The 72089-nt window shown below is 44.2% G+C and overlaps 1 protein-coding gene and 1 pseudogene across 1 annotated transcript; one reads left to right on the top strand and one right to left on the bottom strand.

Annotated features, from left to right (window-relative positions):
• Positions 1-42934: 42934 nt before the first annotated feature.
• On the top strand, positions 42935-48161 carry Nefm (neurofilament medium chain). The gene is made up of 3 exons (XM_051160762.1): positions 42935-44087; positions 44789-44913; positions 46310-48161. Exons 1-3 carry the CDS (start codon positions 43014-43016, stop codon positions 47658-47660), a joined length of 2550 nt encoding a protein of 849 aa, XP_051016719.1. The 5' UTR covers positions 42935-43013; the 3' UTR covers positions 47661-48161.
• A 4570-nt stretch (positions 48162-52731) lies between these two features.
• Positions 52732-66533, bottom strand: LOC127201990 (phosphate carrier protein, mitochondrial-like; annotated as a pseudogene).
• Between the last annotated feature and the right edge of the window lie 5556 nt (positions 66534-72089).

Here is a 72089-nt window from a genome sequence, read left to right as displayed (position 1 = left end):
TCACGCAATTCAGGGTCCAGATATTTTTGCAGAACTTGGGAGAAATCCAGCTGGTCCCCAAATAACAGCAGAGATGAGTTGTCCCTCGGTTTGTCCCTATAGAATGTCCACCACAGTTTTAGAGCTTGAAAGTGGCAGAAATCTTGTGGGGAGTGAATTGTTTGCGTTGTGGCCCTAATGTAGTATTTCCCTGGATACCCAGAGTCTGAGATGTGCTAACTCATTAATATGGATCAAAATGTTAACATTTTCCTCTGAAAATGGATGTTCCATCCTTCAGGGCACTCTTTAAGCAGGCAGGTAAACAAGTCAAAGGAACTTCCAGAAGTCCCTGAAACTGAGCAGATTCTCTGGCCACTGCTCTCTGCCAGAGTAAGCAATAAAATCTGAGGATCCCTCTCCAAAAAAATAGAGCAGAGCTACAAAGAAGACTCTGAGACCAGACAGCTGCATTGAAGGGGCTCAGACCAAGGCACCTGAAGAGGACACTCCCCTTAAGGCTGTGCTGTGTCCTCCAGGTTCCTAGGTTTTCTGAGCTGTCACCCATGCCCTGGTGAGCTTTAGTAATAATCTCCCTGAGTCATGTCTGTTCCTATGAGCAACCCTTCACCCAAATTCCTGTAAGTAACACCAATAAATCTCATTGGTTTACCAAAATAAACTTTGGTAGCATTTATATTTTGGTCAGTCATGTGTTCCCTATCTGGAGTGTGCAGAGATGTGTGTCACATCTCCCCAGGGGGAGAAATTGTCATCTCACTGTCCTTTCTCAGTGCCTCCAACCATGCCTGGAACAGAGTACAGCCTTGATCTATCCATGTGTGAGGTGACACAATGATGTGAGATAAGCAACTTACAGCTGGAGAAAGATGAAACTGCTCAACTCTGGGAAGGTCAGAACGGTCCCAATGCAGTGCTGAAACCTAAGAACAGCTCCAGACACTGAGACGTGAGGTGTGAACATAAGGGAATGTCTCAGTGACATAAACACTTGGCAGAAACAATGTAAAAACTCGGTCCATCAAGGATGACAGGGAGCAGTGGTTCTGGTCATAATGGCAGGAGCTTGCACAGGCTGCTCCTCACATTGCAGTAGGCTAAGAAGCAGAGAGAACAGCCAGGAGCCAGAGCTGCGTCCAACCTTCAAAGCTCCCTTTTCAGAAGGATTGTCTTGCCCCGCCACTAGCCGAGCTTCCCCACCCTAAAATCTCCAAGGACTCAAAACAAGACAAGCAGTAAAAACATGAGCTTAAAGGGAAGAAAACGAGGTGTGAGCTTGTGGGGAGAATGGCTGAGATTCTAATCATAAATGGTTAAGAAATAGGAGTTAGCACATGTCCAGACGCGCAGAAGGGAGCACAGTGAGGAAGGTAAGATACTTAAAGACCAAAAGAGAGTAAGATCAAGCATGGCAGTGTCCATCATTGATTGATAATTGTGTTATATGGAGTCCACTTAGAATCAACACAACTCAAATACTAAGGCATAGGGGAGAAATTGTTTTAATCAGACCACTACTGATTAATCAGAGAAGCAGAACAGATTCTGGGAGCTGAACTGAAACACACACAGCCCTCACCTCAAGCCAGAATGTTACAGAGCTTTTAAGCCTGAAAGCTACAAATGTCTGTTACATTTCCACTAATCAGCATTTAGGGATAGAGGGCTTTCCTAGGGACATTTCTTTGTGGTACACTTATGCTGTTCTCATTGATTGTTTTATTAACTATGGTAGGACAACTTGCCTAGCATTCATATCTCAAGTTGCCAAGCAGGATGTCAATTACCCAGGGAGGTTTGGGGAGCTTAAACTTTGTTTGGCCCCTATTCAAAATGGAAGCTTTACTCAAAATGGCTTCAGTTTGGTTCCTTTTAACAATCGCATCACAGCCTGCCTTCCTGGGTTATATTCTCATCTGAAGGTTTTCAATGGTGGTCACATGATGGTATCTCCTTATCCAGAAGGACCCCAAGTTCCTTAACATCTTATCAAGCCGGGACCTAGAACCAAAGATCACAGTGCCTAGGTGGATTCCAACTGTAAAGAGAGACAGTCATCAAGAAATGAGGGACTTGGTGGTCTGCAAAGATGGCTCACTGGTAAAGAGCACTTCTGGTGAAAACAAGCAGATCTAAGTTCAAATCCCCATTAGTCATGTACAAAATATCTAGGCAAAGCTATGTGTGCCTATAACCCCAGTGTCAGAGGTAGAAGGGAGCCAGCAGAGACAAGCAGAGGCAGCTCATTGGCCAGCAAGCCTAGCTAAAACTGTGAGTTTCAGGTTCAGTGAGAGACTTGAACAAACAAGCAAGGTGAAAGTGATATAGGCACTGAACATCCTCCTCTGGCCTCTGCAGGTGTGTACCCAGATTTGTACATGCACGCACACTCACACTAAGTGACAGTGATGGGAAATGGGCATAGGGGAAGGTGACTAGGGATGTGATGGCTCAGGTAGAGTCCTCATCTGGCATGCAGAAAGCTCTGTGTTCCGTTCCCAGCAATACACAAAACAAGACATGACAGAACACACTGCGATCCTATCACTCTGAAAATGGGGTCAGAAAGATCAAGAGTTCAGGGTTATCCCCCACCTACAGGCTAAGAGAGATATTCGTGATCCTTTTATAGAAAGGGAGGGAAGGAGGAGGGAGGGAAAGAAGAAGGAAGGAAGGAAGGAAGGAAGGAAGGAAGGAAGGAAGGAAGGAAGGAAACCTAGCAGCCTAAGAGACAGAATCATGTGAGGAAACACACAGTAAAAAGCATTAAGTATGTGAGCCATAAGAAGGAGAAACTGAGGCAGAAGCCTAGAACAGAGGGTCCATCTGCTTCCTTGAATGCTGATATGACAGTGGACCCACCCTATCCCTGCCCCCCCCCACCCACTTACCCTTGAAGCCCCTGAGCTTGGAGAGGAGGATACTGCACAATGCATTAGTGAAGAGAGGAAGGAAGGAATCACTTTACTGCTGCACACACACACACACACACACACACACACTCGTGTATTAATTAAGCTGGTAGTCAGATGTGAGCTTCTCCCTAAATTGCACGTTCATCTTCTTCCCACAGCTCTTAATGACTACAATTGGCACATTAAGAAGGCAAGGCAACGGACACACATACATTACAATCATTCTGTAGTCAGCAAGTTTTAGAAGCTGGATTAAACTCAGAGCCACTCCTCAGAAGCTGGGGGATGGCTTTGTGAAGGAATTATGAACCTTAGAGTTCCAACCCAGTGAGGACTGAGTTGTCTATAGAAATGATGTGCAAATGACCTACCGGTGTGTTTTCTCCTCTCTGGGTTCCCTCTAATTCCGCCTTTACCTGCTTGTGGGTTTAACCATATTTCCTAGCAGTTCCCCATACCTTTCCCTGTGGAGCCTCCCTCTCCTGTGACCTCAAGAAAGACAAAGTGAAGCTCACTCCAGACAGAACCAAGAAGAAATCCATTAACATCCTATCAAGTAACCGAGAGGAAATAACAGGCCTGTAACTGTGAGCCCTTGCTTCCTGCTTCAGAAGTATCATATGTCATTGCCATGGGACTTGTACAAAGGATGAAGGGCACTCTGGGGGACTGTGAGGTTCCCTTTGTACAGGGAGTCAGCATGGGAGAGAGGGAACTGTTCCTAAAAAGGCCACTGGAGGAATGTCAAAGTGACTCATGAGCCTCCATCTGCCATCCTGCATGCAACGGAGCAGTTGCAAATTAGTAAGGGAAAGGGGAACGTGCAACATAAAACAATAAAATGTGTCACAGTAGCATAGAGGATTTACAAGTAGCAAATAAGTACACTGTCACAGTTTGTCAGATTTATTCCTCATCTCTGTGTGACTTAGCCTCCCTATGAGTATTAGGTTAAAGCATTTTGGAATTTGTGAACAGACTCCCAGGTTCCACCAATCTGAAGAATGTCACCAGGTAGTATCTGGGCCCTGAAGGGAAGCTTGGCTCTGCTGTAACCTGCCTACTGCTCTCTCTATGACTGTCTTTGGAAAGTATCTTTATTTATACTTTCTTACTATTAAAACTTTGTGAAACTGTTACCATGCTTGTTGGGGTAACATCAATCCCTGCTGTCAAACTGGAGTCTGATACATTTGGCTCCAGAATAAAACATAATTGAGATCTGAATTAGGTTTTGTTTTTGTTTTTGTTTTGACGTTTCTCAGTTTAGGAGGTCATGAGGCAGTGCATTGACTGAGTGCTGAGGGCCTGCTTTCTGGCTCATAGATGATGTCATCTTCCTTGTCGCATGGTATAAGGCGACAGGTGAGCTCTCTTGGGGCTGTTTTACAAGGTCACTAATAACACTCAAGAGGACTAAGCCCCCGTGCTCTAACCACCTTTTAGAGGCCCAGTCTCCTACACCCATCACACTGGTGATTAGATTGTAATAGTTGGACTTTAGGAAAACTCAAATGTTCAAACCATAGCACACATGTGCTTTACATCATTAGAAATATGATTTAAACAGTGAGACACCATCACACACCTATCATTATGGCAAAGTCACAAAACAGCAACAGCACCAAATGCTGTTGGACATGGAAAATAACAGAAGCTCTCTCTATTTCTTATGAGGATAAAAAATGATATAGCCGCTCTGGAAATCCATCCAGAATACAAGAGGCTACCTTTCTAGTAGAGCCTTACAGTCTAGTGTGTGTGTGTGTGTGTGTGTGTGTGTGTGTGTGTGTGTGTGTGTGTACTCACATGCCATGTCATTCTGGGTAACAATCAGTGGCAGAGGGCTCCTGTAATCTCTAAGGAGTGTTCATGGAGGTAAAGTTAGCAACATTTGTTTCATTGACAATTTGGGTAACAGAACTATGGTGAGGTGTCCTGAAGCAGGAACAAATCACCACCTCCCACAGGAATGATCTCTCCTCTTCTGGGAACTGAGAAAGACAATCATAGAAGCATGGCAGGAGAGTGGGCAGGGAAAATGACTCAGGTATTATGTTTTCTCTATTGTGTGATGCAAGGCATCACCATGCAGATGGAGTTGGCACAGTTATGTTAGGAAAAGCCAAGTGTGGGCTGGTCCAGGACAGGCTTCAGACTGTGAGTATGAGGACTTCCTGCCTCCCATCCTCACTCAAGCCCATTGCAGGCTACATATCTTCCACTGCTCTTGATAAGCACACCAGGCTTTAATAGAACAACTAACAACTTGAGCCACAGTTAATGATCTTCCTCTGACCAACCAACCTATCTTTATTGAGACCTATGCTCAAGGACAGATTACTGTGAGAGTTTGAATTGCCTACTTATCACAGGCTAGAGAGTCTCTACAAGGGGTTGTCTGGGTCAAGCTGGCTGTGGACATGGCTTGGGGAGGGGGACTAACTTGATTGCCTTAGTTGCTATGGGAAGACCCCGCCTAAAATTGGGTAGCACCATTTCCTACTTTGGGGGCATGAACTATGTAAGAGTAAGGAAAGCTAGCATGCATCTATTCTCTCTCTGCTCTTGGGTATGATGCAGCTAGCTGCCTTGACTTCTCTTAGAAATCTGAGCCAAATAAATCCTTTCTCCCTTAAGTTAAATTTTATCAGGGTATGTTTTCACAGCAACAGAGATAAAACTGGGACAGTAACAAAGAAGTCCAGAACTTTGTCACTAATACCATTCCCTGCAAGCAATCACAGCCTAGCAAACAGTATCATTATACATTTTGCAAGAAGTGGAATGAGTCAGAACAATTTAAGAGATAAATAGTAAAACATGTTAAACACTAAAATCAGGAAGTGCTATAGCCAGGAATAGTATCTCACATGATCGCAGGATATAAAATAGAGTCTAAAAAAACCTTTACACAGGCAGCACATCATTCACTCAGGCTCTCTGTAGAAGGTTCCCTGCTCCCAGAACCACAGCATCTTTGGTGCACTGCTGACCTTGAAACTTCAGCTCCCCAGAAACGCATGGAGACCTATTCCATGTTGTAACCATTTGGCGGCAGAACCTCCTGTGGGCCATATGAAAGAAGTGAGGCCCTCTCGAAGGCTAGGTTTAGCTCAGTGATAGAGAGCTTCCTATCTTAAAAAGGGACCCTGGGTTTGATTCCTCAGCACCAGAGAACCAGACATGAGGAGGGACTGGGGGGGGGGGAGGATGCTGGTACCGCATTAACACCAAATTTTGAGCAATACCTAACAAGACACTGAGTATTCTCTGCAGCTATCCAGAGCTTCAAGGATAACTTACACAAGGGTGATGGGGACACCATGGAATCAACAGACAACGGGCCATGAGGAGAAGAAATGCACAGCTCAGTAAGGCCCTGGGTCTGACCTGATGAAGCATATTCATGAATTATGTAAAGACACATTACTCTGCTTGCATATCCACTTATGTTGTTTGTTATGCATTTACTTATAATAAAAGCAAAGCAGAATAAATGTCTTGTAAGCTTTCTTTCATAGTATGTGTTCTCAATGAACAATTTCCATTCTTTGCTGAGCAATCAAAGACGTGAACTACAGATATCGGACTTATACCCCAGGTCCATAGGATGAATTTTGCTTTCATCTTTTACCCCTTCCTCTGCCCTCATGACCATACATTCGTCCTATAAATACTCATTCAAATTAGTTGGATTTTTTACATGCCTACGTGTCTTTGTAAAATACAGTTTTATGTGTTCAGTTTACATAAATGTTATGATTTGCAGCTTTCTATGTTTCTTGTTTCTTGTTGTCAGGTCCCATATGTGTACCCTCTCCATGTATAGCTGCATGTATAACTGCTTTACAGTCTCTCTAAAAAAAAAAAAGTCATCTCCTCTTTTCATTTCTCCATCCCACTAACGCTAAGCAGTTACATTTCCTGGCTTCCATATAAACTCTCTCATACAGAACTTCTATAATGCTGTGAGCCTCTCTGTAGTAAATACTGCTGGATGGACCTGTTGCTGTGATAAAGCCTTCTGATAAAAAGTGACATTTCTTGGGAAGGAAAACGTTTATTTGGCTTCTACTTCCAGGTCACATTATATCACTAAGAAATGAGGGCAGGAGCTCAAACAGGAAACATGAAGGATTGGTGTGGTCTGGTACACTCTACGCTAGCTTTATTTTTTTAATTTTTTATTATTAATTTATTCTTGTTACATCTCAATGGTTATCCCATCCCTTGTGTCCTCCCATTCTTCCCTTCCTCCCCTTTTCCCCTTATTCCCCTCCCCTATGACTGTTCCTGAGGGGGATTATCTCCCCCTCTATATGCTCATAGGGTATCAAGTCTCTTCTTGGTAACCTGCTATCCTTCCTCTGAGTGCCACCAGGTCTCCCCCTCCAGGGGACATGGTCAAATGTGAGGCCCAGAGTACGTGAGAAAGTCATACCCCACTCTCCACTCAACTGTGGAGACTGTTCTGACCATTGGCTAGATACGCTAGCTTTTTTATACAACCTAAGACCACCTGACTAAGAAATAGCTCTGCTCACAGTGGAATGGGGCTCCCCTACCTCAGTAAAAATTAAAGACAGGCCCACCCACCCCACATAGACAATTGCAAGCCAATCTGACTAAGCCAATTCTTCAAAAGAAGTTCCTTTGTCCCAGGTGACTAGTATGTGTCAAGTTGATGATAAAAATTAAACTACTGCTATGCCCATGACCCTGTACAAACAGAGGAGAAGCAGGCTACAGGCACACAGCTTAGCAGTGGGCTCCACTATGGGATCCCAAGGAGAAATGACAGGAGAGATTGGCATTAGAAAACCAGAGGAACCTTTGTTTTACACATGCTTCTCTGATTTGTGTTATCTGAAGTCTTGCTCGTTTCTCAGGAGAAACAATACAGATAATCATTGGAGAACTGTATTCAAAAGGAGAGAGAAAAGAAAAGCTTAAATGGAGGCTGTGACCAATGGCTATCCACTAGAGAATTTAATTATTTGAAACAACTTATAACTTGATAGAAGAGCAGCAGTCTCAGAAAAAAATGTGTCTGGCGATGCTATCTCCATCCACGGGGCCTTTAACTACCACGTATCTTTATCACAGGCCCATTAGTTAAGCATCTATAAGACCTAAAGCTATCTGCACCAGGTCCCGGCTTCATCTGTCAAGGTCTTAAAGAGAACAACTCTATTAGCAGCGGCATTTGTGAATCACATGATAGAATTCAGCTGCAATAGCCGGAGGCATCCGGATACAACCACAATAGTATAATAAGCTTCCAGATAATATCTATTTTCATCATCATCCCTCATCTCATTGTACGCATATTCAGATGTGCCAGCCAGTATCTGTTTCACCAAAGGCAACAGTCCTGTGTGACCATTTTTTTGTTTGTTTGTTATTTGCTTTTAGAGAAGATAAGATGATAACCAGGAATACGAGAAGGGTATAAATTTGCATCTGCAAAATATCTGCCTAGAAGTTATTGATTTTATCTTCCCTGAATAGCCTATTAAAAGGAAACACTTCTTCTAATGCTTCCAGGCGACCTGCAGGCAATCATTACAAGTGGGGACTGTTGTTTTATGGGCCTTCAGAAGGGGGAGCTTTAAATATGAACATGAAATGTGAAAAGGAAGGATGTCCTATGCAGACTCTGGCTGGAGGCTGCCTTTGATTCATTGCTCCCCTCTAGTTAATTATCAGGCTCAGCATTAGCTCAGGATGTCCTTCTGGGAACCCTCCTCCTCCTCCCCTTCCTCCTCCTCCTTCCTCCTCTGCCTCCTCTTCCTTCTCCTCCTCCTCTTCCTTCTTCTCCTTCCCCTCCACTCCTCCCCCCTTCCTTGCTGCAGACAATCTGTACAAGAATCAAAGCCGGACTTCATTCTCCTTTTTCCCTTGCATCCCACCCTACCTGTTTCCACCTCCTCCCCACAAGCCTGTTTCTCACTAGCCACCAGCTTCTCCCAAAGCCCCAGATGTTGAGTTCACATGTAAAAGCAGGATATATTCCAGGGAACCCCTACATCAAGACAATCATCAGGGTGAGGCAGGGGCTGAGAAAAGAACCAGTCAGGAAGCCTGCGCTGCTGCAGAGCCTGCCTCTCCAAAGGACAACTGGGAGTACAGGTGAAGAATGGAAAGAGTGATATGGGCCAGTGTGCCTTAGACAGACAGTGCATGTCCAACCCCTTATAAGGAATCTCACCAAGGCCTTTGTGAACCTTCCAATATCAAATGCAGACCTAGTAATGATGATGTTGAGCACTGACCATACACAACTCCTCTCCCACTTAATTATTCAGCTATAGGGGAAGGTACAATTACTCCCAAGTAATTGATGGTGAGATTATTTTTTCCTTGTTCATACAGCAGAACTAACTTCAAATCCAAGTGCAGCAAACTCCAAAGTCCTTTCTCTAAGCCAATGGCATCCTCTAAGACAGTGGTTCTCCGCACTCCTATTTCTGTGGCCCAATAGAGTTCTTTGTGTTGTGGTGAACCCCAACAGTGAAATTATTTTGTTGCTACTTCATAACTGTAATTTTCCACATTGTGAATTGTAACATAGATATTTGACGGGCAAGATAGCTAAGTTGCAAGCCCTAAAGGGGCTTCAACCCAGAGGTTGAGCACTCCTGCTCTAAGAGGTACCTGCTCTAACAAGTACCTCTAAGAGGGAGCCTGTTTTCTCCTTGATCCCCCTTCAAATGTATGTGAGCATCACCATCCTCCCTGAATCCTGAGGCCTGGTGAGGAGTTTCAACTTGGTCTACAGTGAGTACTCTCAGCAAACTTCAGGGACAGCCAAGAGAATGGAAGTAATTCAATATGTAATTCCACAGACATCTAGCCTGTATTAGGTACTGTGTGTCACTAGTAAGTGAGGCAAGGAAGTGATAGACAATAAATTAATTGATACAAAAGTCAAGACCTAAAAAAAAAAAAAAAAAAAGGTACGGTGATACTACAGAGATACATGATGGTGCCGTGAAATTGGGAAATATAACATATATGAGGAGGCTGGAGCCCCCCACTCTGAAAACCAAATGTTGAGTAGAGTATAGAAGCTGTCCTGAAAAGGTGGGAGGGGAAAAAATGACATGTGTGAGACTCTGAAAAGGGTAGCAGATTTTGGTATTTGATAAAATAGAAGAATGTCCATGTGGTTAATGCAACATGAAAAAGCAGAAAGGATGGCAGACAATGCGATGGTAAGGATCAACAAAGTCTTGTAAGAGTCTCATTCTCGGGCTGGAGAGATGGCTCAGTGGTTAAGAGCGCCGCCTGCTCTTTCAGAGGTCCTGAGTTCAATTCCCAGCAACCACGTGGTGGCTCACAACCATCTATAATGTGATCTGATGCCCTCTTCTGCAGATAAAAGTACTCATAGGCAATAAATAAAATAAATAAATCTTAAAAAAAAAAAAAGAGTCTCATTCTTCTCCCATGCAAAATAGGAAGGCCTAAGCAAGACATTTAGCTCATATATAAGAGTCAAGGTCATTAGAGAGACTATTGAAGTTGTGCAAACAAAACATAGAAGAAACAACAGCATGTTGGACTAGAGCAGTGGTTCTCACTCTTCCTAGTGCTTCAACCTTTACAGCTCCTCATGTTGTGGTGACCTCCAACCATAAGATTATTTTCATTGCTACTTCATAACTGTGATTTTGCTGCTGTTATGAATTGTAATCTGGCATTCAAGATATCTGATATGTGACTCCTGAAGGGTCATCCAACCCGCAAAGGGGTCATGACCAACAAGTTGAGAACTGCTGGACTAGAGGGTCATATGGAAAAGGAGAGTCTAAGCTGGTGATAGAGCTGGAGACAAGCCCCTTCATTCTATTGCTTGAAAGAACTAGTGCTAGGCCAAGAGAGAGGGTACAGGTGCTACCGGCAGTGGAAGTGGGGGGCTGAGTTTACCCAAGCCAACTGGAAGCCAGATGATGCCAGAAGGAGCCCCAGATGCTAGGCATGGATTTGGTACTTCCCTTGCTTTGGTCAGATCTTTCCTTGCTATGCTCTCATTCTTCCCTTTTTAAACAGAAATGTTTATTCTGTGTCATTATATATTGAAAGCGTATAACTTATTTATATTCCAAAGCTCAAGGATAAGAGGTTGCCTTGAATCTTTACAAGTGACTTGTAGAAACCTTTTTTTTTAATTATTAAATTTGTTCTTAGACAATATATAACATGTGCTGAATACTGTCACTCTGCCATCCTCTCTTAACTCCCTCTCATCTCTGCTATTAGCTCCCCACTTTCCTAAAAATCTCTCTTGCATTCCTGCCTATTAACTCATCGTGAGACCCACTGAGTTTAATCAGGGCTTTCTGTGTGACTGTATGTTTGGAGTTACCCATGAGGGGGGAATGAGCTCAGCAGTTGTGCAACTTAAGACGATGACTCTTCTTCTAGAATCATGCAGTAGCCAATAGCTGAGGAGAAAAGGTAGGTCCCTGTGAGCCATCCTTCTCTGATGATTTTTTAAATTTATTTTTAATTTATATATTCACTTTACATCCAAATCATAGCCCCCCTCCTCTCCTCCCATTCTTCCCTCCCACCTTCTTCCCCTGTACCCCCTCCTCTTGTCCTCAGAAAAGGAGACTCGTCCCACCAACCCACCCCCAGCACATCAAGTCACTTCAGAACTGAGCTCCTCCTCATCCACTGAGGCCAGACAAGGCAACCTGGTTAGGGCGAAGTGATCAAAGCAGGCGACAGATTCCGTGTCATAGATAGCGTCCTCTCAGCTTACTAGGGGATCCACATGAAGACCAAACTACACATTGATTACATATGTGTAGGGGGGCCCAGATCCAGTCCATGCCTGCTCTTTGGTTGGTGCTTCCATCTCTGTAAGCCCTCAAGGGTCTAGGTTCATTGACTCTGTTGGTCTTCTTGCAGAGTTCTTGTCCTTTCTGAATCCTTCTACTCTTCCCCCACCCCTCTGCCCACACTCTTCCACAGGATGCCCCAAGCTCCGCCTAATGCTTGGCTGTGAGTCTCAATAATTGACAGAGCTAATCTGTGTGGGTCCTGTGAGAGTAACTACTGCTGCTGTGAGACGATGTCACAGCCCTAGCCCTAGTCCTAGCCCTAGTCCTCTCTTCCAGCTCTTATATTCATCTTATCTCCTCTTCTACAATGTTACCTGAGCTTGGAGGAGGGCGTGGTGTAAATGTCTTGTCTAGGACTAGGCCCTCAATCATCATTTATTCTCAGCATCTTTGGGATGCCTGAGTCCCTGCATTCACAGCTGTTCACTGTAAAGAGACTTCTCTGATTAAGGCTCAGAGTAGCTTTTGTTATGATTATTATAAACACAAACATTTAGAGGCATTTTGATGTTGTACCAATGTAGTTAAAGGAGAGTAAAGCATTCCACTCTTGAGCCTGTGACCTCCCCAGGCTTGGTACCAGGCTTGCTAATGGTACCAGGCGGGGATTCTCCACTGTGGAATAGTCCTCAGATACAAGCATAGGGTGGGTGGCTGCCCTGTAACTGTCATGCCACTATTACACAGGCTGGATGGTTGCTCCATAACTGTCACTATTACACAAGTGGGCACATTTGCCTGACAGGTTGGCTTTGTAGTTGGTAAGGTTCACCACTGGTTAAAGTCATTGGTGTCATTCTGTCTCCAGCTGCTTAGCCACTTCCAGCGCTTTGAAAGTTGGCGATCAAGGAGGAGTTTCCAACTCAGTTCCAGCTTGCTTTCTCCATATCTCGCAGCTGAGATGTATGGTGTCCATATTGTTTATGGGGCCTCTGGGGCCACCATAATGAACGACTGATATGAAAATATCATGTACCTGGCACTGGGAATTTTGCTCAGTAACTCACTGCTTTTAGAAGCAGCATTTTCTACTCATTATAGTATGTAGCATTCTTCCAAATTTTCCTCCAGGCTCAACTTTTCTTATGCTTCCTAGAAGTTACAAAAACTGTCTAAAATTAACTTTTTTATTTTAAAAAAATTTTTAAACAATAATAAATTAACTGTGGCTAGAATAAGGAGTTTGGAGGAAAGCAGTCTAAAGAAAAAAGGAAGCTAAATGGCGATTTTCTGAGTCTGGTATAATCAACAAACAATGTGGTTTGTCTTCTCTCCTATGTACCACTGGGGGTTCTAAAGCCTTGAAAAATGGAACTGAAGTTTTTTGTATCATGGGGTTTAATTATAGATATTTTTCTGACTGCAGACATAATGTGTCCTCATTATAGGGGAAGAATGGATGAACGCACAGGAAATTATACACCCGCTGTTAACATTTCCTAGGATTTCCTTTCGATGCTGTTTCTGTGCTTTATCTATATTGCACAGGTTGATTTGCATTTTCAACAGCTTCCCTTTTAAAATTTACCATAATATAAAAATATTTTTCATGGAAAAAATTTCACTCCTCAAAGAATAATTTAATTGATCAATAACTGACTTTACCATGGAGAAAACAAGATCTACTTCACAGCTCCCTGTGTAATAACCATGTCTGACATCTTTATCTTTAAAAATTATTTATTTATTTATAGATGTAGGTCTTTTGTCTGCATATATGGTCTGAAGACCAGAAGAAAGCATCAGATCCCACGGGACTACAGTTACAGATGGTTGTGAACCACCATGTAGGCCCTGGGAATTGAACTCAGGACCCCTGGAAGAGCAGCCAGTGCTCTTAACCACTGAGCCATCTCTCCAGCCCCTGGCATTTCCACCTTAAAGAAATTACAAATAATTTTTAAAATGTATCTTTGTATGTGTACATATAGATAATGTAGACATATGCTTTCATTCACATCCAGGTGTATATGTGTATTACAGGTGCATATATGTGTATATGTGCAATTGCATAGTATGTGAAAGTGCAGATGTGTATATGTGCAGGTATACAAGCACATATGTGCACATGGGTACCAAGACTGGAAGTCAAGCTCAGATGTCATTCTGCAGACCTGGGTTTGTACAAGGATGCTGGAGATAGAATTCAGGCTCTCTTCCTTGTGTGGCAAGAACTTTACCAATGGATTTATCTCCCTGCCCCATAAGTATTTTGGTCTATAAATTTCTATCACAACATACATTAGGCACTGTGTTAAGTGTTTAAGACCAAAAGGGAATGAAATGGAAGTATCCCTAACGCAAAGTGGTCTGGAATGATTCTGACTACACATCTATCTCTCCATTAGAGTCGGTGCCTGCTCTTAACAAGTTTATAGTTTAATAGAGGGCCTGCATACACATTTGTGGAAGTGTGACTGCAAAGAGGGAGACATGCATGAGTTTGGGCTCTGCAGAGAAAGAGAGAGAGAGATGCAGAGGTAGAAAAAGAGAAAAGAAGACTATATGGTAGCTCCATGCCCAGTGGCTTCTGTATGTGTGTGGTTGGGCATCCAAATTAGACAGGATACCTGCCAGGTAATGGACCATGCTGTGATCCTGGGACATGCCAGCTGTCTTCCTCAGGGTTACAACTGCTGTGGTAAAAAACCATGACCAAAAGCAACTTGGGTAGCAAAGTTATTTGACCTGCAATATAACTGGTTATTATTGAAAGAAGTCAGGGCAGGAACTCAAACAGGCCAGGAACCTGGTAGCAGGAGCTGATACAGAGGCCATGGAGGGGTGCTGCTTAGTGGCTTGCTCAGCCTGCTTTCTTATAGAACCTAGTACCTCTAGTCCATAATGGTTGGGCCCTCCCTCATCAATCACTGATTGAGAAAATTCCCTAGAAGCCTATGTTCAGCCTGATATCATTAAAGCATTTTCTCAAGTGAGGCTCCCTCCTCCCTGATGACTATGCCTTATGTGAAACTGACAGAAAACTAGCCAGCACAGAAACATATGATCAGCATTAACAATTAATGATTTAAAAGGCAGGAATGACCTCTGAGTAAAGGTGTGTGTGTGTGTGTGTGTGTGTGTGTGTGTGTGTGTGTGTGTGTGTGTGTGTGTGTGTGTGTGATTAGTATATGTATTTTTTTAAGGAGAGAAAAATCGATTAATGCTGGGGTGTTTGCTTACTATGTGCAATACCCTATGTGAACATATCTAGCACAATAAATGATGATGATGATGATGATGATAATGATGATGATGATGATGATGATAAGCAACTAATGGAGTGACCGCTGATTGATTTCACTGAGGTGCTTGTCAGAGGCACTGCCATCTCCACCTCTCTCCATCAGGCTTTCATAGTCAACAATGGCATCTGCCCAGTAGAGGGAGCTCTCTACATACCGAAGTCTTAATTTCCTTGGTGCTGAGCAAAATAGGCAAACTGGCCTTATTAACTACGAAATAAGACTTTCTTTACTAGGTGGTCACGGTTAAGTCTCAGGCCTTGCATTCCTGGCTGCTGGATGCCCTGGCCTGGAGTGGTTGGGCTAACATCATCAGCGTCTCCTTTGATGACAGCCAGCCATTCTCAGTGTGATCGGGGCTCTGGAGCCAGCTGCGAGCCTGGCAGGCCCCTCTAATTCATGCTATCTGTAGGAAATCAAGCTCCTGGAACGGCAAATTAGCAAGCATTTGTTTTGTTCATCCTCTGTCTTCAGTGTCTAGATCCGGTGCTTGGTACATGTAGCACACGTGCAATAAATACTGTAGAGACAGTAGATGCCGACAAGGCGTTGCGAACAGAATAACAAAATAAACAGTAATCGGTCTTCACTTTCTAAGCTGTATGTGCGTGTGTGCGTGCATGCGTGTGCTGGTGTGGACAGGCCACAGTGCAGTTGTGGAGGACAGAGGACAACCTCTTCTTCCCCTCTTCGAGTTTCTTTCTTACTTCGCCTCTGAGTGCTCCAGGCTAGCACCTGGAAACCATTTCCAGGGTTTCTCCTGCCTCTGCTCCCCATTTCCTTGTGTGAGCCCTGGGATTACAGACGCTCACCATGAATTCTGAGGATTCGAACTCACATCCTGCTGCTTATGTGACGAGCCCTTTTACAGACTGAGCCTCCTCCTGCACAGCCTCTCTTCATTTTTCTGTACTAGACTATTCCCACAGACTTGCTCTGGTTTCCTCGGCCCCTGGTGACATCAGCTTCCTTGCTCTTGGGATGGGTATCCTGACTTTCTTCCAGCGATAGGATCAACAAAGTCAGTTTGCTAATCTAACCAGCGGGACGTCTGACCTGCACTCATAACCCGAGTGCTGCTGTGCAGTGGAAGTCACACAGTTAACAAAATCATCTAGATTTTCTTTTCAAAGTAAAATTCCCTACCCCACATTCATGCCTACCCACCTCCATGCCTTAACTAGGTTTCTACTGCTGTGATAAAGCATCATGACCAAAAGCAACTTGGGTAAAAAGGGGGGTTTGTTTTCTCTTACAGCTCTCAGGTCACACTCCATTGCTGAGGAAAGTCAGGGCAGACACTCAAGGGAGGAACCTGGAGGCAGGAACTGATGCAGAGGCCAAGAAGGAGCTCTGCTTAGTGACTTGATCCCCATGGCTTGCTCAGTCTGCTTTCTTTGCTTCGCAGGACCACCATCCCAGAGGTCCCACCACCCACAGTGAGCTGAGCTCTCCCACATAATTTATCAGTTAAGAAAGCACCCCCTTGAGGGACACTTAGGCTGTTTCCATGTTCTGGTTATTATGAATAAGGCTGCTATGAACACGGTTGAGCAAATTTTCTTGTTGTGTGCTGGAGCATCTTCTGGGTATATTCCAAGGAGTGGAATAGCTGGGTCTTGAGGAAGCCCTATTCCCATTTTTCTAAGATAGCACCAGTTAGATTTCCAAAGTGGCTGTACTAGTTTGCATTCCCACCAGCAATGAAGGAGTGTTCCTCTCTCCCCACATCCTCACCAGCATGTGGTGTCGCTTGAATTTTTGATCTTAGCCATTCTGATGAGTGTAAGATGGAATCTCAGAGTTGTTTTGATTTGCATTTCCCTGATGACTAAGGAGGTTGAGTGTTTCTCAGCCATTTGATATTCCTCTGTTGAGAATTCTCTGTTTAGTTCCAAGCCCCATTTTTCAATTGGGTTATTTGGTTTGGTGGTGTTTAATTTCTTGAGTTCTTTATATATTTTGGATATTAGACCTTTGTCAGATGTAGGGTTGGTGAAGATCTTTTCCCTCAGTAGAAGAATGGCTAAAGAAACTGTGGTACTTATACACTATGGAATACTACTCAGCTATTAAAAACAAGGAATTCCCGAAATTTGTGGATAAATGGATTGAGCTAGAAATGATCATAATGAGTGAGTTAACCCAGAAGCAGAAAGAATCAAATGGTATATACTCACTTATATCTGCATACTAGCCCAAGGGGCATGTCCCACGAAAGCCTTCACTTACCAGGAAACTGGGACAGAGGGGAGGACATCCTACTGGGACTCTAGATGAGAGAAGCATGGGAGAAGAGCAAAGTAGAAGGATCCAGAGGGTCCTAGAAACCTACAAGTAGAACATTATGATAGGCAGATTTGGGCCCAGGGGTCCCGCTCAAACTAAGGCACCAGCCAAAGACAATACAGGCAGTAAACTTTAAACCCCTACCCAGATCTAGCCAATGGGCAGAATATTCTCCACAATTGAGTGGAGAGTGGGGTATGACTTTTACATGTACTCTGGTGCCTCACATTTGACCATGTCCCCTGGAGAGGGAGACCTGGTGGCACTCAGAGGAAGGATAGCAGATTACCAAGAAGAGACTTGATACCCTATGGGCATCTACAGGGGGAGGAAATCCCTCTCAGGCACAGTCATAGGGGAGGGGAATAAGGGGAAAATGGGAGGGAGGGAAGAATGGGAGGATACAAGGGATGGGATAACCATTGAGATGTAATAAGAATAAATTAATAAAAAATTTAAAAGAAAAAAAGAAAGCACACCCCATAGACTGACCTATAGGCCAACTTTTCCCTTAACTTTTTATTGGTTCTCTGTGAATTTCACATCGTGCATCCCAATCCCACTCATCTCCCCCTCTCCTTGTACCCATCCACCGTCCTGGCAACCACTGCCAACCGAGAAAATAATATCTCATTGTGGAAGCTGTGGTGTGTCCCAGTGCATCCTGCATTGTATTTATTTGTTCACACCTCTCTGCCTGCAAATGTTCATTGCAACAAACCTCTAGCATCTGCCACTCCATTAATACTAGAACTTGACCCAGAATCCTCGCTTAGACATCTCATTGTTGCCCTGTTGTCATGGAGATCCTGCAGCCTTGGACTTGAAGGACTGGCCCTTTCCTACCGCAGTTCATCTATGATGTAGATGTTGGGATAGGCCAATTCAAAGCCCTAGATCTGGGCCAGAGAGGTATCTGAGCCTGTTGGCTCACCAACAACACGCCCCCGCCCCCACCCCCACCCCACAACCAGGGCCAGATAGACCCTACTGCCCAGGCAAGGCGCAGGTGGCAAGGGACATGGCCAATTCCCCCACTCTCATCACCCCAGGACCAGCTTTCCAATCTGCCATAGGTGGTAGAGGCTGGGGGTAAGAAAAAGTATCTCTCCCTCACCTGTGCCACTGCCCAGCAGGCAAGAGGCAGGGCTGGCTCTCCTGTGCTCTCACCCTCGAGGCCAGGTCCCCAGCAACCCCCACATCCAAGACCACCATTACTCCATTGCTCAGACACAGGATCAGATCTCTTGAGTGCTGCAGCAGATGAAGGGCAGGCAATCTCTCCTGCTCTCATGATCCCAAGGCCAGCTTTCCCACCTGCCCTAGGTGGCAAGGGGTGAAGGTGGGGCAGGGCACCTCTCCCTCGCCCCAGCTGCTTCCCAGCAGTCAATTTCACAGCCAGCTCTACTTCGCTCACACCCTCAGGGCCACCTCACCCTCAGATGCTGTAGGCCAGTCTTACAAAGGCATATTCACAACTAAGATTTTCTCTTCCAAGATATGTCTAGGTTTATGCCGAGTCAACAAACCAACATAAACAAACTAAGACACCCCAACCAGTCCATAACAAACAAACAAAAAAGTCAACTCTGATATACCCAGAGAAGGAAAGCTTGTGTAGAATGCCTTTTCAACATCTTACACTTAGTGGGCTGGGGAGGTAGCCCAGTTGGTAAGGTGCTCCCTATATAAGCAGGAGGACCTTGGTTTGGATCCCCACCATTTATGTAAAACCCAGGTGCACCTGTGTGCATCTACAGCCCAAGCACTTGGCAAAGAGGGAGACAGACAGATCTCCAAGGCCTTCTGGCCATCCAATCTGGCCAAAATAGCTACCTCAAAGTTCTGGAGGGGGGAAGGGCATCTTCTTTCATGAAATAAGATAGAAAGAAATAGAAAAAGACGCTCAACGTCAGGGTCTGGCCTCCTTTCTCACACACATAATATAGCATGTTCACGCACACGCACACACACACACACACACACACACACACACACACACACACACACACACACACTAAATCAATGGCCTGTCGCCTTACCCTTATTCCTAGCATATTCAAGTCCATTCCTTTAGATCAGTAGTTTTATACCTTGGATGAATATCAAAATCATTCAGGGGAAAATTTTTTTTTTAATTATATTGGCATCCAGGCTAAATTAAATCAGAATTTAAGCAAATCAAATCATAATGACTAAGTATAAGGCTAGGGCCTCAGGGACTTTGCTGTGCAGCCAAGACTAGACGTATAATGCTGCAGACACAGTAGAGGGACAGAGTGCCTGCTGTCTGAAGTGGTCCAGATCAAAAAAACAGTAAGAAAAGCCCTGGCCCCAGTGGAGGGACGACTGCTCTTATACCTCTCACCTTCCTGACCCTCACACCTGACACATCACCCGGACTTCAGTCTCCTTCAGTGCCAGGAGTAGAGGATATGCTCAGTCAAGTATTTGTGTAGCAAGCACAGTACCCTGGGTGGCATCCCCAGGACTGAATAAAACCGGGCATAATAGCTCATGTCTGTAATCCCAGCACTTGGGAGGTAGAAGGCAAGAGCATCTGATGTTCAAGGCTCTGCTGGACTGCATAGTCACCTTGATGCTGGCCTGGGCTATGTGAGACGTTATCTCAAAAAATAAAAATCATTATTAGTGAGAGTGCAAGCGCTGACCAAAGTGCCTTCCCGCCCTGCTCTGAAGCACAGCGGAGGGACAGAATGCAGCTGTCTGAAGTGGTCCAGATCAAAGAACAGTAAGAGAAGCCCTGGCCCCAGCGATGGAGTGGTTGGCTTCTATTTCTCCCCATCCTGATCTTCATGCCTGGATACATCACATGGACCTCAGTCTCCTTCTCTATGAAACAGGACAAGTTACATCACAGGTTCATTAAAAGCACCAGATGAAATAGTGAAGAAGGGGGTCTTTGTACATTGTAAACCATTGAGAAGGATTGTTGTGGGGGACTACCAGATAAATATTGTTAACTTGTTTTTAAAAATATGTTAATATTGTTTAAGCTTATTTTTCATTATTTAAAGCAGGAGGTGGTAGCACACACCTGTCATCCCATGCCCTCGGGAAGCTGGAACAGGATAACCACTGAGAGTCTGAGTCTAGCTTGAGCTATCTAGCAAGACTTTATCTCAAAACAAAACAAACTAAACCAAAAGTAAGTAAAATTAAATTCTGAAGTAGACTAATACATACTGTGGCATCTGTTAGAAGAGTCCCATTTCCTAGGTTTTTGGCTCATGGCTAGAATCCCAAAAGGCCTCTGAGAATTTTCATCCCCACCTATTTTATTCCCAGCACTGACAGATTGAATCTGAGTGGACAGGATGTCTGTCTCTACATTCTGGGTTTTATTCAGTCATTTTGCCTCATCACAGACCACTCCACACATGCACACACACACACACACACACACACACACACACACACACACACACACTTGCTTGCCTTAAAAAAACATCTGCTGTTAGTAAGATCTGCAGGCTCGCTGAAGAACTTCGTTCACACAGCACAAGTGAAAATCTTTCACGATACACTTTGATACACCAGTGAATTGCCAGATCTGTCCTCAACCTCAAAAACTGTCATTCAGATGGCAAGTCACCTGTGGAGCTCCTGCCTTACAGTATTTTGAACAGGACAGATTTACAGCCGCGCTCACAGGCTGGCTTTGCCTGAAACAAGTCAATTAGACTTAGTTGTGAGACACGCAATTAACTTAGAGACTAATAAGCCAGCTCTGCAAATGCTTCCATTTGTCATCCGGGTGTTTATTTCTACATTGCACCTGCTTGTGGATAACTGCTCTGGCTCTGCCTTTCCTTTGTGGTAGGTAGACTAATAAAATCATGTAAACTATTGAAATTAATGAGGCAGCAGGTTACAGTCTGAAATATGGACAATCAAGAGGAAGCTGAGCTCCGGCCTCTGTTGCTGCTCAAAGCAATTCATTCCTTATGTACTTGTGACAGTCCCAAGAGGAAGCCATTGATCATCACCTTACCCCCCAAACGCAACTCCTTCTCCACCTACAAGACAGGAAGAGACATTAAAGAACTGACATGGCAAAGCGCTTACCTTGAAGACATGAGAACCCAAATTGATCTCCATAACTCTCCTTTTCCAAAAAAGGCATCCATTGTAAGTCTTTGGCCATTGTCATCCCAGTGATAGGAAAACAGAGACAAGCCCATCTCTGGAGCTCATTTGCCAGACAGTCTAGTCTACCTAGCAAATGTCAGAGCTCTTATCTCAAAAAACCAAGGCATATGTACAGAATCTGAAGAACAACACTCAAGGTTGCTTGCCTACATGAGCATGCACTCTCTCTCACACACACACACACACACACACACACACACACACACACACACACCCCACCCCTGGATAGTGCGGTACACTGAATCTCTCCCCATCCCACAAATGTATGTGGAAATTCTAAGCCCCAATATGGCAGTGTGAAAATGCAGAGCTTGAGAAGGCCATGAAGAGTGGGGCTCCCACGAATGACATTCCTGTCCTATTGGTAAAGACCTCCGAGAGCTCCCTCTGTGTTTCCAGTATGTGGGCATCCTGCAGGAGTCCCCACCAGACAGTGACTCTAGCAGTGCTTTGGTCTTGGACTTCCTGACCTCCAGACTGTTGAGAAGGGAGTGGCTGTCATTTGTAATTCCTCCAGCTTGTAGCACTGTGATTTCACTGTCTGCACTAACCAAAACAGTTGCAGACGGGCAGAGTGGGTGAAGGAAACAAATGCTTGTTTTCTGTTGTGTTTAGCCTTTCCTCTTCTGGTAGTTTGAAGACACTGATTTACTTTTACTTCATTTTATTTCCTAATTAGAAGAATATATTTAGGCAGAGCCAACTGACTTTCTGATGACATAACTAAATCAAGGAGTAAACCTCTTTGGAAACAGAATAAGCTTTATTCTTGAAATCTAATTAAGTCTGGTATTAAAATTGAGATATGATACAGACATATAAATAAGAACTAACTTAATTCCAAGTCATAATCTGCAATTAGATATAAAAAATTACAACTGCAGAAGAGACCTGGGAAGACGATCATGTCAGGTATTCAATTTGACTTTAAGATGCACAAGTAAAGCTATCATGAAAGCATTCTGCCCAGAGAGGCACAGCTCTCCTTCCTCTCCAGTTAAAGGGAAGCCTCCAAGGCTAGGGCTTGTCTCTCGCCCACTCCCTCACAGCTCCTTGAACAGTTGTTTTCAATACAGATGGCACTTGAGAATTTCCTGGTGAACATCAAAAAATAAAGCAAAAACTCTGTCATCTGCCCTAAGACCAACTCTGCCCCCAAGGGACCAGGGTATATTGTTTTATAAATAGTGTGTGTTGTTGGTTGCTGTTGTTTTTGTTTGAAGTCAGCTATTGTGACTTCTTAGTTTCTGCAAGAAAATAATCAGTTGTTGCCTCCACTCCTTCTAAGGCCAGCAGCAGGCCTCATAGCTCAGACACACAGAAATGAAGTGACTTTAGAAAGACCAAGACTTTGCTATCCCCCACTTTTCTCATCTGTGACTTTGCAGATTTGGATAGAATGATGTATATTAATATTCCTTCCGGCTCTTGATTCTCATTTTTCTGTTTAATAAGTTTGGCCTTTTATTAACTCAGATGTGTCTTTGTTTTAAAATTTTGATGGAGAAGAATATAAAATTGACTTTGAAATCCCCAGGGCTGATACCCAAGCATGTTCAAGCTTCATATGCAGTTCTTAGTGCTGCCTAGCATGGGTCACATCTAGGAACACATTTAACTAATGGATATGGTCTCTACATACAGCAGAAACAGAACTTTATCCATGACATGACCAAGGCAACTTAAAGAAGAGTTTAGTTGGGTTTATGGTCCTAGAGTAAGAGTCTGCCATGACAGCAAAGTATGGCAGGAAGCCAGATAGCGCAGAAAATTGAGAGCTCAGCAAGAAGTAGAGAGAGAGAGGGTGCCTAGGATTGTGAAATGCTTTGAAAATTCTAGAATCCATTCCCAGCGACATAGAAAGCCACACTCTTAGACCTCCCCAAACAGCATCATCAACAGCATTCCATGAGGAACAAAGGCATAATTAAAACAACAGCCATGCAGTATAACACTCAAGTAAAGGTGACTGGGGGAAATGGAGGTGACCTTAACAGGGCAAAGATCAATGGGAAAGAGGGTATTTAGTATCAGATGTTTAAATATTAATAATTGTCCACAGAGCATCCTGAGGGTTGGCTGAGCAATTAAAGAGAGGAATTCAAAGATGATTTGATAACAATGTTTTTTAACTTGCCATCTTAAACTAACAGAAGATTTGGGGCTTGAAAAAAAATGTTAGAGACTGCGCACCATAATGCATCACCTAATTTACCTTTATTAGCATGTTCGTTTCTTGGTCATCTCTCTAAACCCTAGTCGTCTTGGAAAGGAGAGGCAGGTGTATGATTTTTTTTCAGGCTTTGGGGCCCATTCATACCAGGTTGTTATCAAGATTTCTGTGCTCCAGGAGTCGCCCAAAGCTCTCCCAGCTCAGAGATCTTTATAGCAATCCCATAACCCCAGATGACAAGATGCAACCTCTGAAAGGCTGTGTACCAGATGTTCAGATCAAAATTGCCAAGTGGGTTGGGGCTGAATCATAGGAGCATATTGCACTAGCCGGTGGCCACAGCACCGACCCTGGAGTAATGGAAAGGGGAAAAAATGAACTCACTGAGAAAAAATGGATACTCTCCCCTAAACTGTCAAGAAGGTGTGTCCTCACAAAACTCCTGCATCCACTTCCTCATCTCTCCATCACAGCCACACACACACACTCAAGCATCCATGCTTATCCGGTCACTTTATTTGGTCCAAATACGAGGACTTAGAAGGATTAAGGAAGACAACAAAACAGAAAACAAAAAGAAACATACTCTTCTATTTCTTTCATAAAACTCTAGAATCCTGATAAAAGTGGTGACGAAATCTCAGGCGACCGGACATGTGTTGTAAAGAACCACACGCTCTTCTTCCGGCCTCTTGATTTAAAAACGATGACACCCTTCTTGGTATCTTGGCTTTCTAAACCATTAGCTGAGAAGTGCAACGCTGACCTTACGCTGCCATGTGTAACCATGGCAGTTGATATTTCTTGCTAACTTGGTAGAACCTAGAATCACATAAGGTGAAGAGCCTCTGGGCTGGCCTGCGAAGGATTACCAAATCAGGTAAGGTAGGTTACACAGCGCCGTGAGGACCCACCTTAACTGATGCACAAATACAAAAAAGACAGGGAGCAGAGGCATCCGTCCTCCTCAGCTTCCTGCCTGTAGCGGCAATGTGACGAACCACCTTAAGACCAATCCGCCATGAAAAACTTGTGCCCTTAAACTGTGAGCCCTTATGCTGCTCTTTTGAGGATAGTTTTTTTTTTTTAACAGCATTAAGAAAGGTCATTAAGACAATAAGACTGAAGCAAATGTAAAAACAGTGCCCTAAACACCTTTGACCTTCCTAACAGCTATTCCCAGACAGGGAGATCTCTAGCAACACCAACTGTTTCCAGTGCAGTTTCTCCTGGCTTGATCTCGTTTCTGGTTTTCCAATGGTGACTACAGTGTCTGCCAGAACTGAAAGAGAAAAATGAGATGAGTGTTGCCTTGGATTATAAGACTCCATAGTTAATTGATTTCACAATATGGCACCATCAGAAACTTATCCAAAAAAATAAAGAAAATAAAATAAAGAAACTTGTCTGACAACATTCAAGTCCATGTTAGACACATTCTGACTCTATGCCTGAGGCTTATAGGAAAACCGTTCTGTTCCTAGCCCAAAATTATAACCACTGTGGGATCTCAATGAATTGCAACAAACTGGCTAATTGAATGAATAAAGCTCACTAAATTTTTTAAAATGAGTAGGCTGACACGGAGCCAGTGAAAGACTGTATTATTCAACATCCTGTCAGAATCTGGAAACAGCCTAGATGCTCCTCAGCCAAAGAATGGATAAAGAGACTGTGGTCTGTTTACCCAATGGAATACTAGTCAGCTATTAAAAACAAGGAAATCTTGAAATTTGCAAGTAAATGGATGGAACTCAGAGGAAGGATAGCAAGTTACCAAGAAGAGACTCAATACTCTAAGAGCATATATAGGGGGCGGAGGTCTCCCTCAATCACAGACATAGGGGACAAGAGGAGGGGGGAAGTGGGAGGGAGGGAGGAATAGGAGGAAACAAGGAAAGGGATAACAATCGAGATGTAATATGAATAAATTAATAAATAAAAAAATTAAAAATTAAAATAAAGAAAAGATCATCCTAAGTGAGGTAACCCCAGACCCAGAAAGACAGGCATGGGTATATACTCACTTATAAGTAAATATTAGCCCAACATAGATGTCCTCTGAGAGACTACCTAGCGGGCGGCAGGGGAGGCGAGGGGCGGGTTTAGGACAGATGATGGGACTCTGGGTGGAATGCTGAGAGTGGTGTGGTAGAATAGGTGGATGGAAGGACTCAGATGTTTCAGGAGCCCCACAAGGAGACCATCAAGGCAGGTGGATATGGACCAAGAAGGGGGTGGCTGCACAAACTGTTGCAACCAAGGACAATGCATGCAGTAAACCTAGACTGCCTGTTAAGATCTAGCCAATGGACAGATCATTCTCCACAGTTGTGGGGGGAGCAGACACGACCTCTGGTGTCCCCTGATTTGATCACTTCCCCTTGGTGGGGAGGCTGGGCAGGCACACAGAGGAAGGGGAAGCAGGCTATTCAGATGAGACCTGATAGGCTGTGGTCATATGGTGAGGGAGGAGGTCCCCTTCAGTCAGATGTCTAGGGGAGGAGAATAGGGCAGAAGAGGGAGGGAGAGAGGGTAAAAACGGGAAGATACAAGTGAGAGGATAACAATCAGGTTGCAATCTGAATAAATTATAATGAATTAAATTTTTAAAAAATGAAAAATTAAAATGTATAAAAATTTTAAAAGAGAAAGTGGAGAGGGATTAATTAGAGGGAGAGGATAGATGGGAAAGAAGGAATGGAAGAGGACAAAAGAGGGTAATGAGGTGAAAATGATTAAAATATACTATATAGATGTGTGAAAATATAATGAAAACTCATGATGTATAACTAATAAGGCTTACTGAAAAACATTGATTTTCTTCTTACTTTTATTTTACAAGTTTTGCTTGCACATATGTCTGTGCGCCCCAGGTATGTCCAGTGCCTGCAGAGGCCAGAAGAAGGCATCAGATCCCCTGGAACTGGAGTTACTATATGGGTTACTCACATGATTTTGAGTAACCATATGGATGCTAGGAACCAAACTCTGGTCCTCCAGAAAAGCAGCCAGTGCTATTAGCTGCCGAACCATCTCTCGAACTCCATTAGAACCATTTTAAAAAATAAAAAAATGGAAGACTACAAAGATGAAATTGACAACAGTAATTTGGAAAATGCCTTGATTGGTGGTATGATACAAATTGTCGATAGCCAAAGTCTAGGGATATATTTTTTCCTTTATTTCAATGATGTGAGTGGCCTGAGGCAGTGAAAACGTGGGGAATTTTTTAAATTTAACTAGAAATAACCGCTTGTTTTAAAATGTGGTGAGTAATTTCTGAATGAAGAGCTCTAAAGAAAGAAAGTTTCTGGCCAGGGCATTATTATTCTTGTGAACTGGATAGAAAACAATGATATGAGTAACAGTTCAGAGTGTTCCTGAATATTCCATAAGGTTCCAGAGAGAAAGAGGTCTGTGTCCCTGACCATGTGTTTTCTACATTGCAATCTTTAGTGTGTATTTAGAATCACCTCCAGGACACCTGTGTTTTAGAAGTCTCTTATCCCTACCTAATATGTCTCATTTTAAAACAAATACAGACTCTCTTCTTTAAAAGATTTTTAAAGTTTTAATTAAGTTGACTTGGTGTGTGCTTGTGCATGCACATGTGTGTGTGTGGTGTGTGTGTGTGTGTGCACGCGTGTGCACGTACACATGTACATACACCCATGCCATAGTGGGCAAGTAGATTTTAGAACACAATTTTTCAGGAGTTAATTCTCTCCTCCTGCCTCCTTGGGCAGCATCTCTTTGCATACTCCAGCCTAGTTGATGTGGAAGCTTCCAGGCTATTCTCTTGTCTTCATCAAGCCTGGGGTCACAGCTGTGAGGCACCACAGCTGGCTTGTTATGGTTTCCAGAGATTGGACTCAGGTGGTCAGGCTTGAGCAGAAAGTGCTTTTATCTGCTGAGCCATCTCCCTACCCCCTTGATAAGATTTTGCTTGTTTGTTCATTTGCTTGTTTTTAGAGCAAATGGGCCATTTTCTTGCAGTAGTGCCTGAATTCTGCTAATATAAAAGCAGAACACAAAAAAAAACTCATCCTCCAGATGCTGCCATTCTCTTCCGTTCACGGAAACAGCACCAAACCAGTGCTAACAAGAGCCAGGACCTAGGATCGGCATCCAGGCCTCACACCTTGACAACTGAGAGTCAGTTCCTCAGCATCCCCCGTTTTCCCGAGGTAAGGTACTGTCGTGAATACAGCTCACAGAGCAACATATCCCTGTCAAGGAAATCTGAGTGCCTTGGAAGTATAAAATGTGATGTAAATGCTTAACTTAAAATAAACTGGCATGTGACACTTGCTATTTTTACCAGCCGTCTAACAAGAGCCCACACATATTTTTCTAAAATAAGTGAGTTGCCAAGAAATCACCCCAGATATGTATGCTGCCCTCTGATTTCCTGGGCCATTTGTGATTTGGACCCATTATAACTGCCTTTGCCATCTGGTGTGGAAAGCACTTGTTTGCCAGACAGATGTCCGCTGTTAGCCCCTGACACCAGAGGTCCAGGCTCCCCGTGGGGATTCCCAACAAAGGGCAACAGTGCCCAAGGACGTTCTCCTGCCCCTCCCTCTATGTCAATCAGAACATAACAGATTCAATGTATGATTTTAACTGAACTTCGGCAGCAAGCAAAATCGAAAGGCCAATCAATAGCATTGGTAAGTGCGTGTGATGCCCAGCATACAGCTTGCCCAGCACCTCAACATAAGGATTGTCCTTTGGGAAAGAAGAAGGCCAAAAATCACTTGGTTTCCTCATATTGATTGGGAAAGACCAATGGTAAAATAGACTCTCACTTGTGCCCTCCTCCTTACCTTAGCTTGCACTGTCTAATCACAAGTATCCACTGGCTGTTGACTGAGAGGTGTAGTCTCCCCAGCTTTCTTCCCAGGTAAAATGGAATTGGCAGATATGGAAAATGGGGACATGGAGAGAAGCCAAAAGCCCCATTGCCCAAACTGACTGTTAGCGCAAGACACGCTCTTAAGTTCTGACTCCTTCAAGCTTGCTCTTTGCTTTTGTTTGACCTGCACTCTGGGATGTGAGGATGAGACGTTCTCTAGCAAGAGTCCTGAGAGGAAACCAAGAGGCCAAAAGCTGCACTCAAGAAAGCTGCGGTGCCTCACATTTGACCATGTCCCCTGGAGGGGGAGACCTGGTGGCACTCAGAGGAAGGACAGCAAGTAGCCAAGAAGAGACTTGATACCCTATGAGAATATATAGGGGGACGTAATCCCCCTCAGGAACAGTCATAGGGGAGGGGAATAATGGGAAAATGGGGGGGGGAGGAATGGGAGGATACAAGGAATGGGATAAACATTGAGATGTAACAAGAATAAATTAATAAAAAAAAATACTTAAAAAAAAAAAAAAAAAAGAAAGAAAGCTGCCAATGACAAGGGTCAAACCTGCTCTTTCCCATGCATCTCAGATTCCCTGACCCTGACACACCCTCTGGCTCCATTTCCTCCAGTTCGTCCAGTCAGAAAGCAGTTGCTTTACCTATAAAAGCAGGCGGCACTGACCTGGGGAGACAGAAGCAAGAGAGTACTGCGCTGCACTCCAATGGAGAGAGTGAAGTGAAGAAGGTAAGTCGGCAGCAAGAAGAGGTCTCTGTCTTTAAGGAGCCTGGAGTCCTGCTGCAGGGACAAGGTAAAGCCACTGTGTGATGTGACACAGTAATGGCCAGAACGTTCCCTGAGCAACGTGCGTGCTGCCGAGTAAGGTGCTAGAGGGACCTTAAGACTGTTGAGGGCCTGGCACGGCATCTTCAGGAGGGAGAAATGGACCTGAGGCCCAGCAGACAGATTTCAGCTAGAAAGTGGATAACAGATAAACCAGTCCAGGAAATACAGAAACAAAAAATAAGATGTCACAGTCTTAGAACTCAATTCATCCTATCCCTTGCCCTGTCAACTCCTTCACAACTGATTCCTTCACAACAATTTATTCTTGTTACATCTCAATGGTTATCCTATCCCTTGTATCCTCCCATTCTTCCCTCCCTCCTATTTTCCCCTTGCTCCCCTCCCCTATGACTGTTCCTGAGGGGGATTACCTCCCCCTCTATATGCTCATAGGGTATCAAGTCTCTTCTTGGTAACCTGCTGTCCTTCCTCTGAGTGCCACCAGGTCTCCCCCTCCAGGGGACATGGTCAAATATGAGGCACTAGAGCTCATGTACAAGTCATACCCCACTCTCCACTCAACTGTGGAAAATGTTCTGTCCATTGGCTAGACCTGGGTAGGAGTTTAAAGTTTATGGCCTGTATTGTCCTTGGCTGGTGCCTTAGTTTGAGTGGGACGCCTGGGCCCATCACAACTGATTTTTAAAATTCTGATTCTGATATGTTTGGGAGCACTGATATATAAAATTCATTCTCTCTCTCTCTCTCTCTCTCTCTCTCTCTCTCTCTCTCTCTCTCTCTCTCTCTCTCTCTCCTCTCTCTCTCTCTCTCTCTCTCTCTCTCTCTCTCTCTGTGTGTGTGTGTGTGTGTGTGTGTGTGTGTGTGTGTGTTGCTCGCTCACTCCATCTGTCACTGAGCTACACATTCAAGCCAAGATGATATATTTCCAACCTCAGCTTTGTCAGTTTGAACCCTTCAATTCAGCTAGACTTGAAACATCTCTACTGTGTTCTGCTAGAGTCACTTTTAGGATGGTGAGGCAGGCTGTGTAACCTACCGGCTCACTGAGGATACTCTTGATAGTGTTAAGTGATTCACTGTGGGAGTATACTGAAAGTCACATCTTCCAAAAGTGGAAACTTTTATTTATCTGCTAAAATCTATTCTCTTCTCCTTCTACAGTAATAGAGTTTGGGTTAAGCCCATCCTGAATGGCCAGAGACTGTCCACCTTCCCTGGATTGATGTAGGTGACTTGTTCCTGCCACTGGCAGATAAACACCGTTTGTGTGTGTTTTACCCGAGGCTGGCCTTAAATAGACACTGTGTGCTTTTCCCTCCTTTTGGAGTTGCAAAATGGATTTAGCTGAAAGCCAATTCTAAGTCTGCAGGTAAGGTCATTGTCTTGGGGTACAGCAAAGAAACAAACTGAAGGAATCTAGAATCCCAAAATGACCACATAAATGAAAATAGCCCACTGGGAACCCAGGATCAGTATGAAGAGGAGAACCCAGGGTCAGTACAGGGAGAAGAAGCCAGGAGCAGTACAGGGAGGAGAACCCAGGATCAGTATGAGGAGGAGTACTCATCTCCATTCTCCTAGCCAGTCACTGTACCAGAGAGCAGCAGGCCACACGGGCTTAGCCATCTCATCTCATGTATAATTCTCATGGCCACTTTGAAGATGCCATGCCAGTTAGATAATGCCATGAGGCAGATGACCAAACTAAAGCCAAGGGCAGCCCAAGGTCACCAGACCTGCTAATGCCTTCTTGTTTGCTGGTTTCCAAAGCTTTACTCTTTGCATTCAATGATCTCATTGCTTCCTATCCCTGTAGTTGTGAACATACAAAAAAAATGTTTCTTCTTTAGGTGTTGATGCAAGTTTGACAGAGTTGGATTTTACATTTCCAATATAGACTGATGATCATAGATGTTAAATTAAGCCTCTTCCTAATTATTGCTATTACACATTTGTTGCTACTGTCAGATTGCAAGACACACCAGAAGATATAATTGCAAAGCAGAGATCTGGAATCCGGGGTAGAAATGTTTGTCACTTGGGGGTAATTTACACCCATAATGTAATTAAAAAGGAGGTGATTTGCATTCAGATTTGCATGTTGTAGTATTTTTTTCTGATTATAAATTTTTTTAAATGTTCTCTTAAGCACAGAAGCATTGGAGCAATTATTGTTTCCAAAGAATGGTGTTGGGGAGGAAGCCTCTAACTCATTTCCGGGGGCTTAGCAGTCAGCTGAGAAAATAGCAATCTGTCTGTCAGGCATTTGAATAACAAGCATGCTCAGTGCATAACTGTTTACACCCCCATGTTATATTTGCAAAAATATATTTATAAGTTCCCTCTGCCTCTTACCTATTGATAGGGCGGCCTATAAACAAAAGATTTGAAAAGCCATAAGTCTAGCCACTTACGTGGATAATAAGCCAAATGCTATACTAACTAGAAAATTAGGGTTTTGAGTTATGATAAAAAGAGTTCGCAGATTATGGGAAACACGTGTGTGTGGTGGGAAATCTCCAAAGACTGAGATGGAGCCACTGTCATTACCTAAAAAAATCCCCAACAAGTATTTCAGTACCACTCCTCACTACTATCTTGAAATTGAATAGTAGAGCATTTCACTTGGTTGGTAGGAATACGAAACAGGTTGTTTAGAATAGTTCCCCATCATGACCCAGGAACTCATATTATTGGGCCTAAATATGGGGTAATGGCAAGTCTACTTGTGTAACTACCATTTGTGCAGCACTCTTCCAGGATATCTCAGAGGGCACTAGCTAGGGTCAGGACTCTTATCATAGACCAGAAAAGGAAAACTGCTGAGCAGGTGGTGTGGGTAGCTATGTCCAGGTTCACAGTGCTGAAGGACTGGAAATCAGTGAAGCTGAGACTTGTATTCAGGCAGCCAAATCTCTCTAGTTTTTGTACATAAAATATTTACTCCCTCGTCCCACAAAAAGGCTTCATCTCCCACATCTATTTTGGTAGTATTTGGGCTTTTGTTCTCTACCAGATAAAGTACTGGCAGCCATACCAGTTTGCCCCGGAGCTGAAAGGTAAATAGACATTAACAAGGTGGCATGTCTGCTCATTGTAAGTCAGTAAATGCTCCCAATTCCACGAACAATTATAATGAACCTAGAATATGGGGGCGGGGGGGAGGAGCAGACATGGACATCAGAAAGAAGAAGACAGTTTTCCATAGAAATCTGCCCTATGTGAACCACCTTAAGTGGCACCTACAACATGGCAACTTCCTCTTCCCTGTTCCATACTGGCAAGGGATCTAATAAACACACATACTCGGTCATATGGGAAAATCTTGTCATTGGAGGAGTTATGGAAACCAGCAGCACTGGATAAACAGAGCTGTGTCTTCCATAGCACCCTCACTGCCCATCCTGTGAACTCAGGCAAAGTTCTCGTCTCTCTTTACTCCTCTCCCTGGGAGAGTGGATGCTCCTGTTTAGGTCTGCAAATCACATCCCCAGTGTTCTGCTGGCCAGGGTGGAGACAAGGTGACTGACCACAGCGACCAGAACAGTCTCTAGCATTTGCTGAATATGATCCAACCCACTGAGTACATTACAGAATCGAGTTATGAAATCAGACCTCATGCCATTTTTTTTTTTTTTTTTTTTACAAATGAAGAAAAAGAGGGTTTTGTTGATTAGGCTCAAAGAGTTATAAGAAAATAGCATCAAGGAGTTTATTACGTATCTAGAAATAGAAACTCAATTTAAATGGAGTGCAATGACGTTCTCTCCTATGTAGCATAGGCACTTTGTGCTACAGAGTGATAGCTATCTAACTTTGAATTTGTTTTTTAAGATTATTTTTATAATCATGTGTATGCATGTATGTCTGTGTTGGAGTATATACATATGAGTGCAGTTGCCACTGGGCCCACAAGAGGGCAGAAAATCACCTGAAGCTGTGATCTGCCCAGTTTGGATATGTGAGCCCAGGTCTTCTACAAGAATTGTAGTACCTGCTCTTAATCGCTGAGCCATCTCTCCAACCCCTGCCTTCATATCCTTACATTTGCTTTTCCTCCCGTGTTTTGTACTCTAAATGACATTGTCTTGATATATACATCATGTCTTCCATGTGAACATCCCACTTTCCATACCAAAGGTGGGTTTGCAGGTATGATTAAGAGAACAGCTGGGCATAGTGGTTCATACCTTTAATCCTAGCACTGGGGAGGTAGAGGCAGGCAGATCGCTATGAGTTCGAGGCCAGCCTGGTCTACATAATGAGTTCCAAGATAGCCAGGCCTACATAGTGAGACCCTGTCTCAAGGAAGAAAAAAGAAAGGAAGGAAGGAAGGGAGGGAGGGAAGGAGGGAGGGAGGGAGGGAGGGAGGAAAGAAATCAGTCTATTGAGAACTGAATTGAATACTCTCAAAATTCTCACATAGAAGCCCTACCCCGACAGGACCTCAGAATATAACAATATTTAGAGATGAGACTTTTAAATTAAAGTGAGGTCAATAGATCATCCCCTAGTTAATTATTAGGATCCTCTTTAGATCAGAAAGTGATGGCACAGACCCCCAAGAGTGATAACCATGGAGAGACAGGAAGACGATGGCATCTGCCTGCCACTGAGACCTCTGAACACCTCCACCATATTGATGCCTGTCCTAGGCACCTCTGAACACCTCCACCATACTGATGTCTGTCCTCGGCACCTAGCCTCCAGAGCTGTAAAAAGAAAAGAAAGGTAAAATAAGATCAGATACATTTCTGTTGTTTTCACTGGTCATGTGAGATCTGAGAACACATCTGGAAGACCAGTTTAGAGCCTGAGGTGAGACATTTATCCGCAGTAATGAAAAGGGCCCAATGTCATTACATAGGTCTTATGAGAGGAGGCCCAGGCAGCAGGGCAGAGAGAAGCTACTATGTCGCTGCTTTCAAAAGATGAGTCCAGGCCTTTTCCTAGATGGAATCCAGAACTTACAAAAGGGGAAGAAAGGGATTCAGTGTAGAATCTCAAAAGGGGGCACAAGCCTATCAACACAATGGCTTTAACACAAGGTCAGTGAATGAGTCCTGCCTTTCTACCCCAAAGACCAGAGGACGTGACGTTTGTGTTCTTTTAAGACTCCAAGTCTGTGGCAAGTTTCTGCAGCATCCACAGGAAAGACTGAGAGTACTCTATTGCTTTTTCACTGTTGCCCAAGTTTGTACATTCTAATCCATCTCCAGCTGCTCCTCATCCACTTCCCCCCAAATTCGTCTTTTAATCTCATCTAGGTCATTAGAATAGCTTCCAAATTGATTGCTTTCAGTCCCTTTTATCCTCCAAACTACTCTGCTCACTTCTGCCAAAGTGATTTTTCTAAAATATCAGCAGTCTTTTAATTAATTAAATACGTTGTCTGGCCCTAGCCAGCTGTAATAATATATGTGCAATGGTTTCATGACAAAAGAGCCTCCTACAGCCTGTGATAAATGCCCTGCCTTGTGAACTTTGACTCTCTGCCTTTGCCTGTCAGGACTGCATGTCCTTTCTCTCCACCTAAAGATGTAAGTTCCTCCCACATTCTAAGCCTCCAGGGCTCTTGAAGGACACCATGCTTAGCTCTGTTTTCCCTTCTGCCTACTCCATGTCTCACAAGTCATTGCAGGGTCCCCTCCTGCCCAAGGCAATCCCACTCTTGTCACCAGCTGCTTCAGTTGCCCACCCTCAGTATTCCTAGGACCCACTGTTTCTCTTTGAATATCCTGAACACACTCTCCCCACCCCTGTGGTTATTGTATCATCCTCATCAGCTGAATTTTCCATCTTCTCTTCATCCAGGCCAGGATTCTTCCTCTCAAACAGCTTCCCAATAGCCACACAATGCCTGACACAATGTGGGAGGGGGGGAGCTAGAAGTTCATTTATACATCCACACTGATATTTATTTGCCATTCACTCTTGGTAAAACAATGGGGCATACACACACACACACACACACACACACACACACACACAACTTGATGCCTGCCATCTGGAATTCCATAGTTGGGCAGAGGTGCTAAGATGTTATTAAAATGGCCAGCAGTAGTAATTCCTGAGTGGACCACCAAGAATAAGGTCCAAAAGATGACTTTATACCTCGAGAAAAAAATGGGGAGGTTCTGGTTGAGTGGCAGTTTTCTAGGAGCATCATGGAAGGCAAATGAGACTGACAAATCCTGAATCACGACCCCCTCTGCTGCAGTATGATAATTCTGCAAACACTCAGTGGCCTTATCAAAGCATAAGCAAGCCATGGGAAGACACGTGCCTCATGGTTAGAAGTTGAGTTCTTGCTAGATATAGGACATAACAGGTGGAAGGGGCTGTGTATACTATTAGGAATAAAATAAAATTTAAAAAAAAAGAGAGAGCCAGTTACTATCTGTGAGTCCCTATGGATGGCCAAGAAAGCATTTTAATCATCAGGCATTAAGTCTATAATAATTTTATGTAATGCAAATCCAGGAGCTGATTGTTGCTGTGACTAATACAAGATAGATGTTTCTTTTCAAGGTCAAACTCTTGCTCAAGAAAAATGAAAAAACTATTCTCTTCTTTGGCTCTAATAGAAGCAGATTTATGTGGATCAAAATAAAAGTGAGTCAGAGTATTTTATCCCATAAATAACAAAAAAAATAATAATAATGGATTCAGATTGACTTGTCTCCAAGCAACCCATATAAATGCAATCACATAACCCTGGTTTTAGTATATAAAATAGATGATCAAGAGATTCACTTAAAATTATTCATGGCCATCTTTTCATCATTTCAATAGGTTTTAAAAGCTTCTTCCTTGCCAGGCCACATCCCATTGTAAACCTTTACCAATGAGGACAGTGGGCCAAGCTACTTCTATGGCCAAAATATAAGTGCATGTTCCTGGGTTTCTTAAAGTAGATGTAGTTTAAAGCACATGACATCCATAAAACAAAGAGAGAGAAAGGGGGAGTGAAGAAGGAAGAGAGGACAGAAAGAGGGAGCAACTGGAAGGGATGATTGTAAAGATAAGATTAAAAGATTTCCTCTTTAACTCAAATGTACATAAATATAGACATCGGTTAGTAAATAAGTTAATGAATGGTAAATTGTGCATAGCACAAATTAAAATCTCTTAAAAATCAAAAGCATATGAAAGCTGATGATAGATTCCAGACCTGATACTAAGACTAGGAGCCTTATACACAGAGCATGGAACAGAGTAAGTGAAGTAGATGTCCTTTAAATGACAAAGACAGTTAATTTAGGGTAAAATACAAAAACAACAAGTGTTTCAAAGTTTATTTTAATGTCTTTAATAAAGTTACAAGTGCAACAAAAATACTCATCTGAGAAAATAAAGTCATTATATTAATTGCAAAAAGGAGGAAGGAATACACACACACACACACACATACACACACACACACAAAACATGTCTTGGGTGTTTATAACATGACAGGACAGTTAAGCAATAATGAGAGAGATTTAAAATGAGAGATTTTTTAAAAGTTGGATACTAGGGTGAAAGTGCGAGGGAAGGAGGAACAGGAGGATATAAGTGATGGGATAACAATTGAGTTGTAATCTGAATAAATTAATAAAAATAAATAAATAAAGTTGGATACAATGACCTTCTGATGACCTTTACTGCCTTCCAGCTATGTATACACTTAACTTCATTTGTCTCTGTCCTTGATCGCTTTTTCTACAAACTCTACAAAACAGCAATAACAACAATGTCATTTGAAAAGTTGTGAAGTCAATTCAGGGACGTTTTGCCAAAATGTTTAACATACTGGAAGCACTTAAGTGATGGTTCATTATTGTCACCCCATTACCACGACCTGCCTCTTTGTAGCATTGTCATTTGTCTTGGGAGTTCCTGTTTGAGACTGAACGTGGCAGTCTAACTGAGGGAGTTTTGTAATGCTAGCAGATGTGTGGCCTTGAACAAACCTTTTAGTCAATTTGATCAACCATAGAATGGAAGAATCACTTGTGTTCTGCCTCAGTGCTAGGCCCTGGATGACGTCGCTGATGTCGCTGTTAGGCCTTGATTTCCTGGAGACTGAACCTGGGAAGCCACTCACACGAGATATGTAGCAAAGCAGTAAGCAGCCACCACCGCTGTAATTCTGCCCTTCTTTGTGCTTTTCCTTTTGAAACAGGATGTTCTGGAACTCAAAGTCCTCCTGCCTCAGTGTCTTGAGTAGCTGGGATTATAGGCATGACTTGTTTCATCTTACTTCTTTGATATAAAATTTTATTTGCATGTAAAAGCCTGAGAGTGGTGTTGTTGGGGTTTGCTCCCACTAAAGAGAAAGGCATACGGTGGCCCAGTTTTACCAGGCCAGGCTGCAGGTTACCAGCAGTGGCCACACCACAGGCCACACTATGCGTAGCCTTCGAGACGATGCTGGTGTTCACCTCAATAAATGAAGGGCAGATAGGGAACTAATGTCAAATCCAGTCAGCCTTTCCTGATCAGCAATAGCTGCTACTGTTGAAATTTTTCTTTTGATTGTTTGGTTTTGTTTGGTTTTGTTTTTTGAGGCAAAGATTCAGGCTGAACCTGAACTCAACATAGTAGCAGGTGGCCTTGAACTCCTGATCCTCCTGCCTCTACCACGCAAATACTAGGATAGCAGTCAGGGGAAGCCACATCTGTTGTTTACTCATTCTAAAGAAACTTAATGGTCTTTTTTATGTGGACTGGAAAGTGCAGGTTAAATACAAGGCTCAAATCCAGTTTCCATGGCACACAGTACTGTCTTTTCATTTATTTTGCAAATAGGCATATTACATAAGCAAACACTGCATCTATATTTAAATTCAACTTAAAACTAGAAGAAGAGGTATATCATTGTCTCTCTGCATTTTGTGAAATTTCTATTTTATACCCAATAGGTGAATGAAATATTTTTAAAGATAAGATGTTCTTGGCAATCCAAGAGAACCTGCAGGCTCTGAGCTCACAAGCCATCTGCAGAGGTCTGTGAGAGAACTCAGCTTTGCAGGATGGTCAAGACTGAAGCAAAGACCTCAGATTTAAAAGGATGACGACGATTACTAGATGAGATGTTACATCTATTTCCCTGTGTTTGGCTCAGAGATTTGATCCCCAAACCATAGATTACAGATCTGTTATGGTTATGAATGCCATCCTAATGAAATGTCTGCAGTAAGAGAAACACGTTTCTCTTTAAGTCGGGCCCCAGAAAGCTTGAGCTAAGATAGGATGTTACAGGGCTGCAATGTGGTAAAGTCACACGCATTGCAGCTCTAAGAGTTTGGGTGCACCTCATCAAGAGCTGTCCAGACTCTCCAGACAAAGCCAGCTTGACCATTAAAATCACGCTGCAGTTTAATATAGCAATACCTCTTCAGTTCACCTGTGCCAAGCTCTAGCTGCCGACTTCCTCTCCGCAGAGCTCTGGAGCTTTATAAAACCCTAAATCTCCTTCCTCTGGCTTTTATGGGACCGAGTCACAGCAGCAGAGTGAGAGCATTACACAGCAAAAGGAGCACCAGCAGGCTGGCTGACAGCCGGAAGCTAAAGCTTCACCCAGAAAACATGTCATCTCCACAGAGAAAATTTCCAAGCTTATTAGGTTCACGTCTAGGGAACATAAAGATGGAATGTTCTAAGATTTCTGAAGCATTCCCACTAAGTTAATAAAGGCAGCAACTGGAAGAAACATAATATTCAATGTATAAAGTGTTTGGTAAGAGAAACAAGTATACTCCCAGGGACTCGATGTCGGAAAAGAGATGCTGCGCCGGATAGATTTGTTTTAATTAAAAACAATAGCAACATACGCATACGACCCAATTGTCCTGATGTCCTTTTTTTTTTTTTAAAGGCCTTTCTCTCTACTGGAGATGTTATTTGTTTCAACAACTGAAAGAAATAAACAAACACAGCCTGGTTGTAAAGTTTGACATCCGAGGCTCAAACAGAAATAAGTGGTCTGGGTATTTTTGGTTTTGGTTTTTCCTCACTCATAGTCTCCTTTCCAGCAGACAGTGCTCTGGGCCTCCTACATCAAGCATGCCTTTAACAGCCAGCAAAAGACAATCCATAAGTAATTATTCATTAGGTTCCAAAAGCAGACCCCAGGCAACAGGATGGGACTCACATCACAGCAGGCTGCTGGGATCTCATCACAAACACATGCAACCTACCAACCGGGCAGTATGGGTCCCTCCCTTCCTTCCTTCCTTCTTCATTACTCTCCTCCCTTTTCCCCCCTTCTTTCCAGAGCCTCTTGCTCCTGTTCCCCATTCATTTTTGTGCATATACTTTTAATCAGATGAGAGAGGGGGGGAAAAAGTAAGGAAGTAGAAAAAGAGCTGAAAGTATCTGATTCATCTTAAAAATATTTTTTTCAGATTTAACCGAATAAATGAACCTCTTATGTAAATATTGTGTTTCCATTTTCATTACATAGACCCTAAAATTCCTCACAGTGATTCTCTCTTAACTTGGACTAACATTTGCACTTGTCGTAGTGAAGGAATGTAGAAAGAGAAAATATGTTCTTCTGTTCTCCAAAAAGCAAATCAAAGCAGACAGTTCCTTATGTAACAATTCGGAGATAATTTCACTAAAACCCTTATATCTGGGTCATATGCATAGATCCCCTCCTTAGAACAAACCAGAAAAGTACTGTAGTAAGCTCAACGCTGGCCCCACAGTGTGGCAAAGTCAGATACCTATTCTCCATCGCTCTCTCTGTCGCCAGTACGTTATAGCTCTATAGGCATATCTCCAGGGGAGGAAATATGCAAAACATTTCTTTATATGAAAAACATTTAAGGAGGTAAATCTTCTTCAAAAGCTCAAGAAAGAAAAGAAAAGAATAGCTGTTATAGCCTTTTAAAAAAAATAAGAAGACTAAATGGTAGCCTTAACCTTCAAGTCACCTTCAGGAGAAATACAGAAATAAAAGAAGACAGTATAAAGTAGAAGGCTGCAGAAGACTGCAGTGGAACTGAAGCCATAATTTTTAAACCATCAGCACTTTTTCCCCCTTAACAGAGGGACTTATAAGACCCTGCATCTTTCCTTAAGGTCCAGGTTAATCAACAGTTCAGCTAAGATGTTAAGCTACCAGCACTAGGTTTAGCGTAAGTAACTGGCCATGACTTGGTTTGCAAGCAGCACCTTCCTTTCTGTCACTGATTGGATGTTTAACAATTTTGGAGCTGGTTTAGACACGAGGCAAAACAGGCTGATTGTGAAATTAAGCATGTGTTTCCTTGTAAATGTCTCTGCAGAGTCATCTCATTGCCAAAGCCTCACAGAAAACTCGCAGCTGAAGCCTGTTTGTTACTTGTGTGCTATCACTGCAGACAGCACCTCCCTTGAGTGTGCAGCAAGACACTGCTGGCACCTTTATGTACCTTAGTAACAGCAGGCAGTAGCACATAGCGCAGGCATAAATGCTGCATTGTTAAGATGCAGCCATATGTAGGTGGTATCCTGCTGAGGTCCCGCCCTGCTAGCCCACATCGGGCAGACCCACAGAGTTGGCATTTTTATTTGTTTCTTTTTCCACTGGAAATAGAAAAATCTTGGTTTTTTACAATATTTGCAAGTTAGTTCTGGCACTTTGTGAAGTGTCACTCTTAGTAACTTGAGTCTGGGCTCCCCCCACCCACCCTTGCTTGAGCAGTAACTAAGGCTCAGCCCATCAGATTAGCCTTACGCCCAGCCCCCTCACCCTCCACCTCCGCAGCCCGCAATGCTGCAGTTTCACATTTGAGAACCAAAAGTAACTCCTTAAATGAACCCTTTCTCCCTTTAAAATCTCACTTCTGCCTTATAATGCATGAACCGAGCCGAGAGCTTGTGAAACTACAAAGTCAAAGCCTCTGAAAGGAAGCCAGCTATGACTACTGACTAACAAAACCCTGTCACATAGGGAAGCAGAGACTACAGAAGATATGCTGAAAAAGAAGGGATTTCTGTCTTCTTCCCAGCAATGGCTCATACCGGCCCACAGCAAGCATTTCACATCTGCCACTCCCGCCTGTGTCCCCCAGTGCTGCCATTAGAAAGAACTGCATTCCATCCCTCACTGTGTCTGGCAGGACTCTGAACTTTTCCCCTCTGAATTTCCCCCAAACTGTAATCCAAAACAGAAGAGCATTTTCAGTTAAAAGCACACAACCAAAGGAAACCTTCTGTAGAATGTTTGTTTAAATAAGCATGCATAAAGGATAGATAATCTATTCCAAATCGGACATAAAAATATAAGTGGGGAAATACGTTGCATTTTTTAAGGAGGGGGACGGACACCTGGTTTATTCAAGAGTGGATGAATCTGTCCAGTTAGCTTTCCATTAGTTTAAAACTAATTCAGTTGCCCTGTCAATTGTTACAGTGCACACAAGTAGTAACTAGACAGAAAGATGACTAGGCATTTTTCAAACTTATCATACGCTCTGTCTCCCTGGGTTTTTCATCTCGGATTTCAAATTCCCCTTCCCAGTGAAGAGTTGACCTTCAAATTTCAGGACCCATGCCTCTTTTTTTTCTAGCATCCATCATCTGTTGGTAAAGTCAAGCTGGGTTCCGAGTCTCTATTTCTCTCAACTGAGTCTAATGAATTTTAGTTGTTTTTAAAAATCTACAGTCTGCTCACTGTGCCAACTCTGCACTGCAGAGAAGTCTTAGCGTGGGGTTCCCAGCTTGGATCCCACAAACAAACAGTCACTACAAGTAACTTTAATAGTATTCACTAGGGGAGATGAGGCAAAAGAGACCTTCCTCCGGGCTTTGGTAGGCTGTGAACCTAGCAGCATCCCATGGCCAGCCTGGGCGCTGTCCTTGGTGCTGCCGGATGCTTGGGCGCCCCTGCGCCTTACCTGCTGCAGCTGCCGACGTCCCCCAACCGTTAAGCCGACTGGAACACCACACCCCACTTTTAACACAAATGACTACCCCCAGTCTGTCCTCTTTGTCCCCTTCCCGGAAGTTCAGGCGGGCCAGTCCTCAAAAACTCTTTTTTTTTTTTTTTTTCCCTTCTGCATAGCTCTCACTCAACTCATCTCCGGCTGCTTTAAGACAAGGAGGAAAGGGCGGTCAAGGAAGATAAGGATGGGTGGGGAAGAAAAAGGAGGGGGAGGGGTGGGCTGGGAGATGAGGTGGGGGGAAAAAAGTAGAGAAGAGAAGGCCCGCAAAGGGTGGTGGAGGCGGGGAGGGTGATAAAGACCAAAAGTAAGAAAAAAAGAGAGACTTAGAGGTAGGGGGTAAAAGAAGAGCCAGGAGGCTGGAGAAGAGCGGCCCAAAGGCAGAGAGTGGTTAGACAAAGAAAGGGCGCTGGGGAAGGACACTTGCTCCAAAGCTGTGAACTGCAAACTGCAGGTGAAAAGCAGAGTAGGGGGATCTGCCGGGTGACAAGTGGTCTGGGACCCAAGGGGACGCTGGAGAAAGGCCGGCCCGGCGACACCGAAGTGCGGGGTCCAGTGTGGCGAGGGCCCACGTGGAGCTTGGAGCGGCCGCTGAATCACCGCAGGGCTTGTCTACCCCCCTTCCCCCATCCCCGGCCCGGTGCCCGCAGTCCCCGCCTCCTCGACCGCCGCCTCCACGGGGCGGGGCCCTGGCCCGGGACCAGCAGCTCCGCTATAAAGGGGCTGCGTCGAGGCCGGCAGAACGCTGTGACAGCCACACACCCCAAGGCCTCCAAGATGAGCTACACGCTGGACTCGCTGGGCAACCCGTCCGCCTACCGGCGGGTCACCGAGACCCGCTCCAGCTTCAGCCGCGTGAGCGGGTCCCCGTCCAGCGGCTTCCGCTCGCAGTCCTGGTCCCGCGGCTCGCCCAGCACCGTGTCCTCCTCTTACAAGCGCAGCGCGCTCGCCCCACGCCTCGCCTACAGCTCGGCTATGCTCAGCTCGGCGGAGAGCAGCCTCGACTTCAGCCAGTCCTCGTCTCTACTCAACGGCGGCTCCGGTGGCGACTACAAGCTGTCCCGCTCCAACGAGAAAGAGCAGCTGCAGGGGCTGAACGACCGCTTCGCCGGCTACATCGAGAAAGTGCACTACTTGGAACAGCAGAACAAGGAGATTGAGGCGGAGATCCAGGCGCTGCGGCAGAAGCAGGCCTCGCACGCCCAGCTGGGTGATGCTTACGATCAGGAGATCCGAGAGCTGCGCGCTACGCTCGAGATGGTGAACCACGAGAAGGCTCAGGTGCAGCTAGACTCCGACCACCTGGAGGAGGACATCCACCGGCTCAAGGAGCGCTTCGAGGAGGAGGCGCGGCTGCGCGACGACACAGAGGCTGCCATCCGCGCCCTGCGCAAAGACATCGAGGAGTCGTCGATGGTTAAGGTGGAGCTGGACAAGAAGGTGCAGTCGCTGCAGGATGAGGTGGCCTTCCTGCGGAGCAATCACGAAGAGGAGGTGGCCGACCTGCTGGCTCAGATCCAGGCGTCGCACATCACGGTAGAGCGCAAAGACTACCTGAAGACAGACATCTCCACGGCGCTGAAGGAGATCCGCTCCCAGCTCGAGTGTCACTCAGACCAGAACATGCACCAGGCCGAAGAGTGGTTCAAATGCCGCTACGCCAAGCTCACCGAGGCTGCCGAGCAGAACAAGGAGGCCATCCGCTCTGCCAAGGAAGAGATTGCTGAGTACCGACGCCAGCTGCAGTCCAAGAGCATCGAGCTCGAGTCGGTGCGCGGCACCAAGGAGTCCCTAGAGCGGCAGCTCAGCGACATCGAGGAGCGCCACAACCACGACCTCAGCAGCTACCAGGTAGGAACTGCGGCTGCGCAGCCGGCCCGCGCCAGCGCCAGCGCCAGCGCCGCGCGCCCCCGACACAACACTAGAGCGCGCGCCCCGAGGCCCTCTTGGTCTCGCTCCCTGGTGGCGGCAAGCCAAAGCGCTAGAGCCCCGCAGACCGGAGTTAGCCCTAGCCCAGGGCCCTTGCCCCGCCCCTCCTCGTTGCCCCACCCAACTACCGCAACTACTTAGAAATCCCCATCTTCCGCAAAAACTTGCTATCCTAGCATAGATTCCACTGTTAAAAAGACACATTCTGGTGGTTGCGAATTACATCGTTTAATAAACAGAAGCACAGAAAGTCTCTTGTATTCCCCCTCTTAGCCCCACTCCACGCTCCCCACCCAACCCCCCCACCCCGCCTCTGGCTTCAGTCCAGAGTTTGGGTGGAGATGGAGGGACAAGTCCACCAGGGACCTTCCTTAGGTTCCTGAGTGTTCCCTTCTAGAGGCATTCTAAGTGTACTGATCTCCGTGTGTTTTGCCTGGGAAATGTCTGCTTGATTTTTGTTGGTTTGTTTTGAATTCCATCATCAAAGAAAGGAGAGAATCTAGGAGTGCTGTCTTTGAGGTTTATGGGGCTGAGGGGAGGGGGCGGGGGGGGGGATGAGCTCGGGGCGGGGCATAGCAAGTGTCTTGTGAAGGAAGTTTCTGGAGACTCCCTTTGTCTTACAGGACACCATCCAGCAGTTGGAAAATGAGCTTCGGGGGACAAAGTGGGAAATGGCTCGTCATTTGCGAGAGTACCAGGATCTTCTCAACGTCAAGATGGCCCTGGACATCGAGATCGCCGCCTACAGGTAGGTACAAGATCCCTGCAGACTTGGTCCAGGCGCAATCTGCACTGCAGAGGCTGCTGGCGAACAACCTTCCCCACTTAAGGCAAACCTGACAGCTTGCGACAGTCACAGCTTGGAGACCTGGTTCTCCTGCTCGGTTAAAAAAACAAATTGAATCTTGAGTATTGCGGATGCAATTTTGTCATTTTTATTCAGCTTTAAAGACTGAGTAAATGTGGCGAGGATCCTGGAGAAGGGAGAACTTAGGGGAGGGAAGAGAATACAATCAAAATATATTGTATGAAAAAAAAGCCCAAAAAATGCACACAGAAGTGGGAAAAGATATTTGGGGTTGCTGGGGACACACCAATAGGCTTAAACATTTTAAGCATCTTTGTATGTCTAACAGGCAGATGAAGTTTTAATTTTTAATATCTCATCTGATGGTTCTAACTATTTTATAATGCCAAGGACGAATGCCAGGTCATCCTACTAATGTTTCTTTCTTACAGCGTACTGTTGCCATCGTCTGGCTGAGACTAGATATGGACACATTAGACTATAGATACATTTATTTTAAGTCTATGGATGATATACATGCACGCTATCTGACTACATATGAAAATGTAATACATATTTATATATATATATATATAGTACAATGTACTTTCATATATCTAGGTCTATACAAGTGTGTATGTATAGAAACATATAGAACTAAGTGTATAGGTAAATATAGGTTTGATCTCTTTATCAGTAGACTGATAGGTCTCCCGAGTAATTTTGCCTTTCTGTTAGCCAGATTAAAAGCACACAGTTCTCATGAGGCAATCATTTCCTGTAAGGATGTTACAACATGGATAAACTGTACTTTCTTGTTAAGGAAACTGGATTGTACAAATAGATATTCTGTCCCTGAAATCATAGAACATATTATAACTTGGTTCACCTATATTAACATCTAGGCATAATTTAAATTCACCAACATTCTGATTCATCCTCAATGGTCTTAATTTTTAAACTGAACATTTTATTTGCCTTAGAAGTTCATACAGATCTTGGCAAATCAAATGATGAGGGAGGCTACCGTTTGGGGGTGAAGGGGTTGGCACACTCATACCACATCAGTGGCGTGCCCGCTGCAGAGCTGGACTTACTGCCTGGGTGTGGCTACTTGTCTACTGGGAGTGGCTAGATACTGCATCAGAGGACTGGCGGGCACTCTTGGAGAATCTGTCACTGGATGTGATAAACACATCAACGAAATGACAGTAGACACTGTACTGGTAAACAGAATGCTTTCCCTCTGTGGTTCTAGTTATTCAAAAGTGGCCACTACATTACCCTTGTAGTAATGAAGATTAGAAGATCAGATAAGTCTTTAATGATCTCTCATCTTCATTGATTCTCTCCTTAGGAAACTCTTGGAAGGTGAAGAGACCAGATTTAGCACATTTTCAGGAAGCATCACCGGGCCTCTCTACACACACCGACAGCCCTCTGTCACAATATCCAGTAAGATTCAGAAGACCAAAGTCGAGGCTCCCAAGCTCAAGGTCCAACACAAATTTGTGGAGGAGATCATCGAAGAAACTAAAGTGGAAGATGAGAAGTCAGAAATGGAAGATGCCCTCGCAGCCATTGCAGAGGAGTTGGCAGCCTCTGCCAAAGAAGAGAAAGAAGAAGAGGCAGAAGAAAAGGAAGAGGAACAGGAAGCCGAAAAGTCTCCCGTGAAGTCTCCTGAGACTAAGGAAGAAGAGGAAGGGGAAAAGGAAGAGGAGGAGGAAGAAGAAGGCCAGGAGGAAGAAGAGGAGGAAGATGAAGGTGCCAAGTCAGACCAGGCAGAAGAAGGGGGATCTGAGAAGGAAGGCTCCAGTGACAAAGATGAAGGTGAGCAGGAAGAAGAAGGAGAAACTGAGGCAGAAGGTGAAGGCGAGGAAGCAGAAGTTAAGGAAGAAAAGAAAGCTGAGGGGAAAGTTGAGGAAGTGGCTGTCAAGGAGGAAATCAAGGTAGAGAAACCAGAGAAAGCCAAGTCCCCTGCCCCAAAATCACCCGTGGAAGAGGCAAAGCCAAAACCAGAAGCCAAAGCAGGCAAAGGTGAGCAAAAAGAGGAAGAGAAGGTTGAAGAAGAAAAGAAGGAAGCCATCAAGGAATCACCCAAGGAAGAGAAGGTGGAGAAAAAGGAGGAGAAGCCGAAAGATGTGCCGGATAAAAAGAAGGCCGAGTCCCCGGTGAAAGAGAAAGCTGTGGAGGAGGTGATCACCGTCACCAAGTCGGTAAAGGTGAGCCTGGAGAAGGATACCAAAGAGGAGAAGCCTCCGCTGCAGGAGAAGGGGAAGGAGAAGGCAGAAGAGGAGGGGGCGGCTGAGGAGGAAGGGGGTGATGTCAGCCCACAGGAATCCAGAAAGGAAGACATAGCTATCAACGGGGAGGTAGAAGGAAAAGAGGAAGAAGAGCAGGAAACCCAGGAAAAGGGCAGTGGGAGGGAGGAAGAGAAAGGGGTGGTCACTAATGGCCTAGATGTGAGCCCAGCAGAAGAAAAGAAAGGGGATGAACACAGTGAGGACAAAGTGGTGGTGACCAAGAAGGTAGAGAAAATCACCAGTGAGGGGGGCGATGGTGCTACCAAATACATCACCAAGTCAGTAACCGTCACTCAAAAGGTCGAAGAGCATGAGGAGACCTTTGAGGAGAAGCTAGTGTCCACTAAAAAGGTAGAAAAAGTCACTTCCCACGCCATAGTCAAGGAAGTCACCCAGGGTGACTAAGATTTGAGCCCATTGCAAAAGGTTAAGCCATACGACACTTTCAAAATGCATGTGATTGACAGCTCCAAAGCAGAACGGGTTCTCCCATGGGGGCTCCAGACATCGTTTTTTCCTTTGTGCAATATGAGGGGACTGCATGCAAGCTCAGGGTGCTCCCTCCTCAGTCCTTGGGGGATTCAAATGCATGATCGTGTATGTACCTGGGAAATTTGCCAGTTTCCTAAGCTGTTGGAAGAGGGGCACTCGGGGGATGTTCTTGAGATGCATTATGCAAAGTACCAACTGAGCCAAAAATAATAAGTGAAACAGAACTCTCCTAGCCTTAAGAAAGCTATATATGAATACTTATGTTTACCTCACTGGTGCATTTAAAATGGACTTCTGTTCATGGGAGAACCTTGCTGACCTGCACAGTTTGCAACCTTATGTTGATTGATGTTAACTGTCACAGCAGTCCTTGCTCAATAAAGGTCATACCAGAAACTTAAGTCACATGTGTGGTGGTAAGTTATTTCACAGTGAAATGTTTGCTGCCAGGAGCTGCCTTCCCCCAGGATTCTTATTGACCTACACATCTCAGTTCTCTGAGAGAATCTAATTGGGAAAACAGATTGTATAAGAGGTTTTCATGTGTTGACATAGTCACCCCAAAATGTTAAAAATATAGTTCTGAAATAAAAACAAAAGCATCATGGGTAAATAAAAGGAGATTTGATGAGACATGTCTTCAATATCTAGACAGTTCCATTCCAAGGTCTGTAGTGAAGAGGGGTAAGAATGGGCCCATAACAAGTACCCTGGAGCTGAGTCACAACCAGAGAAGTCATGTGTGTCCAGAAGATGTGGGATTTAAGTAGTTAAGAAATATCCACTCCGGTTAGCAGTTATTTCCACTACTGATTCTTGGTTTGGTTGAAAAGGATCTAAACTGTTAGTTTTTATTTGTTAGAAAAAATAATACCAAATAAAAATAAATTTTTCATATTGGATTTATAAAAATAAATAAATGAATCTTTGATTTAGACAACATTGTAAACAGATTTAGGTGAAAAGTCCTGGTCTTGACCAGGGAATATATCTTTTCCAAAGCTATTTGCCTTGGACCTATACACCCACGTATAAATTAATTAGCATGTTATCTTTTCCAAATCTTTGTTTTTTCTTATCCATGAAGCCATCGCTTTGATGGTTTCCTCCTTTGATGTTCTTTTTCATGTTTTTTGAAGATGCTTCAGTTTGAAACCCTGAACATACCCAGGGAAGTTTTGATTTAATGGCAGGTTTGTAATGGTCTTTTCCCAGCCATTTGCCTACACTCAGTATTCATAAAACCTATCCATCTTTTCTTGAAGACAACTCACGGTTTATGTTAAAACAAGCATTTTTTTTTCAGATGCTGTAATATTGGTGACAGTCGATGTGAAACAGAGTTATTTAAATATAACCAGCCAAAAATCCAACTCTGTGGGCTTTAAAAATAAAATGAGCACATGGCAAGGATGGAGGGTGACACCTGGAGAAAAGCTAAGGAAGCAGGTGTTGGGGAAGAAGGGCTGGGATAGAGGTCCCAGAAGTCCAGAGACTGACTCAGCCCAGAACCATGTTGCTTTGATGAAAATTCCAGAAAACAGCATCATGTTGCCTCATCTCAGCCAATAGCAGAAGCAGTACCCTGATTGGCAGTCACATCCATTCCAACAGAGGGAGGGGGTGGGATGGAGTGGGGGTAGGGGGATGTGGGGGGGAAGGGGGTGGGGGAAGGGGGGGAGCAGCTCTCCTTCTCCAAGGCTTTTGGGAACCTATCAGAAGTAACTACTCCACTCATGCTGATTGTTTTCCACCACCTCTTTTCTTTCCTAGGAACACTTCCATGTATTCCTATTTTGATCTCCTCAAAAATAGAACCACATCCATTTGATAAGCCACGTAAACATTTCTAAATCAATAAATGCCCTTACCTATAATAAGTAAGAATGGAAGCTGGGATGGGATAGCAAATGAGATGTAATATGAATTATTTTATTTTTCTTTTTTTTTTTTAAGTGTTGTGCTTTTTTTTTTAATTAATTTATTCTTGTTACATCTCAATGTTTATCCCATCCCTTGTATCCTCCCATTCCTCCCCCCCCCCATTTTCCCATTATTCCTCTCCCTATTTTTCAATTTAAAAAAATGATTAAATTTTTTTAAAAAGGAATAGAAGCTGCTATATGTGATCTAATCCGTGCAAACTATAAGTGGCAAGTAAATAAGTAAGCATTATTATAAAAATAACCATCCCTAAAGCAATCTCATCAAAGAAAAGGACTGACAGAGGAAAAAAGGGAGTACCAACACTGGTCCCTGAATACAAAAACCTTTTTTTCTTACTCTTTATATTGTAATTTTTATCTTTTTTTTTTTTTTCAGAGCTGAGGTCTTAGCTCTACCACTGAGCTAAATTCCCATACCCTCTTTGTATTGTCATTGTGTTATATTTTTTTTTTTGTAGCATGTACTATTTAAAAGCGATATCAGTCAGCTGAACTCTCTCAGAAGCCAGAACTATGTACTTACACCACCAGCTCTGACTGTTTTCATCTACTTCATTTTCTGTCTTAGGAATACTTCCGTGTGTGGTAAAAGACAGAAAAAAAACATATTTTGACCTCTTCACAAAGAATAAGGCAACATATCTTTGATAATCCACGTAAACATATCTAAAACAATAAATGGCTGTGTTGATTCAGCAATTAAACAAAACTAAGGACCTCAGGAGACACACTGTCCTCTCCTGGAATTACTCATTCTGTGGTGAGTGACAAACATTGCGTTCTAAGTTAAAGGAAAACATTTGAAATCCATGTGTCTGAATAGATTCATTGACGGTGAGAATGTGTGCTCAATCCTCCGAGTGCTCAGGAAATTAGAGGCTGGCATCTCTAACTATAGTCCTTTTCTGTCTACAGGGACACTAAGCTATTTAAAAAAAAAAAAAAAAAAAAAAAAAAAAAAAGAATCTACTGGCTGCTTGGCCAGTAGATAGCCTTTAAGAAACTGTTCATCTTACAAGTACCAATGTTAGTTAGTTCTCAGTTTCCTTGATTTAAAAAAAAAAAAAAAAATCAAAGGATTTTCTTGAAAACCTTCCTCTGGTCAGCAGTTAGACCACCAAACTGAGATTTACCCTGGAGTGCAGCTCCAGGGATCACACTGTGAACCCCTACACCACATGACCCCTCAGATCCACCCATGGCAGACAACTCAGATTATAAAGATGTCCATCCAATTCCTTTGTTTCTTTTCAGAGCAGGGAAAGCAGAGCCGTGCCGTGTGTCTTTCACTTAGCATGCTTATCTCTAGTGCATCACCTACATAGTGAGATGATGGTCAAATACGAGACGCATGGTGGGTCCTTCTACCACACGGGCGCAGTGTACATAAATTCAGCAAGTGCTTTTTTCATGGTAAACTTGCATGTTTGATTTTTTTTTTTTAAGGAGTTATTTCTGGTGTGTTTTAGTCTACTGCCAGTCAGCACAGAGGCAGTATTAAAACATTTGGATAGTTGTTTCCACAACAACTAAGTTGCTAGTTCCAGTTTGGAACAAGTTCCTTCTCCTGGTGGTTTATATAACTTGCCCAATGGGAAGCAGAAGTTATTTTTAAGTGAGTTATTGTACTACGACCACACAAAATCCCTCCATTCCCAGGATCCCTCTATCTTTAGGAGTGCAGAGGTTTGTCAGCAGCATTGGATTAGAATTCAGTGCAGTCACAGGCAGCACAATTGTGTACCTTGGGATCATTATCCTGAAAGTTCCGGCTTCTGTGCCTACAGACTGGAAGCTGAGGTCCCCCACTGACATCTATGACAGTTCCCAAACCTTTGAAATCTCAAAGCCAGCAAGTGCTTGCTTTGTCAACCGGATGACTGAATTTCATCCCTGGATCCCATAGTGGAAGGACAGAATCAACATGCTATTCTCAGACTCCCCACACAAGCACCACAGTGTGTGCTTGTGTGGGCACTCGCGCGCGCGCACACACACACACACACACACACAAATAAAAAATAAAACAGCAAATTCCCAGCACTGTAGCAGACACAAGCATTAGTTGATATTTAATATTAAATTAGATCAAAGCAGCAGATAAATGATTCATTTACTTTGGAGATAAATTAATATGCATCGATCAGCATATGTGATGTCAATGCAAATGAAATAGTATTAATAATTACATAAAATATAATGTGTTCAAAGTGCATATAATTTCCAGCGTCAAAGTGTGTGGGTGAGTGGATGGGTGTGTGTTATGTAGATTGGTACATGCATGTAAGCATGTGGGTGCACACATGGAAGGGCTTCTGGGTCTTTTACTCTACCGTTCCTGTCACATTACCTTGAGGCAGGGTCTCTCACTGAACACCAATGTTTAGTCTAAGATGGCTGCCCAGTGATCTTTCAGGATCCACTTATCCCTGCCAATCTCCCCCAGTGCTGGAATTACAGACATGTGTAGCCGTGCCTGGTTTTTATGTGGGTGCTTGGGATTTGAACTCGGGTCCTCATGCTTGGAGAGTACATGCTTACCCACTGAGCCATCTCCCCAACCTTGGCACAGTTTTTCCATAAACAGATGGGTTTATTTGGCAGCAAGTTTGAAACTCTTACCTTAAACAAGGCTGCTACAGTAATTATATCAGGGACAGAGAATTTTCAACACAGTCCAGTCTACAACACTCGGCTCAATGCCGATCAACAAGCAGCCTCACTCCGGTTTTTTGTTTTTTTTTGTTTTTTTTTTTTTTCCTTTTTTTTTTTTTTTATTAATTTATTCTTGTTACATCTCAATGTTTATCCCATCCCTTGTATCCTCCCATTCCTCCCTCCCCCCCCCCCCCGCCATTTTCCCATTATTCCCCTCCCCTATGACTGTTCCTGAGGAGGATTACCTCCCCCTGTATATTCTCATAGGGTATCAAGTCTCTTCTTGGCTACCTGCTGTCCTTCCTCTGAGTGCCACCAGGTCTCCCCCTCCAGGGGACATGGTCAAATGGCCTCACTCCGTTTTACTTTGATGTATCTGCTCAGTTAACCCAAGCTGCTTCTTCGGAGACCTGGCATGTCAGGTGGAGGAGGGTGAGGAAGCCTGAAGTAGACTTCCAGAGAGCCATAGATGGACCGCAGAACTTCATCATGGTGTGTGGACTCTGTCTCGTCCACAGAGGAGCAATGCCCTTGTAAAATGCATTTAAGCCTCTTTCTCTAATACATTTCATAAATGGCTTTCCTCAGTGTGGTGGCACAGTCAGGCTCAGTTTGAACTCAAACTTTAGCAGCTTCCATAGGAGCCAGGGCAATGATGTCAGAAAAAAAAAACATCAGCACAAAGGAGGGGATAACCATTGAGATGTAATATGAATAAATTAATAAAATTTTTTTAAAAAGAAAAAAGAAAAAAATGTCAACACTGTCAGCAGCAGCTAAATATCATGCTGTGTGCCATAGATGGGTATTTTTCCTCACCAAGCATGTTGCTATATTAGATTCTGAAGACTTCATCAAAATCAAATTTGTAGAGTCCTTGCATGCAATACACAATCAAAGTCAGGCCCATCCGTCAGCCAAGCCACAAATACCATCTTCTTTCAGTGTGACAGAAAATCCATGAAATATGCCCTTGCACTTTGGAGGGTCCAGCTGCATGCCTCATTTTATGAAATCCAGGAGAAACATGTCAGTGTCTGTCAGCCCACAACTTGTGACCCTACCAAAGCCACATGGTGCATAATATTCCATGGAACCATATTCACAAATGTACTCTTGCAAGGCAGTGGCAGCCAGGTGGCAGGACACTAGGGGCTGGCCAGGGGGAGGGGGCGCTGCAAGGGCCTGAGAGCCCATCATGCACCAGCTGCAGGTGTGGCATTATGAAGGGGTTTGCCTTGCCAGATACGCCAAGGATAAGAACATCCTCTTGCCTGTGATGGAGAACACCCAACTGCTCACTATGGAAGGCTGTGGCTTACAGAGGTCAAACGTCCTCCCTGCCCTTCACTGACACAAACTGTTTTGAACAACATTGCACGTATGAATATCACAACCCTGCCTTGCCCCTTCTGCAAATACTTCATTCTGACCAAAGTTGCCTGCTTCCTTCTATACTGGAATTCAGAGTAGATATCTAAAACTATAGATGTAGGGTACACAAAACAAATAACTAGGCTGGAGAGATGGCTCAGAGGTTAAGAGCACTGACTACGCCTCAAGAGGTCCTGAGTTCAATTCCCAGCAACCACATGGTGGCTCACAACCATCTGTAATGTGATCTGATGCCCTCTTCTGGCATTCGGGCAGAGCAACTTATACATAATAATAAATAAATCTTTAAAAAAAAACAAAAAAACAAACAAAAAAAAAAAAACCTCTGCCAGGCGTGGTGGCACACGCCTTTAATCAGAGCACTCGGGAGGCAGAGGTAGGTGGATTGCTGTGAGTTCGAGGCCAGCCTGGTCTACAAAGTGAGTCCAGGATGGCCAAGGCTACACAGAGAAACCCTGTCTCAAAAAACCAAAAAAAAAAAAAAAACTATGAATCCTAGGTCCCTAATAAATGGTAAATCCCTACCCCTAGTATTATCTTTAAGAGAAATGACTAAAATATTCACATTCACTAATTCACCATGTCTGCAGGAGATACACGTGAGAATTCTGTAATGACAAAGACTCAAGAAGTAGAAGAATGGGTGTCTATTTTTTTAAGATTTATTTCATATTTATGGGTGCTTTTGCCTGCACACCATCTGTATACTGCACCCACAGAGGCCAGAGCAGAATATGGCATGTTCTGAAGCTGGACTTGAGACACTTTTCAATAGCCATGTGAGCACTGGGAAGGGAACCGGAATCCTTTGCATAAGCAACAGGTGCTCTTAAGTGCCAAGCCATCTTTTTGCCCCATCAGGTATCGATCTTTGCATTGATGCTCACGTGTCATGAGCTGCTTAGATCCCAAATCCTAGAGGCTGGGTTAGTGCCTACTGCTTAGCACACCCTTCTCATGCCTAATGTAACCGAAGAGCAAACTATGAGCACAGGAAGCTTTGGCAAAACTTTCTAATCTTTAAGTTCCAGTAACTTCTACCCTCTGGAGTCCAATAGTCCCCAGAGTGGACCTTCAGAGAGGTGAAGGCCTGCCCACAAATTTAAAGGGTTCAAAAGAGTAATGAAGACCACACTGTTGCAGGAGTGATAGAATTCTTTCACCCAACAATCAGGTCTCTTGGGGGCACCGAGTTCCACTACCCCATGTTTGTGTGTGTGAGATTGCTTTGTAGAAAGCAAGTGCCAAATATATCAAGATCCTAACTGGTGCTGGGGAGACCTCGTGTGTATGTTTCCATTTTTTTGTAAGCTGGACATTAGATTTAAAAGAAATAAAGAAGGGGAGTGTTTGTAGCAGATGTAAACATGTTTTTGTTTTGATCCCAAGTGTGGGATGTGAAACCGACTTGTGAGAGAAGAGGTGATGTTTGTCCGCTGGAAGAGGAACAGCCTCTTGCAGGGACATGGTCTTTGCCAACTGATAAACATTCTAGTACGGACTCTGAGAGAGAGAGAGACAGAGACAGAGAGAGACAGACAGGCACAGAGACAGAGAGAGACAGACAGAGAGACAGAGAGAGACGGGGGGGGGGGGGGGGGAGTGTGTGTGTATGCCTAAAAAAAGAGGGAGGGCTTTTTGGTCTTGGCTATTCATCACTCCACACTTCAAGATGCTCCTAGAGAGAACCGCACCAGCAAATGTCTTGAGACTCCGGGTTCTACCTGCTGCTCCAGGTTCCAGCTGTTACTCTAGGTTCCTGCAGCTGTGGTTGCAGTCTCTTCTCTGAATCACTGGTTTGTTGTTTACCTGGTCTATTGGAGTCCTGCCAACTAAGCCAGTGGAATCGCTCCAAGGAACTGAGTCTAAAATGGGTCTATTTCTTCTGTTCCCATTAACCACTTTTCTCTTATCAAGGGTAAGAGGTATAAGCATTAAACGACCCCCAATAAAGTAGGTTTGAAAAGGTTCAAAGCCTGCAGGTGTTTCTATTTGTTAGCCACCTATAGTGATGGCACCACAGCATAAAGCCCTATGGTCCTACATGTCAGCTATGACCAACACTTTGTTCTTCAGTGATTGACACACACACAAAAAAAAATATTCAGGAGAGATTAAAGTGACCAAGTGTCCAATAAATTTTTTTTGAGTGTGCCAGCAACCCAACAGATCCAGTCAGTTCTGGTAAAGTCTGGCTTGAATGTAACATATTAAAAATCTGGACAAATTTAAATAAGTCACTTCAACATCCCGCCCACTGTCATCTGTTGCTACCACAGCCTGGAATGAGATTTCCGCTGCATTGTTGTGAAGCTTAATAATCACCGTGTCCCTGTGAACACGGTTAGCTGTGTCCACCCACTGAGTTCATTCTCTTGGCAGGCCAGGATGAGCTTATAATTAGAAGAAATCACATTGTCCTGACATTTGGAGAGCTGGGGCTCCTCTTCCCTAGTCACCCATGAAACATGCCACCAAACACTTTAAAACTTGTCAACTTCTCCTTGGCAATGAGCAAATTAACTTGCCAATATTTTGCTAGGAATGTTTTTTCAGAGGCTGTGCTCAGGAAACAAATATCTTTATCAAGAGATATCAAAAAAGGCAAAATAAACAAAGTCACCCCCCAAAGTACCCCAAGTATCTCTTGGTAATAAGGGAGGTGAATATGAGAGGGAGCAAATATATATATACATACATACAGAGAGAGAGAGAGAGAGAGAGAGAGAGAGAGAGAGAGAGAGAGAGAGAGAGAGAGATTTGTTAAGAACTGATAAGAGTCCATAGCATTAAGACTGTATCTTGTCTACATAAACACCCTGTAACTCCATATTCTCAGAGAAGAGGTTACATACAATTCACTGTGAAGCTGTAGTTGAGGGTTTGGCATGTCTTCACAACACACTTGACAACACTGGAAAAGAAGGTCTGAGTCCCCTCTCTGTGAGCCCATGTCCCCACCCTTTTTTGTGCATAACAGAAGAGCCAGTAACCTCAAACTTGCCATTATTAAGACTGTGTCAGAATGCTGCATTGAAACCCTTGAAAATCTGAAATATACAGTCACGTCAATCTCTTTGGGAACCACTAGTCACACATAGTGCCTTGCATTATTTACTCTTCTCCTCCATCAAGTGTGGGCAGGCAATTAAAGCCATGAAGAAAGTACAGCAATAGCTTTTAAGAACACAAATGCTGGTGTCCAGTGAGATCTTGTTTATAGGACAATGAATCTCAATTACACTGTCTTGTTCTCTAGAAAAATTGCATATTCCAGACCCGAAAATGTGCAAGTTAGTGTTCCACCAACAAAGCAGAGGTTCCTGGGGTGGGGGGGCTGTTCCCGACCTGAGTTGAGGTGACATGGTCTACCCAGATTGCAGAACAGAAACAATGACAGGAAACGGATGCAAATTCCTTAATAAAACAGAATGCAGCAGAGTGACAGCCATAGAAGTCCACAGAAGACAACTCAAAATCCAGGCGCTACCCACTACAAAGCCAATTGAGGACTAACATTTGCCAAGAAAACCAGCTTCCTGTTGGAACCAATCATACTTCCTTTACTGTGGGCTTTCATCTTTGAGACTTAGCTGTGAGCATCAGGTCAAACATAGCACCCAACAGACAAAACACACCCGACTGGGTCTAATACTGAAGAAGGGCGAAAGCAGAGCTAGCCTTACTGCCTGGTACCCTCCATCTCTGTAGCTGTGCCCACATGTAAGAAGCCTAAAGCACACATGTCTCCCCCAGATTAGAAAGTAGGTTTGGATATGCTATCCTGTCTGAGCCTCACAATACATAACTCAGGGGTTGGGATTTTTTTTTTCAGTCTGCAGAAATGGAACCCCAGAAGTATTTTACCTAGGTCAGATGACAGTCACCACAAGTGCCTTGCTCTGAGCCTGTTTTTTAAAGGATTCTTTACACTTTAAACTCTAAGTGGAATAGATAGTTGATGTGCCATGCTAGCCTTGTACAATATCCATGCATAATTCTGTATCTCTCCATCACTACTGTATTCCAGAGTATTCCTAACTTTTTTTCATTATTTTCTCACACACCAGTTGGAGATTCCTTGGCCATGCTGAATACATCATTTAGAATCCCACCTACTCAGTCAGAATGTATTATAATTGTTCCCCCGTTTATTTCAAATTCATGGTGACCACATGTTACTTGACATTTAGCGTTCCTCATATCCCACCATCCAAATAGTCCCTCGCATGATCCCAGTAGCCAGTCTATTCCAGATGATTCATTGGCCTCAAGTTTACTTAGACTACAGCCCCAAACTATAGATTATAAAAACAAGCATATATATATGATTGAGAAAAACAAGCTTTACTATAGTGGCACTCACACTTGTCATTTTTTTAAAGATCTCCCTGGGACTGCGCAGCCAGCACTGTGCTGATGCAGAAGACATGCCAGCACTAGCATTGAGTGAGTTGATATTTGATACATCCCACTTAAATCTGAGTCAGCATCAGCAATCTGTGCTGGGATTGTTTGGGATTCAAAATTGGCACTGGGTTAAATAAATATGAGTGGCAAAGGTCAAGATGTGGGCAGAATAGAGCTAGAAAAATCCAAAAATAGAAAACAGTTTGACAGATTAAAAATGAGGAATCTTAGAGGGACAGAGCAGGAATCTTACAAATAAAGGACAGACAGTGGAGTGTGCAATCAGAAGGACACTCAACAGGTGGCTATGTCCCCTCATAGATTCTCTGAATCCAAAGCTGGATGGGACATTGTTATCATCATATCCATCTATGTTTGTTGTCATCATATTTCAGCTACAGAGACTTAGCATATATATAACCTGCTTTATGTGACTCATAGCCCACCAAAGACACAGACAGCTATGAGACAATCCGTTCCAGACAGAACAAGTGCAAAGGCTCTAGGCAAAAACTTGTGTAGTGTGTTTGCAAAATAAGGAAGAGACGTGGATGGTAGGATTAAATGTGGGGGAAGTTGGATGTCAGAGGAGAGTGGAGCCTGGTCAAGGAGGACCTCATAGATCTCAGTAAGTATAAGGCTTTGGAGAGTTTTGAATAAAGGAATGTAACTGATCCATTTTAAAAGAATCTCTATCTACTTTGTTGAGTTTAGAGTGTGGGATAGGAATAGCTAAGAAGTAAAAGTCACTTACAAGACTATTGCAGTAGCTAGGTAGAAAGGTTGTGGTGCCTACAAACAAAATAGTGGCGTGGAAGATAGGGGGAAGTCCTGGGCTACATTTTGAAAATGAAAACCATGGGATTTGAAGTCGAGACCTGAAGAATAAAATCAAAGGTGACACCAGAGTGCTTGGCCCGGGAAACTAGATCAATGGAATTCCTGTCTCTTATCATATATAGAAACCTGCGGAGAAGATTCCAGAGGCTTAGAGGAGGGGAAAAGAGCATTGGCCCAGCCATAGAAATGGCCATGAGGTATTAAAATGGACATGGCAGCTCAAGGAAAACTGTTCGCCATAGACCCAGTGCTTCTTAGGTAATGTAGTGACACTCCATGATGACAAAGCATTTATATACATGAGCCTATTGTCGGGGGGACATTCTTATTCAAACCACCACAATGGCCATTTTTATTGCTATTCAAATTAAAAATCTCAACTATGAAGAATCAAAGGAACTGACAGATGGGGATCTGGTACCATATGGGCAGGGGGATGAAGACAAGAGATATCAAGCCTGATCACAGAGGCGTAAAACGCATTTGCTGACTTTAGTGGTGTAACACTGCTTTACAGATAACAGGGCTTGGGCTGCCTGAGCTCTCCCTGCGATTAAGTCTTTCTAAGTCACTTTCTGATTATGATGCGTGGCCACCAGGCTATTCCTGACCAGAAGATCTACCTTTGCCCCTCTGGAATTGTGATCAATCGCTTCTCTAAGAAATAGCTTGCTTCGTTTCACATTAGTTAACCCCATGTGTCACAACATGGATTTTGAAGTTCTCAGTTTCCCTAATGGATTCTACACTTACTTCCAAGATAGTAAGGAGTGCCTGGGGCTAAGTCTAGCATTAGCACCAAGGTCAGTGGGAAATGGAAAGAAACTACACACAGACCGGCTCTCTGTTGCTCCAATGCTGCTGCAAAGGGACCCTTTTAGCTAACGCACATGTGTAGTTTACCATAGTCCTGGCCATCAAAAGGAGCAGGAGGAATGAAAGCATAATTTCTCAGCAGTCAGAACTGTGTCCTACAGGCAAATGTACGCTACTATTAGACTCTAGTCTGAGCCCTCCTGTAGACAGTTACAAATAGACCCATATTTGTCACCATGCACAAAACTCAAGTCCAAGTGGATCAAAGACCTCAACATAAGACCAGAGACACCAGAAGAAAAAATGGGGATCAGCCTTGAACTTATTGGCACAGAAGACAACTTCCTGAACAGAACACCAACAACTCAGGCTCTAAGATCAACAATGAATAAATGGGACTTCATGAAACTTAAAAGCTTCTGTAAGGCAAAGGACGCTGTCAATAGAACAAAATGATGGCCTATAGATTGGGAAAACATCTTCACTATCCTACAGACGGTCTCACAGAGGGCTAATATCCAAAATATATAAAGAACTCAAAACATTAAACACCAACAAACAAAATAGCCCAATTTAAGAAAATGGAGTACAGAGATAAAGAATTCTCACTTAAATTTTCAGTGTCCCTAGTCATCAAGGAAACGCAAATCAAAATGACTCTGAGATTCCATCTTACACCTGTCAGAATGGCTAAGATCAAAACTCAACTGACAGCACATGCTGGTGAGCATGCAGAGCAAGAAACACTCCTCCTCATTGCTGGTGGGAGTGGACACTTGTAAATCCACTGTGGAAATCAATCTGGCAGTTTCTCAGAAAATTGGGAATAGATCTACCTCAAGACCCAGCTATACCACTTCTGGGCATATACCCAAAAGATGCTCCACCATACCACAAGGACACTTGCTCAACTATGTTCATTGCAGCTTTTCACAGTTGCCAGAAACTAGAAACAACCTAGATGCTACTCAGCTGAAGAGTGGATAAAGGAAACTGCAGGACATTTGCACAATGGAATACTATTCAACTATTAAAAACAAGGAAATCATGAAATTTGCAGGCAAATAGATGGAACTAGAAATGATCATCTTGAATAAGGTGACGCTGACCCAGAAAGACACGGATAGAATGTACTCACTTATAAGTAGACATTAGCGATAAAGCACAGGATAACTATGAAACAATCCACAGACCCAAAGAAGCCAAGAAGTGTCCAAGGGAAGATGCTTGAATCTCACATAGAACAGGAAATACAATAGACACCTGAAGTAGATGGAGGGAGAGAAAGGGGGTGGGAAAGGGGATGGGGAAGGGAGCAGGGGTGGGGATCAAGTAGATAGAGAGAGGAAGGAGGAGAAGGAGGAGGGGGAGGAGGAGAAAGAATAGAAATTGGGGGGGGGGCCATCTCTAGGAGACTACTGGGAGTCTATGGGGGGTGACCATAGCTGAGACCTCAAGCAAAGTGTGTTAAGGAGCATGAAGTTAGCACCACCTGTAGCCAGGTGAGACTCCCTGTAGATGGAGGGGGATACCAACCCACACATAAAACTTTCCACACAAAATGTGTCTTGTCTACAAGAAGTGTAGTGGTAAAGATGGAGCAGAGATTGAGGGAATGGCAAACCAGTGACTGGCTCAGCTTGAGACTCACCCCATGAGAGAGGGCTAACCACTGTCACTATTAATGATACTCTGCTATGCTTGCTGGAGTCCAGCAGCTGGTGGAGACAGATGCAGAGACCCACAGCCAAGCAATGGGCCAGGCTCGGGAACTGCTGTGGAAGAGTGGGAGGAAGGATAGAGGGAGTGGGAGAGGTCAAGGACACCACCAGAAGACCCACAGAGTAAACTAATCTGGACCTATAGAGTCTCACAGAGACTAAACCGCCAACCAAAGTGCATGCATGGACTGACTCTAGGCCCCTTGCACACATATAGCAGATGTACAGCTTGGTCATCATGTGGGTCCTCTAACAATAGGAGCAAGGGCTGTCTCTGACTCTGTTACCTGCTACTGGGTCCCTTTCCCCTAGCTGAGTTGCCTTGTCAATCCCCAGTGGGAGAAGATGTCCTTAGTCCCGTTGTGACTGGAGGTGCCAGGGTGGATTAGTGCCCCTTGGGGCCTCCTTTTCTCTGGGAGGAGGGTGAGGAGGAAATGGGAGGATGGGGGTGTGTCAGTAGGGCTAGGAGGAGAGGACTGAGGGGTATGGGATTGGGCTGTAAATTGATTAAATAATTTTTTAAAGGTTTAAAAAAGAAGGGACAGACCAGAACCCTACCCCTACCTCTACCCCACCCTGACACCTGCCACTGCCACTGGTCTTGGTACCCAGCTGCCCAATTCCTCCTCCATCCACACCAGAGAGTTTGCTCACTGTGCCAGAGTCCTGCTCTTTCACATTAAAATCAGATTTCAGTGGTACCAGAGCTCCACCCCCCCCCCGGGCCTCATAAGTAAGAGGCATCCCTCAAAAGACTCAGAGGTCTCACTTTCCCAGGCAGAGCCTGCAGTCCCAAAACTGCCCCATCCTTGAATAAAGTACACTTCTGCCTTCTGGAACAAATTTCCTGAGGAATGCCCCCCACCTCCTGGTGAGGAACACATGGGCACAGGACTGGACTCTGTCACATCCTCCAGGTGCAGAGAAAAATCTACCAACAGGGTGTTTCATGTGCGTCCCCTTTTCCCCTCAGCTCCACCATAGCGAGTGATTAGGTTTTCTGCTCAACCAGCCTTAGAATAATTTACCTTTGAAAGGGACTCTAAGCTAAAGTGCACAAAAGTCCAACTGTCTGGTGTGGAGCCTAGGGTCCTCTGGGAGGAGCTAAGGCAATATCCCAGTAGGTACTGGGCATGGTAAGGACTTCTGGGAGGAGGCGGGCAGTACTCAGAAATCATCCAAGTTGCTCATCTTAGTTCCCTGCATCCCATAAGCCTTCCCAAAAGGAGCTGTGACCAAGAGGTTGGAGTGGTACCCAACAAACGCAAACACCGGGAAAGTCAAGGCTGAATTACAACTTCAGACCATTTTAGGTTTTTGCGACCTTTCATCTCAGGAGGCTTTGTAGATTCTTGCAGGCTGAAAAAATGTGTTTAAAATGTTTCACAGTTTTTCCCCAGATGATACTGATTCAGATAGCAAGCCCAAAACACCACTGAGTGGTCTTGGAATAGTTTTAGGAAGGTAGCCCTGATGCTCACAACATCAGCCACTACTGTGGGCAACTGTGGAAAATGTAGAGAGGAGACAGGGACAGATGTCTTTGCAGGGGTCGGGTGGGAGCATGCTTTCCTGCTCCTGTTGCTGAGTTATCACCAAACAGGAGCAAGGTGTTGATTCCTAAGAGCGCAGGAGGAAGACACGGGGATGTGAAGACCCTCGGGTTCTGTTCTGTTCCCTAAACAGCAAGTTGTGTTCTCTGTGTGGAATGGCAAAGAGAGGAAATAATGCTAAACACAATAGGACACAGACACACACTGCACTCCTCCAATGACCTGCTAGTGAAAAAAATATTCTGGTTAAAGGTTGTGTCCCCACATCCACCACCACTACCACCACCACCCCAGGGTCTCTTTTCTTTCATCCCTGGAGAAACAGCTGTTGGTCTGGGGTGGCTAAGTCCTCTTCTTCCTGGTGACCCTGGGGCTCTGTCCTAAGGCTGCTTTGTAGTTTCACTGCTGCTGTTCAGATAATAATAGAGGTGTGTGTGTCAAGTGTATAGAAGGTGAATACTGTGTCTTCTGGGTGGTCTTGACTTGCCCAGGTATTTTTAATTAGACCTTTCGGGACTCAGTTCCCTCTCTGAGGTCATATTCACTTGGGTGGACCTTAAGACACCCACCCCAGTCAATAGAAGGCTACAATTACTCTCCCCTCAAAACTGTCTCCTGGTTTCACATGTCTGACACCAATTTTTTCTGCTTAAAACTGTGTGAACAATTTGCAGTTTACAAGTGACACTCTCTCAACACTTAAAGCCCTGTGTGGTTGGGGGGCAGTGAAAGGGTTCTGCGTAGCTGTTCTTGAAGTGTGTGTGTGTGTGTGTGTGTGTGTGTGTGTGTGTGTGTGTGTGTGTGAATATGTGAACAATTTGTGGTTTATACGTGACATTCTCTTAACACTTAAAGCCCTGTGTGTTTGGGGGACAGGGTAAGGGTTCTCTCCAGCTGTTCATGATGTGTGTGTGTGTGTGTGTGTGTGTGTGTGTGTGTGTGTGTGTGTGTGAATATGTGAACAATTTGTGGTTTATACGTGACATTCTCTTAACACTTAAAGCCCTGTGTGTTTGGGGGACAGGGTAAGGGTTCTCTCCAGCTGTTCATGATGTGTGTGTGTGTGTGTGTGTGTGTGTGTGTGTGTGTGTGTGAATATGTGAACAATTTGTGGTTTATACGTGACATTCTCTTAACACTTAAAGCCCTGTGTGTTTGGGGGACAGGGTAAGGGTTCTCTCCAGCTGTTCATGATGTGTGTGTGTGTGTGTGTGTGTGTGTGTGTATGTGTGTGTGTGTGTGACATGCTATAATAACATGAAGACATTTCTTCAGGGAAGAAATGACTAGAAACAAGTATCAAGTCACAAGCCACACTGAATAGAAGCAGATCACCCCTTCTTCCTTGAAACTGGGTCTTCATTGTGGAGTTCTCTCTGTGCTGGTAGGGTCCTGCTCAGGGATGTTTGACTTTTCAATGGTTATGAGGAATAGGCTTATGCCATGTGAAATTATAGTGATCGGCGTCTATAAATCAAAGGGATACCATTCAACTAAGAACAAAGCTATTTCTGGCCATCAAAATGCAGATGAAAATGTCTTCGCTTTGCCTTGTTTACCACAAGAATAAAGATTACTCTCAGCAGACTGTCAACATTCCAGAAAATGTTGACATAACTCTGAACGGGTACACAGTCATTGTGAAGGGCCCCAGAGGGACCCCCCCTGGAGGGACTTCAGTCATATCAATATAGAGCAGCGTCTCCTTGGGTAGGGGGAGAATGGCTGGGAGACAGAAAGGAACTGGCTACTGTCTGCGCCATCTGTAGTCATGGTCACAGAGTTAAGAGTCGCTCGACTTCCATAACATGGTGAGGTCTGTGAGTGCTCACTTCCTCATCAATGTGGTTACTTAGGAGTCTGGGCCTTTGGTTCAAGTCCATAATTTCCTGGATGAAAAATACTTCCACAGGCTCCAAATAAAGACAGGTGTTGCTTTCTCTGTCTCTCAAACTCACAAGGGTAAATTAATCCTTGACGGAAATGGTATTGAACTTGTTATAAACCCAGCAGCTCTGACTCAGCAAGCCACAACAGTTAAAAGCAAAGGTATTAGAAAGACATTGGGTGGCATCTATGCGTCTGAAAAGGGAATAGCACAGCGAACTGATAAGACCTCGGCTACCAGCTCCAGACACAAGATCCAGTTTATAAGTACAATTTGGGATGTCTCTGGGGACAATAGAAGGCTCTTATTAGTGAGAGGTGTGTTAGTTCACCCCAGAGATCTAAACTAATGAAAAAAAAGGCCTTTGTATAATAAGGCCTTGCTTATCTCCTGTATAATCAATATAGATTAATTTCATGTTTGTTTAGTAGAAGTTGCTTGTGTAAACTTGTATTTAAAACCTAAAACATTTTTTTAAACCTAAGTTGTCAATGGAATGAATCTGAGCACACAAGAAAATAATTAGTACTATCATTTTCTGGCACAACTTACCTTAAGTTCTATATTATCTACTACCATGTTTATCCTCAACAACTAGAGTAATATTAATTTCATTTCAAATAAATTACTGCAAGAAATCAAAAGTCTTAAAATATAATGGCAACCTCTATAGACAAGAAATATGTATATACAGGGTGATGCCTACACGGATAAGACACTGGCTGTGCAAGTGTGAAGGTGTGCACCCCATACATATGAATATATATGCATGTACACACACACAAACCACATACACATATATAAATGCTACACATAACAAAACAAACTAAACCCTCACAAATATGGAGATCTTTATCAGGAGTGACTAACATGAACAAATACCTTTCTAAAGATTTATTTTATGAGTGTGAATGTTTTGCCTGTATGTATTATATATGTAGTATGCATGTATGTATGTGTGTATGTGTACCATACGCATACATGATGCCTACAGATGCTATATGAGTCCCTGGAACTGGACTTAAAGATGCTTGTGAACCACCATATGGGTGCTGGGAACCAAATCCAGGTTCTCTGAAAAAACAACATGTGCTCTTAACCTCTGAGACATCTCCCCAATCCCATAATACCTTTTGAACACATAATTCCATAGCAGAATACTTAAATAAATACTTAATAGAAGATGGTATATGGAGATAAGCATTGGGTAGAGACACACATTGTCCAACTGTCTATAGTTTTCATAACATGTTCTGAAACTTAAATTGGAACGCACAATCCAATAGGAATAGTATATGATGGGGACATAGTGGAAGAATATTTGACAGTAATTCAAAACCTCTAGAATGGAGGCTTTGTGATTGTAAAACATAGTAATAATCACATTCCCAATATTCCGTGATGGTGGCTGTGACCAGGAGAGTAATGATGGTTACAGCATGTGACTTTCAAGGCTATGTCATAAGAGGCATTGCATGCGCTGACCCGGTTTTTGGCAGCCTTGCATTGCGGGTAACCCAGTTTTTGGCAGCCTTGCATTGCGGGAGGCCATCTGCCATGTTGTAAAGATGCTCAACCAGTTGAAAAGGTGAGGTCCAGGTCCGAAAGCAATCACCAGCCACAGCAATGAATCACCCTGATCAGATCCTGCAGCCTCGGTCATGATGACACATAACAGTACCCACTGAAGGCTTGGAATCATTTGCTACGCAGCAATGAACGACCCAGACATGCTGCATAAGCTTTGATGTGTGCTTATGTTGACATCAAAATGGCATGCCATTCACCACTTTCCTTATCCATGCATTCATACTGTCATTAAAAGATTACTTGAAATCCCATCCCCTAACTCCTGCACGCATTCCCTAGGACCCACCAGTTAAGGCAGCCAGAGAAGCAAGTAGGCCAGCAAAGCAGAGAGGCAAGCTTCAGATCTTCACTGTAACTCCTGTCCTCCAAATCCAATCCCTTGGTCTCCTACCAAGCTCGGCAACAGACTACATCTTGTGGCCTCTCCTAGTCTTTGCCGCAGATTCTGGTGAAATAACCTGATTTCCCCACCCCCCACTCCCCACCCCCTTAGATCTTCCCACAATCGTCCTAGACCGTCCCCATCCCTAAGTGTCAGCTGCCAATATCCAGAAACACATTTTACTGGGAACCCTCAGTGGCCACCCCTAGATGATAGCCACCACACTCTCCCAAGAACCACAGAGGGCAACAGGCAGAGAAACACCTACCATACAAAGACAACACTTAGAATTACAATCTTCCCAAACCCAATTGCCTAACACCAGCATAAAAACATAGTCAGTAACAACCAGGACAGTATATCTACACTAAATCCAAGCAACCCTACCACAGCAGGCTCTGAGTATTCCAACACAGCTAAAACACACACACAAAAGACCTTTAGACTGCATTTATGGATATGATAAAGGTCCTTAAAGAGAAAATTAATAAGTTCCTTAAAGAACCCTTTGAAAACACTCTGATCTCTGCCTTTGCATCTCTTCCCTCTAGCTAAACTGCCTTATCTGATCTTAGTGGAAGAGGATGCCTTTAGTCCTGCTGTGACTTGGGGTGCCAGGGTGGGTTGGTACCCTTAGGGGCCCTCCTTCCCTGAAAAGAAGTAGTGAGGGGCTTTGAGGGTGCAACTGAGTGGTGACAGGGGAGGGGGCTGGTATCAGGCTATAAAATGATTAAATTAAAAAATAGTAGCCTGTATATTTATAGATGATATTTTAAAAGACACTACCAGACTACTCACATGGAGATGTGCACTTTCATTACAGTAATTTGGTAGCATCAGGTCTTATGTGTAAATCCATATGCCATTTTCAGTTTATTTTTGTCTATAGTGTGAAACTTGGATCCAAATTCTTGCTTAACATGTGGAGAGGACTGTTTTCTATGCAACTTTGTGCTACAAGATCCTCCCTTTTTTGTTAGGGAACCACACATCAAATAATAAGAAAGTGCACAATTTTTACACAGCCTCCTATGATCCTAATGAAAGCATCTAGGGTGTGTTCTGTGTTGTCTCTGACAGTATTTATTTTTGTTTCAGGCAAACAAAAAACAATGCAATCTTTGCTACTTACTTCTAGAAGCAAGCATAGAGAAAATTAGGAGGTCGGCATCAGTGTCCACAATCTTCAGAAATGTTGGGGGATCCAAGATGGCAGTGAGCAGTGTGGACCGTGTTTGGAAGCTCCAGTGAACAATTCAGGGAATTGCAAAGATTTCTGAGCCAGAAACACCGGGGTCCCCACACCACGGCAGCGGGAGTGCTCAACGGTTCGAAGGGACCAGGGTGCAGAGGACCTGAGTGCGCCTGCACACAGGAGGAACACGGATTTTCTTGGATCGGAGCAGCAGCAGCAGAGGCAGCAGCACCAGCGGCACCAGCGGCAGCAATGGCGGTAGCTGAGGTTTGCAGCTCACAGCCTTCCGGTGGAGGCAATTGGTGTGGTGGCTGGTGGGAGTTGCTGCGGAAGAGGGGACTCTGGGCAGGATTTGGGTCGAGTGGTGCCTTGGGACCCAGACTGGACTCAGCGGACAGTTCGGCCCCAGAGTTCCAGGTTCTCACTCAGCTCAGCAAGCAATTCTGCCCGGGGCACTGACTCAGGGCAGCCACAGCTCCCCTGCTGTGGCACAGGCTGGGCAGAGTGCTCAGTTCCACCTGAGGCACCACCTCAGCTCAGCGGCAGCTCCCCTGCGGGGACACAGTCTGGGTGGAGCGCTTGGTTCCACCAGCGGCGCTGCCTCAGCGCAGCCGCAGCTCTCCTGCTGTGACGCAGGCTGGGCGGAGCACTCAGTTCTACCACCTGCACTGGCTCAGCACAGCCGCAGCTCTCCTGCTGTGACGCAGGCTGGGTGCAGTGCTCAGTTCCACCGGAGGCGCAGGCTCGGCGCAGCCGCAGTTCTCCTGCTGTGACGCAGGCTGGGCGGAGCACTCAGTTCTACCACCTGCACTGGCTCAGCACAGCCGCAGCTCTCCTGCTGTGACGCAGGCTGGGTGCAGTGCTCAGTTCCACCGGAGGCGCAGGCTCGGCGCAGCCGCAGTTTCCTCGCTGTGACGCAGGCTGGGAGGAGCACTCAGTTCTACCACATGCGCTGGCTCAGCACAGCCGCAGCTCTCCTGCTGATGACGCAGGATGGGTGCAGTGCTCAGTTCCACCGGAGGCGCAGGCTCGGCGCAGCCGCCGTTCTCCTGCTGTGACGCAGAATGGCGTGGAGCGCTCGGTTCCACCAGCGGGTGGAGCGCTCGGTTCCACCAGCGGCATTAGCTCAGCGCAGCGGCAGTTCTCCTGCTGTGACGCAGACTGGGCGGAGCACTCAGTTCTACCACCTGCGCTGGCTCAGCACAGCCGCAGCTCTCCTGCTGTGACGCAGGCTGGGTGCAGTGCTCAGTTCCACCGGAGGCGCAGGCTCGGCGCAGCCGCAGTTCTCCTGCTGTGACGCAGACTGGGCGGAGCGCTCGGTTCCACCAGCGGCATTAGCTCAGCGCAGCCGCAGTTCTCCTGCTGTGACGCAGACTGGGCGGAGCGCTCAGTTCCACCAGCGGCACTGGCTCAGCACAGCCGCAGTTCTTCTGCTGTGACGCAGGCTGGGCGGAGCGCTCAGCTCCACCGGAAGCCCTAGATCGGCACAGCCGCAGTTCTCTTGCTGTGACGCAGAATGGGTGGAGCGCTCAGTTCCACCGGCTCTAAGACTCTGGTTGGACACAATGTGCAGTTTGAATCCAGAATTCCTGGCTGAGCTTGGCGGACAGTTCGGGCCCTGAGTCAATAACTGACCACAGCACGCACTTTGGGCCAAAAGCCCCAAGCAGAGCTTGGTGTGTAGTCCCAGCCAAAAAATTCTGGCTGGATCCTGTGTGCATTTTGGGCCCCAGAATCCCTAGCTGAGCATGGCAGACAGTTCAGGCCCTGAGAATCTAGCTGAGTTTGGCCCATGGTTCGGGCCCAGTATTCCTGGCTGGACTTGGCAGGGGACACAGAATGCTGTGGATACCTTGGCCTGACCCAATGCTCATTCAGAGACCCAGAACGATTGTAGGACCCACAGCACAGGGGAGCTGAGGATCACTGGATGTGAGAGTCCAAAACAATAGGGCTAACCTCCTAACATCCACACCAGTGAAGCATTAGAGCTTCCAACCTAGGGAAATCATGAGAAAACAAGTGAATCTATCATCAGACTCCCTCCATCCAACTCTGGAAGCTACCCAACAAAAAAAAGACAGCAAGATGTCTAAAGGACAGGGTAAAAGCATATGCAAAAAAAAAAAACAAAAAACAACGTGGTGTCTCCAGGTTCCAGCTATCCTAAAGAAAACAACCCAGAGAACTCAAATACAACGGAAATACAAGAAAATGACCTCAAATCCTTAGTAATGAGGATGATAATGGAGGAAACAAATAAAATTCGTAATCAAATGCAGGAAGATGCAGCCAAACAGGTGAGAGACAAAAAAGAAGCACATAGAGTGGAACTGGAAAAATTGCAGGACAATGCAAACAACCAGATGAAAGAAATGAATAAAACGGTTCAAGCTCTGAAGACCTATAAAGAGGCAAAGGAAGAAACTCAGGAATATACAAAAAATCAGATGAAAGAAATCAAAAAATCAGTTCAAGATCTGAAAATGAAAATGGATTCAATGATAAACACACAGACAGAAAAAAAACGAGAACGTGAGACCTCAGAGAAGAAGGTGAGCAACACAGAGGTGAGCTTTTCTAACAGAATTCAAGAGATGAAAGAACGAATCTCAGGTCTAGAAGATACAATCACAGATCTTGACGCAACCATTAAAGAAAATGCCAAATCTGGAAAACTCCTGACACAAAGCATCCAAGAGATTAAGGACACCATGAAAAGAAGAAATTTGAGGATAATAGGCATTGAAGAAAGAGAAGATAGCAGTCTCCAAGGCCCAGAAACTATTCTCAACAAAATCATAGAAGAAAATTTTCCCAGTCTAAAGAAAGAGATGTCTATAAACATACAAGAGGCCTACAGAACACCAAATAGAATTGACCACAAAAGAAAAACTGCCCGTCACATAATAATCAAAACACAAAACATACAGAACAAAGAAAAAATATTAAAAGCTGCAAGGGAAAAGGGCCAAATAACAGTTAATGGCAAACCTATCAGAATTACACCCAACTTCTCAGCAGAGACCATAAAAACCAGAACGGCCTGGACAGAGATCCTGCAAACCCTAAGAGACCACAGATGCCAGGCCAGACTACTTTACCCAGCAAAACTGTCAATAACCATTGATGGAGAAAACAAAATATTCCATGACAAAAATAAATTCAAACAGTATCTATCCACAAATCCAGCTTTACAGAAGGTACTAGAAGGAAAACTCTATCCCAAAGGGACAAGCTACAAGCAACCTACTCAGGAAATAGATAACTATCGCATGGCAAAAACACAACTACACAAACGCTCGACTGGAAACAACATCAAAATTAAGGCTCTTAACAGTCACTGGTCATTAATATCTCTCAACATCAATGGTCTCAATTTTCCAATAAAGAGACACAGACTAACTGAATGGGTGCATAAACAAGATCCAACATTCTTCTGCATTCAAGAAACACATCTCACCCATAATGATAGGCATTACCTCAGGGTAAAAGGTTGTAAAAAAATATTCCAAACAAATGGTCACAAGAAGCAAGCAGGCGTAGCCATTTTAGTATCGAACAAAATAGACTTTCAACCAAAATTAATCAAAAGGGATGAGGAAGGACACTTCATACTCATCAAAGGTAAAGTCAACCAAGATGACATCACAATTCTGAACATCTATGCTCCCAATACAAGGGCACCCACATTTGTAAAAGATCTGCTAAAAAAGCTTAAACCACACATTGATCCCCACACAATAATAGTGGGAGACTTCAACACCTCACTCTCACTGAAGGATAAGTCATTGAAACAGAAACTAAGCTGAGAAAGAACATCATTAACCAATGCCATGGGTCAAATGGATCTAACAGATATCTATAGAACCTTTCACCCAAACAAGAAAGAATATACCTTCTTCTCTGAACCCCATGGAACCTTCTCCAAAATCGATCACATCGTAG

This window comes from Acomys russatus, chromosome 18 (assembly GCF_903995435.1).
Source record: "Acomys russatus chromosome 18, mAcoRus1.1, whole genome shotgun sequence".
NCBI classification, from domain to species: Eukaryota; Metazoa; Chordata; class Mammalia; order Rodentia; family Muridae; genus Acomys; species Acomys russatus.
Note: the sequence above shows the minus strand (reverse complement) of the source record. Positions and strands in the feature narration are given on the sequence as shown.

Bases quoted from the DNA above. Each gene is read 5' to 3' on its own strand.
- Nefm (XM_051160762.1), top strand. From the start codon at position 43,014: ATGAGCTACACGCTGGACTCGCTGGGCAACCCGTCCGCCTACCGGCGG. The intron at 44,088-44,788 runs GTAGGAACTGCG...TTTGTCTTACAG, and splicing joins ACGACCTCAGCAGCTACCAG to GACACCATCCAGCAGTTGGA. The intron at 44,914-46,309 runs GTAGGTACAAGA...TTCTCTCCTTAG, and splicing joins ATCGAGATCGCCGCCTACAG to GAAACTCTTGGAAGGTGAAG.